We start from the raw sequence: 72,089 nt of genomic DNA on the forward strand, positions 1-72,089 counted from the left end.
TGTTAAACAATCAACTGCAAATGCATCAGTTTTAGGAGATTGAGGCCGTTTTCTATTGTACATAACAACTGCACAAGAGTTTTAGTATATTGGTTTAAGATATTAAGTTTACCCAATGATCGATATGTGAAGCAATGTTATAATATGCTAATTTTATATGATAAGAATGGAATGAAAAATTGGGCTACTAACATTGAACAACTACTACTATATACAAATGGTTTTGGATATGTTTGGAATAACCAGGGAGTTGATTCCTAAAAATATTTACAGATAGAATGAGAGATCACTATAGGCAGAACTGGCAAGAAAAATTAAATCAAAGTAAATAGTTAGATTCATATCGTTTGTATAAATCTGAATTTATCCATGAGACACATTTATCTGTTGTTTTAATTCGTAAATTTAGAAATGCACTTGCTAAATTACGTACTTCATCACATTATGTGAATATTGAAAGAGGTAGATAAGTGAGATCTGAGCGTATATGTAATTTATGTAAAGTTTCAGTAGAAACAGAATATCATTTTGTAATGGTATGTACAGCTTATGAAAATTTAAGATCAAAATACTTACCAAGCAAATATTTTGTTAATCCTAATATTCATAAATTTAATATCTTAATGGGTTGTCAGGCTGAAAATATTATAGATAATTTGCCAAAGTTTGTGTTCCATGCCTTTGAAGAAACAAAAAAAATTATTATGTGTTAGAATATGAATAAACATGATTAACACCACTAGATAGTAACACGATTTTGTTTAAACATAATGATAAGCCCGTACTATATTCCATTGTATAAAATTGTATTGCTATGTATATGTTGTTTTGGGCTAAAGCCTTGAATCAATAATAGTGATTTTTGGCAATTTTGAGATGGCCCCTTGTTGCCATGGTAACAGGAAAGTTAAGACTGAGCATGCTGTTACAAAGGCATTGTTTAAGTCAACATTTGTGCAAAGTTTGATTATTATTGAAGCAGTTTTCATAGTTTTATGGCAACTTGAACTTGTAACGGGAGACTTTTCAATGAAAACATCCATTTTTCACAAAATGCTCATGCGGTTATGGGTTAAGAAAAGAGTGTTTACTCACTCAAATTAGGTTAACCTTTAAAGCTGTTTGAAAGAAAAATATTCAGTTAACTTGCCAGATATTGGAGCTTCAGATGTATTTCTTATGAAACTAATAATATAACGTAATCTTGATCTTCATAATACATACTTTTCGCGATCCCATGCAATCAAAATTGATGGACTAAGACACTGTTTAAATGTGGACAATGTTGATTTTTTTTCCAAATTGGTCATGTTACAACATTGAAATGTTTTTGTCAGATTTATCATCCTCTGTACTAGAATAAAATTGATTCTATAATTAACATTCAAAGCACATATCTTTGCAACATAAAATATCAAGAGTACAATCAACTTAACAAAAATGCATTGCATAACATCTAATGAGGAATTACACATTTATAAGCTATAACTAACAGCGGATGAAAACTGAACCAAAATTATCTCGTAAATGAACTCACCCTTTTTTGATTATGAGATAATGTATAGCCTAAATTTCACCAGTGATTTCACCAGTATAATACAGATATTCTTCTAGAAATGTATTACATTGTCAAATGAATGTTTAATAAACTTTGAAATTCTAAATAAAATAAGGGAGTGTTGACATAATGGTCCAGATCTCTGCCTCTCAATCGAGGAATAGTGGGCTCAAGCTCGTCCATGTTGATTGTTGAACACAGATTATTTGTGAATGATTTATTATTAAGTTGATTAACCCTAAAATGAGTCCTATATTTGACAATTTATCAATCACCTAAGCAAGAGGCACTTCGAACCATTTCATAAAATAATCAATGCAGTGTGCAATGATGGGCCGTACACAAGTCATTGCTATGAATTACAAATTATTAGGTTTAATCAAAATATAACTTTCAATTAACTTAGCATTGTTTTCCCAGCAAATATTTTAACAAAATGGCGGGCGCACATGTGTGTACATTTGGAATACTTCTATTTGATCCATACATATACTTTGATTGTCAATAATTAGTTAGCAGTTGGCAGTGAGCAGCAGGCTGTACAGTTAGCAGTAGGTAGTGAGCAGTAGGCTGTCGTTTATGGAATTCCGTACAATTGATATGTAAACAGACGATGCTGACCTGTGAGAGATCGATTGTCGTAACCGATAAATGTATTGCGTAAAATGTAAAAACAAATGGTTGCTCAGTGCTCACTAACGTTCGCTTTCTACATTCTTTTACTTAATCGACAGTCCGTTCATAACGATTGTTAAGCAGCATTAAACAGATTTAGTTTCCTTTGACTTGAAAAGCTATATAACTGACCAGACACTTTAATCTTAAAATAGACCATACGATGCTTTTCTTATGCAATAAAAAAGACTCGTCCAATTTGAAGGTAGAGCATTATATATTTACAGAAAACGAAGAAATAATTGAAAGACGCAAAATGGCATTTCTATTCTTTGTGTGATGAGTAATAAACATATTTGCCTTTTTTTCTAAACTTTGCTTCTTTTGTTCAATGATCACAATTATACTGTTTTCTGTCGCCTACTGCTTGTAACTGTGTTTACCTCTAAACTAAAATTTAAACGTCCTGATATCAAAATGGCGCTGTCCAAAGAACAAAATGGCGCGCTCTATATACATTCGGAATGCTTTTGATTTCTTGGTGAAGTTTTCTTGATCACGTCTCAGGAAGTTTCATCAAACTTAGTTCTTCCTTCTTATGAGGAGGAATAATAATCTTTATTGAAATAATGAAGCATTAAAAATAGTTTATTCTTTTAAATATATTGATTTAACGGGTTTTTTTTAATGGAAATTGGTATGATTACAGAAAAATATGGCGAAGCATGCTGGTTATGCGCTACACAATATCTTACCAATATCAATAAAGTTACACGGAATGTCTATATACCAGAAATGAAAGGTGTTTGATCCATAGGTATCTTCCATCTTACATTTCGGATCGGAAATATGGGGTATGCTAGAACTTGCTAGAAAACCTTTGTCCGTTATTCGTAAGTTTTATCTGATTAAATACTGGGTGAAAATATTATATCAAGATGAGTCGCCATTTTAGAAAAAGGTTTACATTTTGTTGAAAACTGCTTTCGAGCTAGGTAATGTTTACGGGGGTAACTAGGCGTTTCAATAAAGAGTATTTGCAATACCATGGGTTTCTCTATGTGTGGTTGCAACAATCCGATATATACAATGTACATTAAAATACCCTTTTCAGAGATTACACAACAAATAATTGATAATTTTCTTCAAACATGGTATTCAGAGGTGAAATGCTAGACGTTTAGAAACATATAGTTTGTTCAAACATGTTTTCGAAAGAGAACGGTATTTGGAAGTTATAACTGACCAAAGGTTTAAAAATGTTTTTGCCCGCTTCAGAACTTACACTTTTTTGATTATGAAATAATGTTAGCCTAAATTTCACCAGTGATTTCACCAGTATAATACAGATATTCTTCTAGAAATGTATTACATTGTCAAATGAAAGTTTAATAAACTTTGAAATTCTAAATAAAATAAGGCAGTGTTGACATAATGGTCCAGATCTCCGCCTCTCAATCGAGGAATAGTGGGCTCAAGCCCGTCCATTGTTGATCGTATATTGTTTGTTTTATTATTTCTTATTTTGAAAATGAAAGAGTGTGCCAACAGTAAAATCATGACTGTTGCTTCTTTTAAACCTCACTGAATGCATAAGAATATGTAATGAACCTAAAACAGGTCTTTGTATACCCTTAGAGCCTTTAATGCTTTCATAATTTATGTAAACATATCAAAAGAAATATATTGACACTTCAAAATAATGGCCATATAGCGTTCTGGATATGTTGAACAAGAAAAAGATAATGCTAATTTACATTAATAGATTTTTTTCACCAATAATACAGTTGTGTTATATACAAATGACTTCAAAATTATTTAATCACATTATGATTCTCTCCGTGGATAAACTTGTATGTTTGAATGTATGTTTACTTTGCAGACTCACCTCGTTATGTGGAAAGAACAGACTTTTATTATTCATTTGGATGATGATGCCGTGCCTGATTATCATCGCTTATAAAAAAGGTACACATAAAATATACTCATATATGTAATAGTTATACAGTACATGAAACGAGTTAGTTACGATGATATAACTCTGACTGGGCCAGTGTTATACCCCCGTAACTAACGAGTTTCATATACTATAACTGTTTTATCGCAATGACATAATGTTTTCTTTTTTTAATAGAAACAAATAAATAAATCGTTAGCTACATTACATTATTTATGATAAGGCAGTTTTTTCAAGCTGTTTTCGCTGCCGCAAAAAAATATTCAAAAGACATCCAATATAAGAGGCGGATTGTATACTGTTACCAAGATTGATTCAAGATTAAGTGGAAATAATTCATTCAGCGGATGTACCTTTTGATTAAATGAGAGTAAATTTCATTTCATTAATTATCTTTGTTCATATTTTTCATTGTATTTATATATTTATTTTATTTTATTGATTTCATTTTTTATTCTATTTTTTTCTTTGCTACTGGGAATGGTCGTTACCACTGCCCCATTGGAGCCTCTATGAAAAAACTGTATTGATGTATACAAGGTGCGAACAAAACTCGACCGATATATAACAGTCGAGTTTTTTTCCTATATGAATCAATGAAAAAACTGTACTGTTATATATCAATACATTTTTGAAATGCTCATTGAAATGTACTGACTATTGTATAGTATATATTTGAATAGTACAAATTGTACGATGATGTACCTCGTAAAAATCTTGAATAAAATTTCAGTTCTGTTCTGTTTAATGGGTTAGTAAGAACAAAGGAAAAGTTCCAAACCATGCGATAAGACAATTAAGAGCCAGTTTTAGAGCTAGTTAATATCATATTATACAAATATCGTATCGGTCAAAATTGTTCACAGTACATGCCACATCATATTCACCATCTAAAAAGTCCACATTTTTTTATTATATAATGTTTTATCACTCTTATATGGGTTATTAAGTCGGCCATTAAATACGACGGAAGTCGACATTTTTCAGCTTGTCTTCTTTTTCCATAATTTGAATCTATATTTTAATGCTCATTGGCACGTTAATTCTTAATGTTCTTAAAAATGTAAAGACCGTTACTTAATACACTAATTTGACTTTTTAAAAAAATTTTACAAAAAGATATTTCTAAGACAATCAGAGAAACACATTTCAAAAAGTTTTTTTTATAGATTATACAATAAAAACAAATATTTTAATTAATTACAAAGCAGACCCTAGTCCTGATTTTATAAGGAAAATAAACACATAAAACAACCACCCTTGTGTGTGCGTGCGTGCGTGCGTGCGTGTATGTGTGAGAGACTTAGAAATGTTAGCTTTTCACAATTTGGTTATGTTTCTTGCAGATATTTTTTTAAGTGTATCAATTATTCTCAGGCAACGAAATCGCGTTGTCTATGAACTAAAAATCATATTTTTGTGTTTTTTTCGTATGTTATAATTCCTTCTGGAGATGAAATTACTTGTTTTCATATCTCCTTTCAGGCGTGAATGACACGTTAGCTTTCGGTGTTCAACTTGTGCGTCCATCAGTCATGTCAGTAAAACAGAAAGAGGTAGATTATGTGTTAATAATTCAACATTGTGTAATTTTATGTTGTAATGTAATTCATTTCATCAAGCGAATTTCTAGAATAAGACACTGATCTGCATTTACCATTATATACATGTATTATATTATAAATTGATTCATCATAAATTATTTCAGTTAATTTAGACTTCAGTTTTTCTATGAGCTTTTCTTACTACATAAAACTGTGATTAGTTTCAAATGATGAATTTGTAAATATTTTCGATATTTATTTTAATGCACGTATATCACATGCACAAAAACGACTAAACAGAAAAAAACCTTGTATAACACTTGAATGATGTTGTCGGCATTACACAAATTACATTACGGCTGTATATTTTGCTTAAAGAGAATATATCTCTCTTTCATTCGGCCCCTTCTGCAATACTCGGATGTTGTTTGGGACAACATAACTTAACAAGATAAAAAATTTGAACTTAAAAAAATACAACTTGAAGCCTGAAGAATAATAACCGGTACAACAAAACTAGTTTCTATCTCTAATCTTTAAAGACACTTCAATCTAACCCCCTAGAGTAAGACGCTACAAACACAAACAAATTCTTCTTCATTAAACGTTCAATAATCTTTCTCCTCATTACCTCTCTTCTTTAGTTCCCGATACAGTAGGATAATCTTCAGATTATAACTTACGAAATGCAGACAACACTTGAAATATATTTTGTCACACACAACTTTATTCTCATTCATTTTTGCCATCATCAATTAAATACTGGAACAATCTTCCTGATAATTACAGAAATTCACCATCCATTTCAATTTTCAAAAGAAGACTTAATGAAGATGTCCAAAGTGTGCCTTCTCATTATTATGAAGGTGAGAGAAAACACCAGATTATACACACAAGACTTAGAACACATCGTAGTTCTCTCAAAGAACATTTATATTGTGAATATGGCGACATAGAAAACACATCTCATTATTTCTTCTCGTGTCCAAGGTACCAAGATGAACGAAATGTCCTCCTTAACAATTTAAGTGAAAAAACAACTGTCACACTTAACGTTTTACTCTATGGTGATAATTCAATTGCTGACGATTTAAATGAAGCAATAGTCCTTCATATACACTCATATTAACACAGAACAAAACGTTTTGAAATGTAATAGAAAGTTATTATTTCGACTAATATGAAATAGAGATTTAGATGCATAATATCTTCTCAAAAGTATATTATAAACTCGTTCCATCAAGTCCATAGTATTATAGTGACCATTTCCTGTTGTCTTTCTATTTCTTTCTCTCAAATCTGTCTCTTATTTCCTACCTTCTATTACGCAACAATTTCAACAATTAACTTACATTTCCATATCTTTATTTTTCTTTATATTTTTTAAACATGTTTAAAAGTTCTATTAGTTTTCTTGGTAAGTTTAAACGTGCTAATTTGTGCATTTATCACTTACGTGTATTTATGCTATAGAGCTATAGGGTTTTCCTTCACATTTATTTTTTCTATATTTTATTATTATCAAGGTCGTTTCGATTAGGAAAACAAAGTGCAAATTGCTAACGTTCTTGTACATGTAAAGACGCAAGTTTATAGTGAACATGTTATGTATATTTAACACAAAAATGCATATGATTGTTAGCATTTTACATACTCTTTGAGATAGTGATTACGGAAAGAGTTTCTTAAAAAGCTGTTCAAGCTTCCTACTCAATACGTACTATTTATTATTTGTAAATTATCATGTTAATGTAACACTTATAAATAAAATATTGTTTAAACTAAAGAGAATAGATATATAATGGAAGCAATGTAATATATGTATACTAAATAATAACTTTGAAAGTATTTAGTTTCAGACGTAAAAACAATAATTATATGTAGATGTTGTTGGCAAGTGTAAGAAACATGATCCGATATATTTTATTTTTTATCACATTAAAGGCCCGTTTATTTTATTTCAAAAAAAAAGAAAAGAATATGAACATGAAAAGAATACAAACATGATAACTATAGCATTTACATTGATACGTAGATAATTAAAAAATAAATATATTTATGATGTTTAACTGATCCGATATTACATATGTTCATTTATAACATAAACCGCGGCGCAGGAGTGTAATAAAGCCATTTAATACAAACGATATTACACTAAAGTGTAATAACACTTTGACGTGACGTCATTTGCGCTATATAGAAACATAGCGTTAAAGCGCGCTAATGTTAGCGTTACACTATAGGCGCGTCACTGAAAAATCACTCATTTTAACAGTTTACTGTTCATACTTTACATATGAGATAAATAGAATATTATATTCGTGTAGATTCAATACTAAATTTAATGAACTCGTTGAATAAAACAATATTATGCTCGCCAGAGGCTCGCAGAATATGATTTTATTCAACTCGTTCAATAAATTTAGTATTAAACTACACTCATTAAATATCCTCTATATAGCAGATAAGAAAATGTTCTAGAACAAAATACAATTTTTTCATCATATAAATGTTCATACTAAATCATTTAGAAATTTTTCAATATTTGTTTCGACCAAAATATTAAAAGAATATCCAAATTACACATTTCTATTGTTTTTTTTAAACCAATACAGGTATTTGAAATTCTTATTCTTAGTGTATACCAGTCCACTATATAGGCACATTATGCTGCAGAAACGAATAATTTTGTCCATCTTTAGGTAGGGCAAACATGAGATTTATGATGTGGTTTTAGAACATAAATGATTATTACCTGAAGAAAGAGGAGCACTGAATGTGACAGTATTTATCATAAATGTGGCAAAATGTAAACAAAGTAGTAATTTGACGTCTTTACAAACTACTAAATCACTATTACTGTACTTATTATCAGAAAGCAAAGGAAGCAAAATATGATTCTGGTGATTGGTGAAAGAGTAACCTTTGGAAACTTTAACAGGACCCCAGATATATAATATTAAAAGCTTCTGAGATATAAAATAGAAGAATTTTTTAAGCAGAATGGGCCTTTACATTATGTAATATAAATTTGTTTATTTTTTGTTATGGGTGTATATAGTAAATATACAAAATAATCATCTCTCAGTTGAAAGAAATTTCTGATTTAAAATACCCCATGTTTTTTTTTAATATGCTTTCATTGTTTTTCATTTTCTTTCGTTTGTCGTGCATTTATTTTCAATGAACTGTGTATGTTTTTGTTATCATATAAACATGTTGTAACAAACAACAACATTTTCAGGTTGTTCATACAGTTGAATACATTCTTGATCAAAGAAGACAAAGGGTGCAAAGCGTTTGTGCACGTATAGGTATTGTGTCAAATAAGACGTCAGAACTATCTGGTGTACCGTCAGCAAATTTGTCATATTGTGCTGTGCAAAAAGCCGGATGTACTATGTGGATAAGATTATTCAAGTTTATGGCAGGACAAAAAAGGGAAACAGGAAATCCAATGACATTGACAAAAGATTTGATACATAACCACGCTCCAAACTTCTATAAGACATTCCGGCGTACTGGCAACGAGGATAGATTAGCACATTCCGTTCGGACAATGACTGTTAGGAACCCATACACACGATTATGGTCCGCTTATATTGATAAGTTCTTACTACCGGATTTTTGGTTTTCTAAAGGACTGCACATTATAAGAATGGTACGCAAAAATCCTCAGATATTTTCAAAAAAATGTGGACATGACGTTACATTTCCAGAATTCATAGAATATGTGATCACCATAGGACATAAGTTTGACTACTGGAATCAGGACAAACATTGGTTACCTGCAAGTGATATATGTGATCCATGTGTATTTAAGCCCAGTATAATTGGGAAACAGGAAACATTCTTGCAAGATTTGAAGTACACCCTTTAAACCGTTCGACTAGATTATCTTTTACCTAATATAACATCGATAGATCATATCGAATATGAAATTAAAGATGCAATTGACTACAACTTCAAAATATTTCCAAGGGTAAAGAACTGTATAGATACTTACGAATTGTGCAAAAGAATTTGGACAGCGTTTATCTTGAACGGTTATCTGCCATCAGAAGAACCTTTCCCGACCAATATTTATCACGACAGTTTGAACTCGGACTCTTTTTATGAACTTGTTAAAAGCGTACGATCAAAGTATAACACTACACACGCCAATACAAAAGAAAGGCGTAAACATGCTCTTATAACTGCATATAAACAGATTAATGGAACCAAGATGAATGAGTTAAAGAAGCTCTATAAGATGGACTTTGAACTATTTGATTATAAATCGGAGCTGGAAATAATGTAAGAATGAAATGATGTAAGGATAAGTTTTGAAGTTTTGATATCAAATCAGAGATGTACAACATTGGTAACAATATATAATAGAAGTACAATATCAATGCAATATTAGTTCAAATGATCCCAAGTTAAAAGAAGTAGTGGATATATCATATCACATGACTGAGGTCAGATGTGACTTCAATTCATTTTTCTATAGTTTTCATTTTATCAATGTCTTATAATTTTCTATTTACAAAAATTATTATATAAAATTCGTATTGTTAAGCAATATTGACCCGAGACTGATTAATTTTCGGGAGCTTTTTCGTTAGTTTCCGTAATTTATTACGATTTACCGATTGATTTTTAATGATAACATAGTTATCGAAACATTAAATCATACTTACGATCCGATGGCATAGTGGTTAGTATGATGCCTTAACAGTCGCGCCGTTGCAAGCTCACGTCAACATTTTTCAGATTTATTAAACTTATTTTTTTTTTGAAATATAAACAACATTAATAATTTGTTTAATTTCTGGCGTCCTTTATTAAATTTCATGACTTGATACTCTATTCATTACTCTAATACATAAAGTCGGACAATGGGTGATTGGCATGCCCAAAAACAGAGTAGTTGAGTTTTGCAAACTATAAAAAAGGAAAAAGAAAAAATGTTTGATCGAGAGTCGAACCTACAACCTTCAATCTGAACTCTTTGTAAATGAGGCCAGTTAGGCATGTGTTGCGTTAATAACTTAAATTCATACATAAACCATGCACACCGTTATGCCATACTTTAATATCCATAAAATTGGCCCGTATTCAGAATCGATACTTACACTCACACTCATTGAGTAAATCCATTATAATTGCCTAACGGTCAAGATTGTCCTCAACCATTCAGTAAAGTGGTAATCAGATTATAAAGTAAGTGTCGAGTGAACTCAGGAAAGTTGAGAATCTGTGAGATTAGGAGGGGGCTATCTTGAGGTGTCCTCAATTAAATAATACAGAATACCACTTAGTTTTGAGTACTGATTTTGAATTAAACTCGTCACATATACATTTAAGTGCATCATATACGCGACCTGACAGTATTTGTAACTTTAATATTAACTTTACATGTATAATGTTTGACCGCTTCAGTCATCAGGATCCGGTTGTTCAAAACATTGGTTAGTGTTAACCAGTGGTTAAATTCATTATCCGCTGGTTAAATTTTGTCTGTTGGATAAATTCTGTTGCTCAAAACTTATCCAACGGATAAAATGCCTTATCCAGTGGTTAACTTTAACCAGTCCTATGACCACCGGATAATGCCCTTAACCAATGGTTAACCATCATCATTAAAACAGTCTAAACCATAAAAACTTGTTTGAAACCAGATTTTTCTTACAAATATATGTTTATTTTGTCTTAACTAGAACATTTCATATGAAATGCATATGATTAAATTGAAACATTTCTGAAAAAGTGCTTTTAGAACCCTTTTTCAACCTGAATTTGTTGTTGTTGTAGTTCAGAAAATTCAGTTAAACAGTCATAACTTTCTTATTTTTTAATAAAACATACAAGTGTCAGTACTCATTTTCTTAGTTAGAACATTACCCATCTAATGGAAGTAATTTCAATTTAAAATTTGGAAAAAAAATATTTTTGAATTTTTTACCTATGTGTGTCTAAGGGAAAAATAGATCTATCGATACTTTAAGGCCTTTGATATACTTTTGCTTTATTCCAAAAACATGAAAGCACAAAACATTCAAAATTAAGTCTTTTGGAGCTTTTTGATTCTAATAAATTTATTATTCATCAAAAAAATCGGCCATTTTGTTTCCAAAATCACTAACCAACCCTGTTGCATTGTGGTACTTAACCAGTGGATAAATACGCTATCCACTGGTTAGGTAGCCAGGGTACTATCCAATTGTCGAACAACGAATTTTTATCTACTGGATAGCTGACCGCTGGTTAAGGATTTAACCAGTGGATAGGCTATCCAATGGTTAATTTTAACCAATGTTTTGAACAACCCGGTCCTGATATTCAAGCATCACACTCAAACAGTGTATGATTATACCCTTTGCAAAAAGGGGGCTATAGTTCAGAACTGTTACAAGATACCAAGAATTGTAAAAAATTTGAGAAATAAAATAAAATAAAATAAAATTCTGCGGCATAATGGGCCTTAAAATGTCATAAGATGATTAAGAAAAGAAAACAACAGTGTGTATTGAAAATGCTTTTCATTAACATAAAAACATAAAAATCGATGCTACTTTCAAAATTAAGTTTACGCTATTTTTTTAATAATAATGTATATATATTGTATATCGCTATAATGTTGTTTTTTTAGCTCACATGAGCATGCTCAGGGTGAGCTTTTAGGATCGATGATTGTCCGTCGTCCGTCGTCCGTCGTCCGTCCGTCCGTTCACATTTTGTTGTTAACACTCTAGCGGTCGCATTTTTGCCTCAATCATCATCAAACTTGGTCAGGATGCTTATCTAGTTGATAGCTCGGATGAGTTCGAACATGGGTCATCTCGGATGAAAAACTAGGTCACAAGAGCTAAAAATAGAAAAACCTTGTTAACACTCTAGAGGTCACATTTTTGCCTCAATCATCATCAAACTTGGTCAGGATGTTTGTCTAGGTGATAGCTCGGATGAGTTCGAACATGGGTAATCTCAGATGAAAAAGTAGGTCACCAGAGCTAAAAATAGAAAAACCTTGTTAACACTCTAGCGGTCGCATTTTTTGCCTCAATCATCATCAAACTTGGTCAGGATGCTTATCTAGTTGATAGCTCGGATGAGTTCGAACATGGGTCATCTCGGATGAAAAACTAGGTCACAAGAGCTAAAAATAGAAAAACCTTGTTAACACTCTAGAGGTCACATTTTTGCCTCAATCATCATCAAACTTGGTCAGGATGCTTGTCTAGGTGATAGCTCGGATGAGTTTGAACATGGGTCATCTCGGATGAAAAAGTAGGTCACAGGAGCTAGAAATAGAAAAACCTTGTTAACACTCTAGCGGTCACATTTTGGCATCAATCATCATCAAACTTAGTCAGGATGCTTGTCTAGGTGATAGCTCGGATGAGTTCGAATATGAGTCATTTCTGATGAAAAATTAGGTCACAAGAGCTAAAAATAGAAAAACCTTGTTAACACTCTAGAGGTCACATTTTTGCATCAATCATCATCAAACTTGGTCAGGATGCTTGTCTAGGTGATAGCTTGGATGAGTTCGAACATGGGTCATACCGGATGAAAAAGTAGGTCACCGGAGCTAAAAATAGAAAAACTTTGTTAACACACTGGCGGTCACATTTTTGTCTCAATCATCATGAAACTTGGTCAGGATGCTTGTCTAGGTGATAGCTTGCATGACTTCGAACATGGGTCATCTCAGATGAAAAACTAGGTCACCGGAGCTAAAAATAGAAAAACCTTGTTAACACTCCAGCGGTCACATTTTTGCCTCAATCATCATCAAACTTGGTCAGGATGATTATCTATTTGATAGCTCGGATGACTTCGAACATTTGTCATCTCGGATGAAAAACTAGGTCACAAGAGCTAAAAATAGAAAAACCTTGTTAACACTCTAGCGGTCACAATTTTACCTCAATCATCATCAAACTTGGTCAAGATGTTTGTCTAGTTGATAGCTTGGATGAGTTCGAACATTGGTCATCTCGAATGAAAAACTAGGTCACTGGAGCTAAAAATAGAAAAATCTTGTTAACACTCTAGTGGCTACTGTTTTGATCCAAATATCCTGTAAATTGGTCTGAAAGTTTGTTTTGATGATTTCTAGGTCAAGTTTGAATATAGGTCACCTGGGTAAAAAACTAGGTCACACTGCTCAAATATGGATAATCCTTGTTAACACTGTCGTGGTCACATTTTTGACTCACCTGTCATGAGACGTGGTCAGAATGCTTGTCTAGGTAATTGTTTGGATGAGTTTGATGGGTCAGGTGAGCGATCTAGGGCCATCATGGCCCTCTTGTTTTCAGTTCTGAAAGGCTTACAGAGGCCTTTCACTACTTTCTTTAGCTTCCTTTTTTAGTCCTGTCTTTCAGGCTTCCCAACATTGTTTGGCTTTTGTGACATTTACTACTTGAAAACTATTTAATTATCTTTAAATTTCTCCCTTTATCGAACAGAGATTTAAAATAATTTCTATGTGGTTTTCTTTTACATTAAGATTTTAAATAATTAATTATTTTAACTTTTCTCCAACTTCGGTGAAATAAATGTACACTCTTTGACACGACATGTAACACTTTTACAATGTATATGGAGTGATAGTATGCAATAAAACCGATCGGTCAATTTTTTAAGTCTCCCTTACGAGAGGTTAGTTTGAGTAAACAAAACGAATACCACAATGCACATCCAGCGTTACTTGAGGTGACCTTTCGTGTGTTTGAATCGAAATTGAGATAAAGTATCGTTTCTGATTACGTGCCATTTACTTCGGAATACGATAATTACCGACAAAAGGTGGTCATTGAATATTCAAATGTCTCGGGTTAATATTGCCAAATAATATAGAAAGATTAAGAGATATTTCTTTGTATGGGCAAGTATGTTTAACCTTATAGAGATGTTGAATTGTGATAAATTTGACTATAAAGGGCAATGAAACAAATGTGTTCTATAATCTATGAAGATGATCAACTGAGGCAAGTAATGGGAACCGAGGCGTTACCTAACAGATCAATAATTACGATAGACATCTCTCATGTTGGTACGAGATAAAAAATTTATCAATAACAGTTATTTGACCCCATAGGTTATGCACGGACAAGGATCTACGACAAAAGTATGACCTCTCCATTATTTCATGGATCGTCGAGGGCCCGACACATGTATTAAGGACGATGATTTCTTAATTTTGTTGCTAACTTTGACATAATTATCTTATGCGAAACTTGACAAAAATGATAATGAGATGTACGAAATATATTATAACAGTATCAGTATCGTATAGTGTTTAAAGTCCAAAAGTGGTGATGTTGGAATGTGCATTTTTTTACTTTTACAAAAAAGAAAAAGAAATAATAATAATAATAAAAATAAAGTTGTTTTTATGATAAAATTGTATGGGATGAAAGTAAAAATGCTATTTATAATAACCAGAATTGTGTAATGTTGAAAAATTGTTAGAACTATTGTATTAAAGGAAATGCGTGTTAATGATTGCATATTTCGAAAATTAAATATTTTGTACGATAAAGCATTTGATATTTTTGGTAAGAAGTGTTCAATTGAAAAAGTAAGAAACATGAAAATAAAAGAAAATAAAAAAGTTCCTACTTAAACAAAGAATGCGAGATGGTACGGCGGAATTATAGAATAGCTTATCGATATTTTAGGAAAAAACAAATCTTTTGAAAACACACTGATGGTAAAATCTTAACGCAACTGTTATAATTTGCTTAAAGGAAAGCTCGTACAAAATACAATATAAATCAAAAAGAAAATCTACAATATTTAGCGAAACTTCAACCTAAAAGAATTTGGATAGAAATACGTAAAATAAAAAATAGAAAATCAATACTTTAGTGACATTAGTAAAGAAGAAATTTCTGAACATTTAAAATCTTTTTTTTTCCAGTAAACAATTTATTTACCAATGATCAAACAGAGAATAATAATTTGGCTGAGGCTTGTTTAGAAGATAATTTTATTTTACAATTAGAGTTTACTATCTCAGAAAATGAAAATGGAAAATCGTCATTAAAGTGTTTGTTCATAATTTAATTGGTGAGCTTTTCTTAGAGTGTAAAGATATGATAAACCTTACGGTTTGTAAATTGTTTAATTATATTATACAAATTGTGTTTATACTGGGACATGTACAAAAGGTAATATTGTTCCCGTGCCTAAGAAGGGAAATTATGGTGATGTATATGTAACTTTAGAGGTATTACTTTAACATGTGTGTGTGTGTTTTTGTTGTTGTTTTAAATATTTTCACTTATGTTAGATTCCGGCCCCATGTTTCAAAGAAAAGATCAGGATCAGGTGATCCTGATTTTATTTTCATTGTTTTATAAACTAAAATTGATTGTTTTATGCTAGAATTAAATGGTACATATTCAAATTGTAAATAATTGCTTATTTGCAAAGAAACCAACCAATTTTGGGATAAAATCAACTAAAAACTAAACAAAAATAATCGAATCAAAATGAGGATCAATTTTAGGATCAAGATCAAAATTTGGATCAACTATAAAATGCCCATTTCTTGTAGAAATATCAATAAATTTATTCTAAACTTACATAAACATGCTATCTTTAGTCCACTTTTATCAATTAAATATTGAATATTTAATCTATGATGATAAATAATGGAGAGTATTTGAGTTTTTAAATTTGATCCTGATCTTGATCGAACACGGGGCGAGGGTAGAAACTAATAATTTGCTGTGAGACTATAAATTTGGTTTTCGTAAAGATAAAAGCACTAAAGACTGTATTGTTGCTCTTAATCCAAATATAAAAGATAATAAGAAATGAAAATAAAACACTACGAGTATATTGTACATTAAGTGATTTTCGTAAAGCTTTTTAAGTTTTAGTTAATAAAACACGGAGCGTCTTCTAGAATTGTAAATATGTTAAAAGGCATGTAACATGTGTAAGAGTACACGGTTCCTTAAGTGAAATTTTCGACTATAACACAAGAGCCATTATCACCTCTGTTGTTAATATCTTTTTTATAAATGATATGTATGACTTTTTATACGATGACAAAATTGATACTAGTACTTTCTCTATTGAAGATTTAAAATTATTGCTGATGATATTGTGTTGCTCTCATGTACAAAAGAAGGATTACTTATATTATTAGACAAATTATATTTATTTTGTCAAAACTGGGGAATAACTGATAACCCCAACAAGTCAGTTGTAATGATATGTACAAAAGGGTCATAGGCCTTCAAATGATGTTTTCCTTTATTGAGACTGGTTTTATAACATTGTAGTTTTGCCTTTTGTGATGAAATTTTCTATCTCTGTTTTTATCATCCTTATTTTGTATTATTGTGAATGGAATAAATGCTTTGTATTAAATTGACTGCATTTAAAAACTTCTAAAAATTGTTAAAAACTTTGGATACTTGGGTGTAACAATATCCCTGAACGGTAGCTTTAATGAAACATAAAAAGCTTGGTTTAAACAAGCCTTTAATGCTTTCATTTCATTTAACTCGCTTTTTTGATAATTTTGTCATTGAATGTTTCTTAAAAAAAAACTGCTTTGCCTATTCTTATCTATGAGTCTGAAATAAAAGACTTTCATAATTCACCGAATATTGAGTGAGTGCATAAATATGGAAAGCCTTGACTGTCTTATGCGTTGTTCTGTCACTCTTTCTTTATACGATGTGCACTCGTGAATATATTATGTGGATGCATCCTTATATGAATTCAACTGAACCCTAATATGAATTCAACTGAACAATATATGATGTCAATATGTCTTTATATGATGTCGACCAATCATTATACGATGTGCATTTATGAATATTATGTGGTAGCATCATTATATACAGTCAACGTATCAATATATTATGTCAATCTTTCATTATACGATGTGAATCCATTATTATACGATGTCCATTTATGAATATATTATGTGTTAATGTCGTATAACGGAGAGAGAATTCACAGATGTTTCATACTTTTAATATACAAATACACAAGTGTACAACTGAAGTACCAAATTCGAACTGCCCAACTGGACATTTGAGAATAGTATATATAATGACCGCCTGCAATAATGACAACTTATAATTATATACATGCACGCAATTTTAGAGTCACACACAGCACTTTCGTTAATCATTTTGACATACTATTACTACCCAGGCCAGCCTGCATGTACTTTGCAGCATAATATACATAAATCAATGTCATGTTTTACAGTTCACATTATGAAATAAAAATATGAACTTGTAAGATCTTTTTGTTGTCATTCTTTTTGAATATAACATGTATGACTAATTAACCTGTGTAATCATCTTTACGACATTAACATCATTATATAGAGTCAACTGATCAATATATTATGTCAATCTTTCATTATACGATGTGAATCTATTATAATACGATGTGCATTTATGAATAATAGCATGTGATAACATCATGATATGTAGAGTCAACTTATCAATATATAATATCAATCTTTCGTTATACGATGTGAATCTATTATAATTACCGCTGCTTTATATGAAGTGCAAACATCACTATGTCGTGTGCTTTTGTCATTATACTGACGGGGTTAGATTTACCGGGTTATATTTTACTTTGCACCGTTCATGGAGGGGACTGTCTATATCCCAAGTTGAAGTACACGTGATAAAATCTCAAGACTTGATGAAAACCCGGGCAGTTCTAAACTGCTTACGAATTGTTAAGTTGACTGTATATAAAGACGATACTTCATATTATAGTGTTGTTTTGATCGATATAAGAATGGTTACACATAATATAGTCATTAAAGCACATCGTATAATGAAAGATCGACATCATATAAGGACACAGTTACATCGTATATTGTTAAGTTGACTCTATATAAAGACGATTCTTCATAATAAGTGTTGTTTTGACTCTATATAAGAATAGTTCCACATAATATATTCGTAATTGCACATCATATAATGAAAGACAGACATCATATAAAGACAGATCGACATAATATAGTGTTATTATGACTCTACATAAAGATAGTTCCACATACTATATTTATTAATGCACATCGTATAATGAAAGATTTGCATTATATGACACATTTACATCATATATTGCTCAGTTGACTCTATATAAGGATGATTCCTCTTAATAAACTGGTCTTTTGGCTCTATATACGGATGGTTTCACATAATATACTGAAAAATGCACATCGTATATTGACAGACTGACATAAAATAAGGAAACATTGACACCATATATTGTTGACTCTATATAAAGATGGTTCCACATAATATATTCTTAACTTCACATCTTATAATGACAGACTGACATCATATAAGGACAGATTGTCATAATATATAGTCATTTTGACCTTATATAAGAATGGTTCCACATAATATATTCAAAAATGCACATCGTTTAATGATATATTGACATCATATAAAGACACATTGATATCATATTTTGTTCGGTTGACGATAGATCTTAATATATATTAATGAGTGCACATTGTATAAGGAAACGTTGACTCAATATATTGCTATTTGGACATGGCAACGTTTAGGTTGCTGTCTATACTTTCCATACATATAAATTATGAAGCAAGTATAAGGTTTTAGGCAACAAACATGTCATGCGACCGTATATGGTGATCTATTGAGAGTTCCCCTTCTTGTTTTACGTAAGATTAATATTGTTAAGTTTTTCTTTTAGGATTGCTAAGAATCCAGAAAAAGTTTTGTATAAAATACTACTGGTCTTGGCCAAATACATTAAAGTTTAAATGTTAATGAATAACTCACAACAGAATGTTATAAAAAAAACTGTCTAAAAGTCTGTCTCTGAAACTGCCATATGCAACTTTAGCTAGAGAAACAGCTGGTAGCTAATTCCAACTGATTTCAAACATATTATTATATTTCTAATTTTCTAGTATTTATTTCATAACCGTGATATTATATATTTTATAAAACTTTTCTAGTGCTTAGATATTTTATTAATTTGTTTATATGTCAATAATTATGTATGCACGCCATTATTGCTTTTGTCAATATACATTATGTTTGTGCCTTAATAAAATCTTGAGTCATACATCCAATGTGTAAACTTCGAAACCCATTATGTACATGTGTTCGTTTGGTATTGTAGCTATTTGTTACACTCTGACGTCACATAAGGCTATATTGTTAATAAATCAACATAGTAATGTATAATGATGACTGTTATATACATTATCTATGTAGAAACTATCTTATATTTTATCTTTATTATCGTAAAACATATACATTTTTCTAGGATGATGACTTTTATAAACATACTCTTTGTAGAAACTATCTTATATCTTATCTTTATTCTTGTAAAACATATATATTTTTCTAGGATGATGACTGTTATATACATACTCTATGTAGAAACTAACTTATACCTTATCTTTATTCTTGTAAAACATATATATTTTTCTAGGATGATGACTGTTTTATACATACTCTATGTAGAAACTAACTTATACCTTATCTTTATTCTTGTAAAACATATATATTTTTCTAGGATGATGACTGTTTTATACATACTCTATAATGTAGGAACTAACTTATACCTTATCTTTATTCTTGTAAAACATATATATTTTTCTAGGATGATGACTGTTATATACATACTCTATGAAGAAACTATCTTATATCTTATCTATATTCTTGTAAAACATAATTATATATTTTTCTAGGATGATGACTGTTTTATAAATACTTCATGTAGAAACTATCTTATATCTTATCTTTATTCTTGTAAAACATATAATAAAATTGAATTCAATATGACGTGAGAAAAGAGATCAACAAGAAAGGGCGAAATTCAATGAACGCACCCTCCAACAACAGTTGCGGACAAAAGGACGAAACACGGACGGGGTGTTTTATTAACAAGACTTGAAATGTAAAAGTATTTATGACGTCATACAAGGACTTACTTTGGAAAAATAATAAACAATTGTTAAACTCTTGTGATTTCTATCAAGTTCTATATTAAGAGTTTCATGTTTGACATGGTACAGATGCGTTAAATACCTTGACTTACATGTGTTTTGTTCTAGAAGACATTGAGTTTGAGAAACTAGCTGTTATAATTTATGAATAACAACGTTTTTTCAAACAGACGGTTGGTAGTTTGCTATCGATCACTGTACCATAAACGTATTTTTTCAAGGTTTGAAGAATCGATTTCTTATCAAATGTTTCAAGAACCGGTCACTACAACATTATTAACGATTGCCGTGAGCGAATGTGCAATAACACATTCATAACTCTCAACAATAGTTTACCACGAGCATCCTCTTTGTGAGCTACGCTAATGCTGTGCACGTGAAACTTTATATAAGGTTACACGTGTGTGATAAATTCGACCATAAATTTGACGTTTGGATAGTGACAATATTCTTTATGTCGTTTTTAACAAATATGTCACATACAAATTTGTTCGTTAGGCCGTCAAATAATACAAATTTGTAATAAATTGTATATAATACCTTAGTTTTTTCTATAGTGATAATGCAACAATCAATTGTATCATAGTTCGGAGACCTTTCTGTTGAAAATGTGGCTGGGTTAAATCGTATACATATACATGCACAGTGCGTTAACTGGAGTGCGGGTATTAGTTACCCGCACTCCAGAGCATGCCCATTGATTGGCTCATTTTTGCTGGGGTTTACATATTGTGACGGCAGAAAAAGGAAAAGCGACAGAAATGTCATATTCAGATGTTCGTTCTTTGGTTCATTTTTGCCGGGGTTTCATATTGTGACAACAGGGAACGTGCTTTTATGTTTGACTATGATACAAAAGAGAAAGAACACCAAAACACTCGGGAATCTGATTTATACTCGGGGGCTACGCCCCCTCGTACATATCAGATAGCCTCGTGTTTCGGTGCTCTTTCTATTACTTATTCTCTTATTCTTTGTTGTACATTCAAAGAGCTTACATCTAACCGCAACATTTTTGTATCTTTATCTTGAAAATTACTTTTACTGGAGAGGAATTGATATAAGTATTGTTTTACTTGTTTTCCAATCCAGTCTGAATTACATTGTTGTGCAATGTTTGTAAATGTCATTTATGTACAATTTATTGAATAAATAAAGTTTAAACTAATTAACTTCTATCTTTCTATCTCTGGAGAGCAAGCATCGCAACTAGATGTGAGGGTTGGTCTACTCTGGTCACGTAGGTATATTACGTTGCCGCTAAGACAAAGTTTAAGTATCGTCTCCCTTACGCTAAATATGATGATGACGTAGATAAATGTGAAAATTATTATTATATGTGCGTTTAAACAATAATAAAAAAAACATGTTTGCTTTTAATCTTTCAATGAAAACTAAAAGAAAAGATCAGTGAAATAACAAATGTTATCTAAACTCCAGAATCTAATGCGTTTTTGAAAATATCGGATTTTGACTCAACGTCCTCTGTTGCAAAACGAATAAAGCTCGTGATCATCTTATGGACAGGAATCTGATCGTTTCTAGGTTGAAAGCTATAGAATAAGTCCTCGTCTTTCGTTATATCATTGTGTCCTCCGGCAACCATGTCCATCAGTAATTCACTTTTTGAAAGTGAATTGTCCTTGTTTAAGTCTATCACGCCGCACCATTCTGTTATGTACATGCGCACTAATTCAAAGAAGGCAATTTTGTCGGATTCATATCTTTGTGACATCATGTCTACAAAGTCATCTTTAGAAATGTCAGTGTTATTATTTAGAACAATCGTGTTCCATATCCAGTCCATTCTTTTAGTCATATTTTTCAGTTGTTGATCACTTATGTAGTCAAGACCTTTGAAATAATTCCTGTCAGAAAAAGTATGTTATTAAGTTTGGTGGTTCATTTAATCATCTTTCATATAAGTGTCACTCTGAATACTTTTCCTTTTGGATCATAGATATACTGTTTACAAAACTAAAAGAAGTGAAGGAATACTGTCAAACATTCTATAACTTCAATATGACAAAATATTTCTTCAAACAATAGATTAATAGCAAAAAACTTGTCTTCTACAATTAGCCTTATACATATCTTTTAGGCATATTAATGACAAGAAATTTCAAATATAATTGACCTGTTACACAATTCATGAAAACTTTATTATCCATTAACAGTTTTCGATGGATGGTAATTATTAGATCATAAAATTTAAATAGATAGCGCGGAGATGCGGCTTTGCGACATCCGCTGCAAAAAATCGCTTTAATTAAATATTAATTATTGTGCAACTTACTCAAACAATACAGGATCAGCAAGTGATAGCATTCCGTCATGGTTAAAATCGTTTAGTTTATACCACTGCTTCCACTTCTCGATAAGGTAACTACTCGCCTAAATATTGGAGACGATAATTTTAAAACATAAATTCAGTAATTCGTTTTATGCTGAATCATGAAATGAAACATAACAAAATAACTACAAACATTAGTATAAACATGATTATTCCCTGAATATTTACATAAAAATATACAAACAATTACTATACAAATAAAACATTTTTATATTCAAGAAAATGGTTATAACGGAAGGCTTAGTCTTATAAAATTCTTATCATTTTTAGTGTATTTTCATAATGTGTCGAGTTTTCTACTATATCAAAATGTATGGCAAATCGGGAATATAAATATATTGGAAATAGATTCGAAAATGTGTAAAAAAGTTGGAAACTGTATAACAATGAAAATGACTGAAAGTATAGTTAAAATGTAATGTTGTAGCTAACAAAAACATAATTATGTCGAAAAATTGATCTAGTCATTAGATCAGATAAATCGTTGTGTTTCGGATATGTGAATATGAACATGTTTGAAAGTAACGGCATTATCTGTATCAGTGATATCTATGTTGCCAAAGAGAAGAAACATTTTGGAACAGCATGGATGTGCAGACTGACCTATCTCTATTGCTTGTGGCAAACGTTTATCATTTGATTCCATTAGATGACGAACTAATAGGTTAAGTCGATTTTTTCCCATTTTTTTTGTAAATGTTTACCTCATACGCAACTACTGTAGACAAGAATTCAACACTTTGTTTATGGTCAAACTGGTTACACTTATCATGCTCCTACACAACTTTCATGATAACGATGATGTGGTTAGTACTTTTAGGAAAAATATATATGCATTGAATTGCTAAAACTATATCAGTGTTTAAATCATTTTAACGTATAATCATATTGCTCTTCAGAACTTCTCTATGGAATCACTAACATCATGTGGACAGAGACTCATTTTTGAGGGATAACAATTTATTATGTATTCACTATCAACTCAGAACTATCAACTTAGAACAATATATAATTACCTTGATTTGTTCTGGTTCGGCCTCGACAGTAACCACATTGGCTAGCAAAGAAAATGTAGAAATAATGTTGTCGAAGAACAACCTTTCATGACATTAATGCTAATGCATCAGTGGTGGGGCGCGTTTTAAATTTCTAATTGTAATTTATGGCGACAGAAACGTTACAATGACATATTTATTTGTTCTGCAGTTATATGTCCATTTTAAATAAAAGTTTCTTATTAAGATTTATTTAACAGTTTTTTGTTGATTTCGAATTGAAAATGTATAAGATAATAAAGATGGTGAATAGCATTATTAATATTCTTGAACGCGAGATTGTTAAGATTTTTCTCTTATATAATATTTGCATCCCAACACTAGCATAAATCACTGAAGTCCATGAAAACGTGACTTAATTTTAACATGATATAAAATAAAGCAATTATACTAATTATGATATCAATGAATAATAGAATATTTAAGTTTTTAAATACGCTTGAAAATCAAATTCAATGTGCGTTAAAGTCAAGAAGATTAAATTTAGAACTAATGGCACCCCACAATAGACAAACATGCACATAAGGGAATTAAAACTAAAATGTAAAAAATAAAGATAAATAAATAAAATAAACCGAAACTTGTCCTTAAAAACAAACATTTTCATTTACTCTAATTTTAGTATTATTTGTTGAATTTAAGTATTTAAAAATCGTCATATAAATGATTCTTCTACTGTCAGAAGAAGAAGAAGAAGAAGAAGAAGAAGAAGAAGAAAAACGAAGAAACAGAAGAGAAAGAAGAAGTAAAAGTAGTGGAAGAAGAAGAATTTATAAAATGTAACTGTAACTTACCGTAGAAACACAGAAACAATACGGCATAAATTATGCAATTCATCTTACGATGTTCTTTGTTAAAATTGTAACTATGAACGAATCGTTTATATACTAGCTCTATATGTTAATGTGTTGCATGAATATTTTATGTATTTAAAATAAACGTGTTTAAAGACCCATCCCACAATTCATTTTGTTAAGAAACAGAGACGAATTAGCATTAAGAAATGTCACTAACGAAAGAAAAGCGATATAAGGAAACCACCATTGCCTTACCAATACACTTAACCTAAAGTGTTTTTTTTTAAATATCAAGATGAAAAATTTAGGTTATTAAGTAAAAATTGTGAAGCATGCACGGAAGAGCAAAGGAAGACTGGTTTTGTTCTTTACTAGTGGAAAAACTAACTTGTTCGGTTACAGCAATGTGGATGTTTACTTGTTGGAAACTTGTTTTGAGAGGTTGTTTGAATATATTGATATTTTCCTCAAAAGTACAGCATACAATAAATGCAAAAAAATCATGTTTAATGTATACAAACGTCTATGAAATATATGATTTACCAATATACAATTGGCTTTATCGTTTATCTTTTATTCAGAAAACTAGACGTAAAAACCAAAATATGAATTTCACAGAAGGCACCACTCATCACTTTTCAAAATATTCAATGGCACAAAACCAGCTTTGGAGCCGTTTCAAACCAAACATTTCCTTGCAAAACCGATAAAAGCCCATTGAGTTAAATTGATTGTTGGAAAGTTAAACAGGGTATTTATGCTTTATTTCTACGGAAGTGACTGATTGAATCAAACTAAAGCTATTCTTCTTATATGTATAATTTTACATGCTAGAATTACACATTCTGACCTTTGGATTGGTGTCGATGCTGCATCTTATAGAGCTTGATATGAATAATTTATTATGCAACATTTCCTACGTGAATGCCATTATCTTGCAATTTTCGTGATATTGAGATTGGTTTGCCTCAATTCCATCCTAACCCCTGAACTCTTAACGGTATTTAACTTGCATTCTAAAATTAAGGTGACACAGTTGTATCAGCTCATTTAGGCCTACTTGTCCGACACGGAATGACCAGTAATGTCTCCGTGTCGTCATTAAACCAAACCAAACAAGCAAACAAAAGCTCAAATAAAAGTTAACATGTATAAACTTAAATAAGTAATTTTTTTGTCCCTTGGGATTTTGTTTGTCTCCGTTTGATTACACCCATGTGCAATGTAGAGAACAAGATGTACCAGTATTCTAGGGAGTAGCCAGTATTTTCCACCGTCCTTTGTAAACATAAAAACATACAATTGCTTTTATCTTCTCTCAAGTGTAAAGTCACTATTAACAAAAGGACATCTTGCTTTATTGTATTGTGCTTTATACTTTGTTTTCGTACACTAATTAAAAACCTCATTATGTAACATATTGCTCACATGTGTGATGGTTATTACGTGTAACACACCTGGTAAAATATAGCAGTTTAACTGAAACAGAAACATACATGACGAATATCAAATTGAGTAAACATGTAAATGAATGCTGCTTACATATATTAAACATAAAGAGTTTGTTAAACATGTGGCATTAACAGTCTCAACTATAGTCAAGCATTGCTTTGAACATTGTAATTAGTACATGTAAGTTTGTTAAAAATATTCTTTTAAATAGAAGCAAATACTGGCTGTGTTGTAATATGAATACACGCATGGTTTATTTATTTGTTTGATTTTAGGGCGCATCAACACATTACAGGTCATATCGCACCGAAACAGGTGATTTCGGCAAACCCAGGGTGTTACAAACTTCAAACCAACATCTGAGGTCACAAAATCCTCACCTGTTTAAGCTAACAGATGCATGCATTCCAGTAATTTGAACCCATTTAGTCGCCTCTTACAATATCACAGGGATAAACACTGGTAATTAGTATAATGCATCAACCGATAAAGGCAACCATTCAGCCACATGTCGAATATACACATGCGATTTTTCATGAAACTAAAATTATCTTACTATCGTGTTTGTCTTTATTTGGAATTTTGGGTTCTAATTCAAACACCTTTACAGAATACGAGTTAAAGTTTGCTTCGTTATTGTAAAAACAAGAAATATCAGTGATCACATGTGTCGCCTTATCATAGCAAAAGCATATTGCAGGAGACAAATGAAAATGAAAACCATTAACAGGGCAAAAAGCGTGTAATATGCGCAAGAACTTGAGCTACCGATAGATCCTTTAAAGTATCATTGAAATTACGCTAGTGGTATAAGAGAAGTAGTCCAGACAAATTTCAAAAACTAAAATCATTAAATGGCAAAAACTCTGACAAAAAACATTTAACTGGAAAATGCCTACGTAATGCACAACTAATATTCTTACTGATAATTCCTGTAAAATTTGGATGAAATTGTACCAGTAGGTTTTGAGGAGTAGTCCAGACGGACATACAGATGGACAGATAGACAAACGACGGAGAAGTGATCCCTATCTGTCGCCACTACTCTGTAGACGCAACACGAAAAGCACAATCATCCAGAAATATATTAACGCGTGTCCACAATGTATTCAAATCATTTGCGGCAAAAGTGTTATCTGTTTTGTAATCTTTATAAAGTTCTTTTTTTAAACAATATTGCTCTCTATTTATTATTTATTGATTTCTAAATATTTGAAGTGAATCCTTATGTCTTTCTGTAGAAACATGACGAATATACACGTGTCATTGAGAAATTTTAAACGGATGTTCACATTTTTTGTTTGCCTACATGCGTGCATGCGTGTGTATGTATTTAATTAAAGGGCAAAACGATATTTTCTATAAACAATGTTTGTAAATGACTAGCATGAACGATTATGACTATTGAAGTAAATATTACGGTCTTCGAAATTATGGATTATACTCATATACAATCTGGAAAAACAAAGGCATTTAAAACAACAATCTGAAGCTTTAAATTATCCAATGTAACTATAGAGTGGCACAAACAAATAACATTAAGGTATATTATCAAACAGCTGTTTGATAAATTATGCATACATAAAGATAAAGGGACAAAAGACACATTAAACAGAAAAAAAGATATTTCATTATTTAACGTCCTTTTAAAATATACATTACGTTCATATATGGCAAAGTGTACAATTAACAATTTTAATACCCGAACACCGAAACGGAGAAATTAAAGGGGGCGCCTATGGGTAACTAGCTTCATGTACAAAGCTGGAAAGCAACATGTAGGTTGCAACGGTATAAAAACACATGGAATATTTCCCTTAAAAGAAGAAACATAAAATAGTGAAAATAACAATCCCTAAAGAAAGACCAACACGGTATAATTGAAAATGTTGCAGTCTCGGTTTGATTGAACCTGTTCATGGACGGTAATGTTAAGTGCAAACTACCGTCCACACCTTAAGCCCTATTATCCACGAAGGTGTCTGTTCCACGAACAAAATAGTTTTTATGAATAACCGGCTGAACGGCTATTCCTATCATTTTGGAAATGCTTATACTTGTATAAAAGCTTTATATGTAGAAATATGTTAAAATATTGACATTGTTTAACGTAACATGCGTTAGATTAGTGATAAAATATTAAAATAATATTGTTTTAAAGACACCTAAAGGTACATTCAGCTTCCCTATTGCAAACAATCGATTCGCATGGTATACATAATATGAATGTATCTGAACAAACTTTGAAACGTTCTGGGTCTTTAATCTGATATACGACAATATTATGTTGTAGAACTTTTACGACCATTTAGTATATATTGGGTAAGTATACCTTCGTTCATGTATTTGTGGAAAACAGCGCTCTATGAAGAGAATGGCGTATTTAACGGTTACTGTAATTTTTGCTTTCTGTTTTAATGGTAAGTATTGCAAATTATTTCACAATAACTGCTGGTTTTCATTCAATGATTGTTTTGATAATCAATTAAACAAGGATTTTGAATTAGTGTATATAATATAAAACAAGCTGCGATCTGATTGACGATCATTGTAAAATAGATAAATAATTCTTTGTCTAAAAGCATGCATGTTCTTTTCCTTGTGTTTTTTTTACAAATTACTTTGTAAAATAAAATATTTTGTAACTTTACAAAGATATTGAATCCAACAATCGGTTATTATTTGTAATTTAGCAGAAAACAACTGAAAATATGAGAAGGTATGAGGACATATTGTATTGAAAAACAGATTACCATATAACATATAAAACATATAATTTGTTGCTCAAATTGAATAGGAATTGCTAAATAAATACATTCAGGTCATAAAAAAAGAAATTTGAATTCCAAACATTTGATTGCAGTGCTGAATAAGGAAATTTAATATTATATTTCTATTTCTTATGTTGTTTTGGATATGTTAGACTGTTTGTTTTGTTTGGTCTTACGGTGTACTAACACATGATGATTTTGACTAACGTTGGTGTTACAGTCTTCAAGCAACATTAGCGTTCAAAACAGCTTCACCTGCTTTAGATTAGAGATGAATTGATTCCATTAATTCGATCCAATGTGATCGACTCTTTCTAACACACATGTATAAACGGTGGCTGCAATTAGTTCTGATACCTTCATCCTTAAAGGCAACTCCTCATCCATTTTTGATTTTTGATATGTAAAGCTATTATCTATCCTTACACACATACAAATCGGAATAAAATAACTATAATTATGGAACAAAATGGAAACTTGTGACAAAAACTATGAATTCCATGGATTTCCGTCTCTTTTTTCGTAGTTATTTTCTGTTTTCAGCAGTCGTTGTTTGTAGCCCTGGTGGAAACGAGTCAAACAAGGTATTTTCCAGATAATACAACCATCTGCCAGTATCTTTTTTGATATGGTTTCCATTACATACAATTTTAATAACTCTTATAATTATTCTTTTTAAAACATCTTCTGCCATATTGTACCAATTATAAAATCTTGTATAAAATGCAGAAATGCACAGAATTCGTTCTTTAACTTCATTTTTACTGTTATAACAGTATCATAATAAATGTATGTATATTAACTTATGATTGGACAGGGAACATTAAATAAATATAATGTACTTTCTATATACTTTCATAGGCGAACCGTTATCTTATCGAAAAAGTGGGGACAGTGGCATACATTTTGTGATACAAATAAAGATGGAGTACTTACAAAGGACGATCCTAAATTATTTGTGTTAGTTCAACTAAATATGAGTTAGATAAGACGACAATTCAATAATTAATAGTACCGTTCCTTTAAGTCATACAATGTCAAATTGCCAAATACAAATATCATTATTTTTTACTACATTCATATTCCTTAAACTAATTATAATAATGATATCAAGTGCAACACTACGAAAAGTTTCTATTCACGGTGTTTTTGCAGATAATAAACAAGTGATTTACCGTTATACGCACTAAAACAACATCAAAATAATAATTAGATAACAGAGAGAATTCATATTGAACTAGAGTTATCAGCTTAAGATATTTTCTTACAGGGACTTTTACAAAGGTCTTGGTTACCTCAGTGATGACCAATTGCAGATGTTAATAACTACAATGAATCGTCTATGGAAGACTTTTCTTTTCGATTACAAGACAGAACTGTCTGGAGATGATTTTATAGACATGATGACGCAAAGATATGAATCAAACAAAACGGCCTTCATTGAAATGGTACATATATATCAGAATGGTGCAAAGCGATAGATTTGGATGAAGATACATTCCTTTCGGAACATGAACTCGTTTTGAATTTTGTTGCTCAGAGACATAATAATGTGACCAAAGACGAGAATTTTTTCTACACATTTCAGCCAATGAACGGGCGGGTTGCAATAGAAGTTGTCATTGGTAATTTCATTCGCTTTGCAACTGAGAACGATAAGTCTAAAATGGACATTTACAAAAATGCAGTGGATTCCGGTGTTTAAATCATTATTGCTATACTGAAGAAATAAATTCAATTTACTAAAGAAAAATCATTATAATTGCCTATTGCAGTATCAGCATATAAACATTCATGTTGTTAAGAGCATATAAATTATTTCAATATTTTAATCTTTACAACCAACACGCTATCATGCTATACAGATTCTTGGGATTCAAATCGCAGAACAAAAAGAGGTAAAGACTTAACTTTCCGAACTGTCAACTTCACCTATATCTTATATAAGAGCTAGTTTTAGTGCATATAATTTTCTGTATTACATTATCATATTAACTCAAAAATAGAATCTAGAATAAAAAACGTAGTTTTCCTATTTGAAATAACTATCACGACTATCATGCACTTAGAAAAAGTACTGATTTATAAACATGTAACTATGATAAATGGGTCGCCCGTCATCGGAAATGCATAGGAAATCAAGGACAAATTATTCCCCTACCCCCCCCCCCCCGCCAAGAAAAACAACAACAATGAGAAGCGTGTGCTAATGATGTCATGACGTCGGTGTGCGCCGGGTTTGTCTATGTAGCTGAATTTAAACCATTATAAACGTATTCCATTTCCTCTTTGCACAGAAATGCACAGCAAATTTACATACATTTTGAACGATATTTTGGTGCAGCATATATTTTTTAAAGTTAAAATGAATGTAGCTATTTAATTTTAAAAGCAAAGTCCGACTGCCAATGATAATAAACAAAATATTGTTACAGTAGGAAAGATTGATGTTCTTTCAGATATAATAATATACAGCTACATAAAATGATCAATTTGACATTGTCAAGCTAAACTCTGAAAGAAAGTTATATCAAAGAATACAACACATGCGTCAAATGTATTATATCATTAGTGAGATTTAAAGTATTTTATTTTATCTGTCACAGGCTAGTATAAAATGTGCATGTAATAAATGACACATTCAAGTTTTAAACATGTAGATATCTAAATGATATTGAATGAAGTTTCACGTATCGTATACGAGAAACGAGAAAAAAACTTTCACTTCATCACATCATAAACGAGGTCATCAAATCATGTGAAGTCGTTTAAAGGTTCCGTTGCCCACAGAAAAAATAGAAATAGTAAAGATGTTTAATAAGTCATAATAATTTCCTAAAAGGACGTTCTCATCCCGAGTCATATTTTTAAAATTGCGTTGCCAACAAAAAAGATAACCAAAGGTAGTAACAGTGCATAATGTATCAGTCATACAATATTTCACGATATCATGAAGTTGATACACTTAACAAGATGCCAGCATACGAAAGTGTTAAAAAATAAAAAGAGTAGAACGACATGTTATCATCGCCCGGTGACAGCAGTCAGGTTCGGTGAACATCAAGCAGGTAAAGTCCGTCTTTGAAGAAACACCAGAGAAGTCTAAACGTATACTATAAGGAAGCATAACTAACAAACCTAGTATTTTATTTCTAGTTTCTACATGATGCTGAGGTTAAATTAAAAATTATCACTTCACATCACTTCACAGTGTAAAAACACATAAAAGCTTCTGATTTTAGTAGGTGAGTTGCTTTCGCCAATTGGATGAAAGATCGGAAAGTTATAGCGGAGGGTTAAAAGTTGTTTGTATTGACGAAATTCAATTAATTTAAAAGCTCGGTTAAAATACCAAATCGTCGGTTAATAAGTTGCAGTTAAAATACCATTTACTATTTGGACAGCTTTGTGGTCGTCAGGAATTATTGTTGTTGAGACAATTAACAATGCTCTCTAACTATACAACTTAAAGAAGAAACATGTGCCTGCGTTAACGAGAACAATGTACAGAGTTTAACAGACGTTTCAGGGGAATTAATTCATGCTAAAAAAAACACCTGGCTAAAAAAACTAAGTTTTTAATATGTGGCTCCACTCACTCTTCTGACATAAGCCTGACTTTCTTCCTTATCATTAACCACCGAAAAGTTTAACATTTCAGTCGAGCTTTAAATTGAAGACATTTCAATGCAACACTGTTGTCGGTAACTTTAAGAAACGTTTGGACGTTATCTTGCAACAGAGTGGACGTCATCTTGAGCATATATTGTAAAACTTCACATTGAAGTGAGCCATTTAAGTTAATTTGTTCATAGTTTGTATTGAGTTAAACTTGATTGCATTTTTATCGATTATAACTTTCATTGACAAGTACATTTCATAAGTATAACCGTTACGGCAAAATAGTAACGGACATAATGAATTATCTTGTATGAATGCAAACTTCATAGTAACATTTCTTTCTTTTACAGGTCGACATAACTACCAGATATATTGTATATTTACTGTTGTAAAAAGATATAGCATTCATCTTAAAAACATTCCTCATTTTCCAATGTCTGAAAACATCAATATTTGTTGTTTTCTATCAATATGTATAAGATGCTACTTAAAATGACAATATGTTTAATGCAAAGTATAATCATTTATAAATTGTGCATGTAAGTCATTCATTGTATCCAATGAGAAAATGGTCAATTACAGAAACAACATAAAATTCTTTTCGGTAATTTTGTGATATGTGGTCATACAGCTGCTAAGTACAATTAATGTCACAGGGTGACTTTCAAGCTTTAGTAGACGGCAAAAACCCCAGGTACCAAATCATGCGTATTATTTTAGTTACGAGTAGAACCACCGACTCCCCTTTTCAGGAGCTGGATAGATTATCTAAAATCCGAATTGTAGCAGCTGCTAAAAGATAAAGCTAATTCCAAAACAGTTTAATGATATGTATATTTTGATCGTTTGAAGATTCACTTTTTTATTTGTAAAAGGAGTGTTGTATTGAGTGGTATCGTTCTATCAACATCACTCGCAAATGTAGATAAACAAAGATTATGCGTCATGTATGGTGCGAGTTAAGAAGAAACGTATTTTGTCAGATTTAAGAGTCTTTTGATCTAAAATGTAAAATATTTTCCAGCTGCAATATTTCAAAAGTGTCACTCGAATTTCAAGCGTATATTTTGGACTACTGTTCTTTTGTGCAAATCATTTACTAGGAGCATCGACTGCATGAGGATGATGGTACATCTAGTGGTTCATATCGTTATAGCTTTGAGTTTATATGGTAACTTTTTTATTTTCTTCACGAATAACAGTGTTTCTTAAAATTTACCATTCATGTTTAAAATTTGAACTATTTGCTGAAAAAGAGTTTAAAGATCGATTTTAGAATCTAGGTTTTTGGTATTTTTTTGAATTATAACGATTTATGATTATATGATTTCTTTTAGTTTTTTTTGTATTCATAACAAATCAGAAAAAAGGTTGCAATGTTATTTGTGGATTTTGAGAATGCTTTTAAAGAAAGTTAACAAATTATAAAAATAATGATAATAAGTGCATGTTATTGTATTATAGAAAAGACATTATTGAATTTTTGTTCTTTATTTGTTTTTTTCAATTTCTTACTTGTAGCCGCTCTGGTAACAACCAGTGCCGAACCAACCCCAAGAAAGGTAGATATATATTTGTTACTTTATCGAATTACAAACTACACATTATTAACTCATTGTATAATGAATGCTGCTCTGGGAATCTTAATTAATGATTGTTTCAACTAAATGTTAGATTGAAGATCCACTATTTATTTCAGTTTAATATGTTTATTACAATGCAGTTATAATCAGTCTACTATGAAAGGATGTAAAGGTAATGTTGCAATGCAAATATGGTCTGCAAATATTTTTCAGAAATCATGTTTTTATTACATCAATTTTGTATCGAATTAATTAAAACAGTCGATTAAACGTATCATTGAAAGCAATTTGTTAAATAAACCTTAGCGAAAAAGGTTGCTTTCTAGTCTATGGTACTCGGTTGCATATCAGTAAAACATAATAACAAGTGCTAGATCTGAGACGTTTTTGACTTTCTATATTTTAAAATATGTTCATGACTTCATGTTTTCAGGCGAACAGATACCTTATTGAGAAGTGGAAAAAGTGGTACACATTTTGTGACATCAATCATGACGGAGTGATATCAGTGGGTGACCCTAAACACTTTGAGTATGTTTATTTACATATGCATTGCATCATTTGGAAGCTAATTAAGATCAAATGCAAAATAATCTGATCTTATGCGCAAGATACCTATAAATGATCTGGGTCTGTAATGATAGCATAACACAACAAATGATTCAATAATCAGAATTTCCTTTGAAGTGACGAAAGTAAGTACTTATGCTAAGTTTTCTAGTCAATCTTTATGTGAAAAAGTCGTTGACGGTATTCAAATTCAATATACTTAAAGAAGTTATATTTTTTATTAGGAAACATTCCCCTTAGTATTGTTATATTGTTTTTATAGAAACAAATGAAGAAAAAAAGAGATGAAAAAAAAATAATAAAAAATAAATAAAATAAAATAAAAATAAAGAGTAAAAAAATCAAATTTGTCAAATGTTTTGTCATGAATAATTTTGCTTAAAACATAATGTAGCCTATGCAATAATATAAATAATATATAATACTGTAAAACGTGTATTACTGTATTAAATTAAAAAACACTATAGTTTACATTTTCAAAAGGACATTTTACAAGGGTAATGATTGTTCAAGATATGGAGGACGGAAAACTTCATTGGAAACAATGGTTCAACTATGGAAGGCGGTCCATTTATTCAACAAGACGGTAATCTCTCAAGCTGAATTTGTAGGAACAGTGAAGCAACAGTTTGAAACAAATGATGCTGCTTTCTATAATTTGATTCGCATGTATATGTCTGAGTGGAGCAGATTTATAGACTGTAATGGGAACAACTTACTGTCTAATGACGAAGTACTAACCCTCTTGTTTGCTATGGGACACAACAACACAGCTAAAGATGAAGAATTATTCTTCTCCTTTCCAGATGAAAATGGAGAGATTCCTCCAGCGGTGGTAGTTGCCAATTTCTTGCGCTTTGTATTTGACAAGGATAAAGCAAAGCCGGACATATTTAAGAACTCTCTTGATTCTGGTATCTAAATAAAGCATATCATTGTGTGTTCTTTTCTTCAAAAGTATAATGCAAACGAATAAGTTGTCAAAAAAATTAAAGAAATAAACTAGATTTCATAACGTGTTCTTTATATACATTAAACATAAATTTACAAAATGTTTATTTAAAACATGCTATTTAAAAATTAAAGATGTATTTAAGGATGAACGATTGGTTTAATGTATATGTAATATCCTTTTATCAGAATTATACGTCATTCAGCGTGCTTTCAGTCTGTGGTATTTACTTTCATATTGTTAAAAAGATGTCTGGTGGTGAAAAGCAAATAGGGATCTGAGTAAAGGATGTTCAATCTATTTCATTTTAATAGATTAATACAAATATATGAGTTGGTCCCCGTGGTCGAACGTCTAAAATCGCAGTTTACAAAGCAATTTTGCTTTTGGCTATTGGTACTAATCCCCTCAGAACCTTTGGATTATGTCATGTAAGGAAGCTATCGAACTAACTTTTTGAAGGTCAGTCGTTCTACTCTACTCAGGTGCCAATCAAAGCTTGTAAAAAACGCACGAAGGGCAGGTGAGGTTTCCCTCCACCAGTCGTCGTATAACATGTTTCTTTAAAACCACCGAGAATAGAAAATCAGTCATCTATTATATGTTCCAAAGCTAAAAGTATTTCTGAATAAAGAAACTGTGCTTCTGTTTTTAATTGTATGCCCTTTAATTTACAAAAAAAATAATTTCTGATAAATATTGTATACAAATAAATGCCATTACAGATCATTTGTTGCTATGTATAGTGCCAGTTGTCTGACAGTTGCCGATTCAATAAAAGGTTTCACCAAGACAGCCTATTTGTACAATAAGAACTAGTTATTATTAGGACTTTTCAAAATCTGAATAAACCCTGAGTGTACAGTAACATATATATTATCACTTAACCCTCGGCTTGCTAGCGGCGACGGAATCTACCCACCATGCGACCTAATGATCGGTGCTGTTTGATATTTACTAATGTCATTTTTCAGTCTATTAAAAATGATGAATTACTTTGTTCCGATGAGAGTATCAGCTTAGCATACTTAGCGATGCAAATTTAACAAAACGTATAAAATTGAATTAAATATGTGTAAACAAATCAGGAAATAGTGATTGTCAAATAGTGAAAGGCAGAAAATTAATGCAAAAAAATGTGTGTTTGTGTAAAAGCGCCGGACGGTGTAAGCGTAACAGACAATAGCTTATAATCAAGCACAAATAAAGCAAAATAAGTCGACGAGAAAACAAGGTGATATGACAGACAACTAGCTTGACTTAAAAAAAACTAATCCGGGATAAAATAGAATTTAGAAGTAAGAATGCAAGAGTTGCTAGCAGCAAATTAAACTGCACATTAAAGAAAGCAAACAAATCAGTAAAAACAAAAAATAAAAATGTGAGAAAAAATATGCAAGTCAGTATATTAGATTAAACATAAAAAGCAAGACAATGTCATCAAATACAAAAGGCTCATTAATTTTTTTTTGAAATCTGCAAATCTTATTTTTTTTCACGTTAGACCAATTCCGAGGGACAATACAAGTTTTGAAATGACTGTATGATGACTAGCAATGTTAATATGACATTAATCAATAAGTTGGATATCTTTTATATCTTTTCTTATGTAAAAAATAAGTGGCTTTAGAAGAATAATTCTATGTTATGCGAAGACCCATTAATTCTTATTTTATTTATAATAGATTTAAAACGAAGAAAATATATTTGTAAAACTTAATATTCCTTTACACAAATTTTATAAATACAACTCCTTTATGATGACAATTTGAATTTTGTCTTTAAACACAAAATATATAGAGGATATTTGTTTGTTTCAGTGTAAGATCGAAAAATATTTCACCGAGTGAACACCAGATGCAATATTTTCCACGAGTGGCGTAGCCACGAGTGAAAATATAATAGCTGGGGTTCACGAGTGAAATATTATTTGATCTTACATGTAAAACAAACAAATTTTCTGTTTATTTCATGATTTTTTAACGATTTTTTCACCATTTTACTGATTTTTGCCGCGTAACGTCATGCTCTTATCTTCATGACGTCATCAAATAATGACGTCACAATGTTGAAGCAAAATATAATTCCATGATTATTTTTAGATTTTAGATGTTTTTCAGCACAACGTTCGTAAATATTTACGAACTACAGTTATCACGTACATTCGTTATTATGATTGACTACATTTCCGCTGAAAAAAAACATTCATTAATGATAAATATTTTATTTTTACGCCAAATATAGTTCGGCTACTGTGAAATTATATTTGGTAATCATTACTGTGAAATTATCAGAATATAATTAACCGTTATAATTCAGTAATCTACTGCAAAACATGTAATAAAAGACTATTTTGTTCACTTTTACGTTATAGTTGGAATTTAGCGCTAAATGTTTTCAGTTCCTCCAGACAAACATGTATCATTACAACATAATATTGCTTAAATAAAACAACAAACAAATATGTAGGTGTTAGTTATTTACAACTGTTTATTCATCAATAATTTCAAGGCTCTTGTGCACTTAGGTTGTTTTTGCACAAAATACAACAATAATGAGATGACACATTGAATTGGTATTGCACAAGAGTTATTTTCTCATTCAGGGAATTTATCAAATTTGGCCACCTTAGTGATGAACAATTGAAGATGATAATAAAAAAGATAAAAATGCACTTTTCTTTTACAAGATATATGTATACAGAGGTGAGTTTGAAGATACGGTGACGTTAAGGTAAATTTACAAATAAATTGAAATAAACAAATCAACGTGGGTACAAGACACCAAATATCGAAAATCGGAGAATGCTATGTGATGAAGATTTGATTACAGTTTCCAGAAAACGTAAAGTGGTTATAATTGTGTTTGAAATGTAGTTGTGGCGGCGTTTCCCAGTTAGCAAATTCAGTGTTGAAATGGACCGTTTCATAACAACTTTACGTTTTCTGGAAACTGTAATTCAAATCTACATTGCACAGCATTCTCCTTTTTTCGATATTTGGTGAAGAGTTTACAAAATATATAAAAAATAAAAACACTTGAAACTTGATGTTACCGACATGCACTCGCTCGGAAGTAGCGATAGAGCGATTTACCGTATACCTCTGAAAGAGGTAGCACTATCATTTAACAGGCATGCTATTAACCGGCGCGTTGCTATAGACATGGTCATAACCCTTGTGGTGGAGGTCTTGCCTTGAAGGTTTTGAGGCTGCACACTAAATAACAAGTCATCAAATAGTAAACGTAGAATCTGCAAGAGCTTATATGTTTCAAATTTCAATATTTGCATATTGAAATGAGGATATTTTCTTAGACTTCTGCTGAAAGGCGTTGTTGGTAACGTCCTGCTGCTGTCCTTGAACATGCGGCAATATTTTCAATTTTGAAGTGTTGCACAACTTTATACTATTAATTAAATATTTGAATAAAAACAAGTAACGCCACGACTCAATCAAAATTGTTAAAACAATTTAACCGTATTCTTTTATTTCAAAGAGCATTGTTAAACAATCCTTTTTAAAAAAAAAAAAAAAATAAATAAATAAATAAATATATATATATATATATATATATAAGAGTAAAATCTCTAACTTGCCGTATATAAGCAAAAACGCTAATTTAAATTTGCCGTAGCTTTCGGCCTTGCGGCCTTCTTCAGCAGCATTTATTTCACATACAAATATATCAAACAAAACAATGGAAGTGACGCAACGTCAATGAACGACGCCCGCCGTGGCGTTGGTTGCCGTCTGCCGCGTTATTCTTTTGTATTAACTCCATACGGTCTATATATAGGTTCTTAATTCATTTTTCCACAAATTTTCTATTGTTTTTCTGTATTGTTCATTCCCGTATAGCTTTTCCAGCCCCATTATTGAAAAATCATTTACTGTGTGGTCGTTCGTATAAAAATGCGCCGCTAACGGATCGTTGTATTTGGTTCGTATTCTGGATAAATTAAGAAGGTGTCTTTGGTACAACGTATCCCCTGTTTCTCCAACATAAATATAACGTTCGCAACGCTTACAATAAACTGCATACACAACATTCGTAGATTTGTACGTGATCTGATTTCGAACCTTATACGAGGCCCCGTTCACACCAATGAATGTGTCTGCTTCTATAACGTACGGACAAATCGCACACTTTTTGGATCTGCAAGGAGCACAGGAATTCGGCTGTTTAAAAAATAGTTTATTGTGTTTCTTATGAACGAGAATGTCTTGTAGGTTATTATCTCTTCTAAATGCTGCAATTGGTGGATTCGGGAATATTTCCTTCATTCTATCTGAGGTGTGTAATTCAGGTAGGTGTTTTCGTACTATTTGTCCTACATTCGGGAGCGCTCTGGAAAATGTCAGTACCAAGGGGATTCTTTCAGTGTTTTCTTTATCTTCATTATAATGTAATAGGTCACTTCTTTTTTTACTATCTACTTTATTCAATTTTGTTTCAATATGTCGATCTTCATAGCCTCGTTTCTGTAACTGAGTTTTAATATTTTCTCTATGTTGTTTGTAAGTCGATTCATTAGTACATATTCGCTTAGCACGGAGGGCAAGTCCATATGGTATTGATTTTTTTTTGTCGATTCCGGATGAGACGAAAGCTACGGCAAATTTAAATTAGCGTTTTTGCTTATATATATATCAATTAGTCAGTAAACAACATACAAATGTAAAATATTTAAACCAAATGCTCATTGCAAATTATAGCAAGAAAAGCGTTGAAAACAATTAAAAAAACAAGAAATGTAGCATGAACTATTTCAAAGTTAATTACTAATTGAATTCTTATAATTATATCTTCAATGAAAGTCAACGTATGCGATACAGAACATACTTTAAAATTATTTGAGTTATATATACAATGTATTAAATTTACAAACACATATCTAGTAAGTATTACAGTAGCTGAATAATCCTGTTACAATAGTTATCATGTATAACATCGCCATCGCTTCTTTCCCTGTGCAGAGGAAGAATATTCGAATTTGCCTTCCTTTAGAGGGTCCTTTTCCGTAAAATGGTTAGTACCTTCTGACATAAATGATGTTAAAATATATGAATACTTAAAATGTATTCATTTGAAGCCATCTTTGCAAATGCAATAAAATGCAAGATATATGCAAACATAATGTGCTTGAAAATTGTAATCTAAGGGTATCACACCCTTTTGAATCACTAATGTGTTAACAATTAGTAAAACACTCAATATGTACATTAAGACATTATCATACAGCTGGTCCTATCAAAAACAAAGAATGTCGACATGTTTTATACACAAAATCAGTTTTACGGTACACATCTCACGTAACAGTAAACCTATAAAGAGACATAATAACTAATGCAACTTTAAACAAGAAAGAAAGATGTTTCTTCAATATGAAATAGAAATCCAAACCCATGAAGTTAAAGGAAAATGTGTTGCTATTTCGCAATAAAATGATTAGGCAAAACAGTAACGTGTTCAGTAAAGAAATCTGAAACCCTTGTTAAAATACATGCATTTCAACACATATCACAATTATAATATCATTAACAAAGAAATGTCGCCCTTGTATAATGCGCAAGGTATGCTAACAAAGATTGAAATATGCATCATATGATTCCACAAATCTCATGATATTCGCATGGTTTATAGATCGTTCAGCACGACATTATTGTTGTGCTTGTGCTAATTTAGTTTTTTCCATTCGGCTATTTTCTTGTTGGGTGGTTCCCGTATTCCTCACTTGAATACTGTTGAAATACCCTTAGGATATGTGGCCTGCTTTTTAAATTTCTCTTTTGACGTCTTATTTGTGATATGCAGGCTTAGTATGCACTTGACAGTATTGTCCATGAACAGGCTCAATCAAACCGAGCCTGCAACATTTTCAATTTTGCCGTGTTGGGCTTTCTTTAGGGATTCTGTATTTATCTATTTTATGATCACATCCATGTTATTTGTGCCGTGTGGCGGCTGTAAAAAATCTCCCCGTACATTTAATCAATGATGTTATATTTTCGATCCTTGAAGATCGTTCAGCACGACATTATTGTTGTGCTTGTGGTATTTTTAGTTTCAACTTTTCGGCATTTTCTAGTTGGATGGTTCCAATATTCCTACTTGAATAATGTTGAATCACCCTTAGGATATGTTGCCTGCTTTTTAAATTTGTCTTTTGACGTCTTATCTGTGATACGCAGGCTTCATAACCTCTGATCCCCTTTCTTAATTCCATTTTATTTAGTTCCGCCCATTGTTTTCTCGTTTAGGGCACACGCTTTTTATTACTTGGGGACCATACGCCGCTTTTCATGGAATGGCACTACTGTGTCACATTGAAGGTTTCATGATAACCGCCGTATGAACACATCTGCGGAAGTTTCTAAATTCAAAATTTTACTATTTCACGTTTAAATGTTGAATTCTGCTTAAGCCAGTGCTAGGGGACGTGGACGGTAGTATGCAGTTGACAGTATTGTCCATGAACAGGCTCAATCAAACCGAGCCTGCAACATTTTCAATTTTGCCGTGTTGGGCTTTCTTTAGGGATTCTGTATTTATCTATTTCATAATCTCTGATCCCTTTTAAAATTCCATTTTATTTTGTTTCGCCCATTGTTTTCTCGTTAAGGACACACGCATTTTGTTACTTAGGGGGGGGGGGCATATGTCGCTTTTCATGGAATGGCACATACGTGACACATTGAATGTTCCGTGATATCCGCCATATGAACACATCTCGAATGTCTCAAAAATAAATATTAAATGTTGAATTCTGCTTAAGCCGTCGCTAGGGGGCTTGGACGGTAGTTTGCACTTGACAGTACCGTCCATGAACAGGCTCAATCAAACCGAGCCTGCAACATTTTCAAATTTGTTGTGTTGGGCTTTCTTTAGGAATTCTTATTTTTTCTATTTTACGTGCTTAAAGCAGCATGCCTCAAAATTGCAAAATGTCATTCACTATCAGTTACCTTTCAATTCATGAACAAAAGATAACAATATAGTCATTAAACATTGTGTTTTTTTTCCCCGCATGAGCTGCGTTACTAACACAGTAGCGGATATAAACAGAAAAAAATATGTATCTGTAATCCTTTCCTTGAAAATAAAATATTAAACTAAAAAATGTCATTATGTATATGCTTGCTTTGTTGCATAAACATAGTTTACAATCCACCTAGGTGATGATTCTAATACATAAATCATTATTTCATTATTGTTTGATATCGTCATTGTTCAACATAAAATTCAACGTGTTATGGGTCTCTAAACAATATTGGCTTTTCTGTTAGACGAAAGCAATGTTTCCATCTAGGAACTCTATTGGCTAGCAAATAGATAATAGATGCATATGGTCAATTTATTTCTGGACAGTAATTTGGAAAGACATATTCATGTGGCGATGGTATATTTTGTGATATACCTTATTTTGGCTTTGTCATACAACAGTAAGATATTTAAGCTAAATTTTTATGTTTATAACACTTACTTCCTTAATCAGTTTATTATCAATTTGTATTTTTTAATACATAGACAGATGCTAAACTAAATTTGATTTTTTATCTTTGGTCATTTGCTTAGTTGAAGTTTATATCGTTTAATCGGGATATAATTAATTAATGTTCAAGTCATTATGATAAGCCATTATGAGCAACACTGTCTATATGGAAAGGTGTTGGATTCCTGGCACATTACGACATTGTCTGAAGCTGACCAACCCTGCCACAGTATACAACGAATAAAACGAATACTACTAGTACGGACGTAATAGAATTTTCGTGTGGTAAACAGACATTCGTCTAGGTTACAAGTGTAGTATTTTATTCGGCTCTTCTAAATGTATGCAGTGCATAGCTAACCATTCTTTTGCAGCCATTTTACGCGTGCGTAAAACCTCGCTTGTGTATTATATTTATATAATAACACTGAACGGCTGCATATTCGAACATTGTTTATGTTAAAAGACATAAAGCTATATCTAATGAAATATTATAAGTAAAGTATTTTGACGGTACAAGTATCTTGTAATCAACTGGTTTTTGAATAGCAAAATATATTTTAGGGTTTTACCCTTTTTAGCAATCATTTCATGTAATCGTCAATCGGTCGTAAGTATATATAACATATTTCTGTAACAGAGCTATTTTGGAAGTATTTACTTTTTATAACAATGGACAGCAGGTATATATTTTTATACACATTAAGCTTTAACTTGAACGGTTTCTTAATGTTATTTTAAAAATCTGGCTATATCATTCAAAGTTCATCAAAAAAATGTGCATGTGTGCCTCATATTACATGGTACAACATTTTCTTTTTTCTTCTTTTTTTGTTGGGGATTCATATAATAACTTGTTTGTAAACCTTAAAACATATTATTACATTGGTGTTAAAGTTAAGAGATTAACGTTTCTTTTTTAGTCTTAAACTCGCTGGGTTTCTTCTGCTCAGGAATAATATTTTGAAAGAGATTAATAAAGATAGATCACGTCAGCTGAAAAATAACTTGTTTCTTTGGCCTTTGTATGTACATAAAATATATCATCTCGTTGATAAGTCAGAACTTATGCTGGATTAGTAATCGGTGATTAATTACTGGTTTAGTTATCCATGAAAGTCTGTTAGGTGCAAGCACAGCCGGGATACGGCCAATTGATGTTACCAAACAAATTATTTTACATAATTTTAATATACTCTTTACAAAAATAGCCCGAAAGTAAGGACTTTGTAATTCATACGGTTGCTAATTTGATCCTTGGGTGACAATAGGTCTAGGACATTGAATGTTAAGGTCATTGATTTAACATTAATATACCATACAAAAACTACAAGCAGTATGTGAAAGACAGGTTGTTTAAAAACAATAGCATATTTTCTTCTTCTTGTCTGTATAATATACTCAAAAAATGATATAATGTGCACAAAACATGTTTAGTTTTCAAAATAAAAAGGAAATTAATAACTGTAGACAATCAGTTAAGAAAGCAATATAAAAACATACAGGCCACTATGTTTAACATATCTATAAGATATTAGATTTTATTCCTTTTTTAAGTGCTGACGTTTCACTATGTGTCAAAGTGAAGACAAGCAAGGTAAAAGATGTTATTTTGTGTTGATTTACAAACTATAAACAAAAAGTATTATTCCAAAATGTTCATGAAATATGTCTGTTATTCTAGAATAAACTACAATGTAAAGTGTCTGTTGAGTGACATAATTGACAATTTTTCATTTAAGTTATAATCCAATTATCAAATCAAAAGCAAGTTTTTGCAAGATTTCTATTTTACGATATTTTTTCTACAAAGGCTTACCAGATATCGAATTATTGTCAATGTCTTATAGCATTATAATATAGTGTCCTAATAATCAATGTTTTAAGCAATCAAATGGCAATCAATGTCTACGTGATTTAAATCTATAGACACAAGGAAATATTATACGTTAATGTAACCAATCTGTTTCCCTATATTTCTTTCAATAAAAGCAAAGTTCTCAAATGAAAACTTAAGATTCACTTTGTTGATAGAAAATGAAACCTGTAAAAGGACTGGTAAAGTTTCATGATAATTATAGATGTAAACATGCAATCTATTTTATTCAGGCGAACAGTTACCTTATTGATAAGTGGGGACTGTGGTATACCTCAAATGACGTCAATCTTGATGGGATACTTTCCCTTGATGACCTTGAACTTTTTGAGTATTTTGAGTAAGCAAATATATTTACGTTCACTTCATTATTAGTTGTGTTAATAGTTTTAAGTAGACAGGACTATTGAATTTATGTATGCATGCTATATTATTATCATACAAAAAAAAACCGTGACATAAGCAAGACATCACGATTTCCAAAGTGTTGTTTCATTCTGGAGGATGCCGGGACTAACACTAGGAGTAAATATATTAAGCCTCCTACACATATCTACCAATTAGTATCAAACAAGAGGCAAACATTAACAAAATTGTTTGTCCATGATGAATTGATAAATAATTATAAATAAAATACGCTAATTCCGTGCGATTATTTACATCACTTTATCACTTAACAAATGACCTAATTACAAGCCGCATACATAAGCAAAGCAAAGACGGGAAAATATACGCCATAAAGCGTATCAAAATAATCTTTCTTCACTTAGCAATGAAACTCATTCGTACACTTTGTACAAACGATGTAACGATAAAGGTTTTCACTCAAATTGTATCGGTGCGTCCATGTTTTGGTTGTTATCTGAGTAGAAGGGGCCAATAATAATTTCGAGATAAAGATACATGACACAGCGTTCTCCTTTGGAATAATTTTATAAGATAAATTGTAAATAGAAGAACGGACGGACTAGGATTGTAAAAAGTTAAACGTTTGTGCACAATAGCTCGGAGAAAAGTGTGTGGTTAATCCCTTGAAATAACGCCGAAGGATTTGCATAAAGCAATGAATTTCTGTATGTTATTTATGAAAAATACAAATGTCCATTATTCAGTCACAAATGAAAAATCACAAATCCATGAAGAAATAGGATATTTTATGGAAAAGTTTGTAAAAGGTTGGTTTATATCCGTTAAGAAACTTAAGAGGTGTTGCAAACATATACATTTATGAGCGTCCGCCGACATTTTCTAATCAAGTGTTTTAGAATAAAAAAAACGAATTCTAAATTAAAATAAACTGTAGTATGACATTAAGGAATAATGACATTTATTGAAGTATATTCTGTTAAAAATTGGTAGTTGCTTTAGCGTTGCTTTACTATTTACTGGTCTGTCACAATAATTAGATCTCTAACATTAACATAATGAATGTCAATCCTTCATACGTTGTTTATCCAAAGTAGGGGAAGATTGTTAAATAAGCACTTCATGTATGTAGGGCAAGTCCTATATTATACCAGACTTTCCATTGACGTTGAATACAAAATACTTCACACAGAGTCTTTAAATACAGATTCACGAAAGTGTATAAAAATGTTTCAAATATTTACATTTTTGTAATTTCTTTTCTCCTTGCATAATTTATTCTATAATATTATGTTAATTGTACGTGTTTACATGCATGCTCGTAAAAAGTATCACGTTTAAAAATAACATGAAATGATTGAAATTTTACATGTTTTAATTATAGCCGTTTTACCTTACACTGCTGAACATGAACTGTGAAAAATCTTTAGAAGAAAAAAAACATTTTAAAAACTAACAAGTCAACTTGAAATTAACCCGCTGTTAAAGTGTAGCCGTTCAACGTTGTTATATAAATATAATACACGAAATGTTTTTTGCAGGAATTTCTTTGAAAGTCTTGATAATCTGAGTGGGGAACAACTGATTACCTTTAAAATAACGATACATCGAGTTTGGAAGACGATTCTGTTAAACAACAGGACTGAAATTTCAAAAGACGATTTTATAGCGGCTACAAAGCTCAGATATGAAGCCAACAAAACTGCCTTCATTGATATGGTAGATAACTTTATATCGGATTGGAGTAATGTAAGTGACTTAAACGGAGACAAATTTATCTCAAAGGAGGAATTTCTAATAGATGCGCTTGGCACAGGAAACTATGACATAACAAAAGACAAGGGAGTGTTTTTTTCCTTAAAACCTGTTAATGGACTCGTACCTTTAAAACAGGCAATTCGTAAGTTTGTATCCTTTGTAACCGAAGATGACAAGACGAAGCCGGACAACATTAAAAATGCGTTGGATTCTGGCTTTTGAATAGAATTAAAACTGATTTGCAGATTTAGTAAAAATTCAGAATCAAACTTTTAATTTACGTTATCACAAATCCGAACTACCTTTCTGTTTTGATAATAAGTACAAAAAAGATTCTTGTAAATTTTAAGGATTACGCATAACTAGCATACTCGTATAATTATTAAGCCTTGGATTAGCATGCAGTTGAACAAATATGAGATAAATTTATCAGATTGATTCAGAACCAACATTCTTATCTATGAAAATGTTCAAAACAAAACATATAAAACGTAACTGTTTTCAAGTAATTGTAACTATACAACTTCAAAATATTTATAAAACTGTCTTAATCAACAGAGTGTGAGCATAGCTCTGTCTGGACCTGATATTGAATACATAAATTATTCTCATTTTTCATAGCCATCTACACATGCAAGCAGTGCAAATAAAAGCCGAATCGTCTGATGATGATTGTTATGAGATATTTCTTTAAATGTAACTTGTTTTAGGTTAAACGATAAACAAGTTAATTGTGTTTAGGGTGAAACATAGTTAGATGTGAAACGTTTAGTTTTTGAATTGAATTCAGCTTAAGACGTCGAGGTTGGTCTTTTAGGATCAAAAGACATAATGTATAATTCATTTTCTCTTTCATATGTACACTTGATCAGCGGGTACATCGGAAATTCAATATACAAAACATAATGCCACACAGTTAGTGAAAATTATATTTCCATACTGTACAGCTGTTTGAATAATTTAAAGATCGAGTAAAACATTTAAGAACAACTGAATTTCAATTTAGATCATATCAAATTAAGATCAAATGTAATTTTATGTGAGGCACTTAACGTAGCGTTTTGAAGGTGGATTTTGTTATGTCAAACTCTAACCAAAAAATAGTATGTCATGACTTATACAATTTAAACAGATGTAACATTAGTAACATAGTTTAAATAACGTCATTACTTGAGGTATGATCTACTTTATATATAGAAGGACCAGAGAACTTATTACCTGATTTGCTCACTTTGAACGTTACTCTAGGTGGCACACCAATTAAATGTGCTAAAGTAACTAGATTTTCAAGCATATTTTTGGACTGAAATTATCATTTGAGCAACATATCTCAGATCTGGTTATCAGAAGCCGTAAAAGACTTACATTTTTTGCACTGATTTTGGAACTGATAAAAACATCCTCTTGCTACTATATACGTCTACTATATAGGTCGTTTATACGTTAAAAAATAGATTACGGTGCACAAAATTCATTCTGGTGCCAGCAAACCTCAATTAAAATGATTAGATGCTATACAAAATACTGCCCTTCGATTGGCCCTTGTTGCCCTTGTTTTCACACAGGCTCAGACGCGGAGCTCGAGGCAACAATTCAACAATTAAGTATTATGCGACAAGAACAGACTCTTAAGTATTATGAAAGAATCAAAGGAAATAAACGCAATAACACGGTAAATGATTTTATAAGTTCACTGCTACCAGATGAAATTAAAGTTTAAGAGCCCGTCCCTCCCATTTGGTGTGGTGGCGCAGGAATTGGCGGTGGGATGCGACCTTAAATATATTGACATTGTAGAGCGAGGGCCGGCCAGTGTCCTGCCCTGCACCCCCAAGTAACCAATTTCTGACATTTTGCCTAGTAAAATTGTAACAAAGTCTGATTTGCAGCATCTCGCAAAATCAGAAACATACATATTATATAATAAGAACTATACACGGCATTTAGATATATACACTGATGGATAAAAAACCCAGACTCTGGCCATGTAGCTTCAGCTGTAGTGATACCATCACTACAATCACAAAAAAGTGACAGGTTAACAAATAATACATCCATCTATGCAGCTGAGCTTCTTGCAATTAAAACGCTTTGTGCTGGATAATGGCTAATAATCACAATAAAGTAGCCATTTTCTCTGATTCTCTTTCCCCTCGGTAATCACTTAATTCCAACAAAAGTAAGTCAAGACCAGAGTTAATACATAAAATTATCTGTCTTTATAATGAGTGCCTTAACGCAGGCTAAGAAGTAACCATTATATGGTGTCTAGTACATATAGGGTTTCGGTAACAAACGGGCAGATAGGGCGTCTAAAGCCGGGCTGAGCCCCAAAGATGTTACAGAGTCTAACATAAGTCTATTCCATCAAAAGAAAAAAGTATAATGTCTAAATGGCAAAAATCACTTAATAATCAAGATAATTATATATACAGGTGGGTTAAATCGCCCTATCAATTAGTTTTCTAACTTTAGAATAGTTAGAATTATTACTAGACTGAGAGTGGCTACAACCCTATTACCCGGAAGTGCTGGTCAACATATTATATGTATAGATGTCAAGTGTCCCCTATGTAGAGTGAAATTTGACTCATATCTCTTGCTGTTTGATAACTGTCAATGTACAGTTAACAGGAACACCTTGATTGACAGCTTCCAAACAGCAGGTCTTTGCATCACATATAAAAATTTATTAAATCTAAAAATAAAGTGGTTTTTACAGCTCTAGAAAAAATTAATTCTACACTGTAAACTAACAGATAAAATCTAATAAACAAAACTACTAGACAACCCGGATCATATTTTTTTAAATAAAAAGGTAGCGCCTTGTGATACCCCTGCCATTGAGCAGATAGTACGATTGCAAATTATTTATATGAATGAAATCAAATTTACTATGAAAAGAATGAAAAGGTCAATTCAACCATTTAAACTACAGGGACAAAGTGATTAGTATATGATATTCGTTTTAAAAATCAAATAAAACATCAGGATACAACTCGGTCATGTAAGCCCTTACTGATTAAACATTTATGACAGTTTAAAAAGATTTGTGAAAACTTCTCAGCCAAAAGCACTCCAGAGACAAAATTTTCACGTCTTGACTCAACGAAGTCAAAATTCATACTGAACCAAATTTATAGTTTATAGTCATTTCGGACTGAATAATTTTGATTTGATATGAAAGTTGTCGAAAGAGAAAATATTTAACAAATCTATTTTTGCACTTAATAAACACGGGAATGCCGCCAAAAGGATAGTTGTATTACATATTCCTAGTTATCTCAGAAACCAAGGGTAAACTGGGACCTAGTTTGTATGCTTCAGTCCTAGGACACAGGTTTATATTTAGATGTATTTCATACCTCTACTATCTTTTATAAAAAAGAAGAAGAAAAACCAGATGTCATTAGGGACCCAGCTTGCATGTTTTATTTCCCTGACACTGTCTCAAATATACTTAAAGTAGTAAATACACTGATAGATGAATTAATTTTACCTTATATTTAATCCCTCAGGGAATTTTTAGACTAAATTAATATGTAAATTTAAATATACAATTATGTTAAATAGCTATATTTAATAGAAAACCCTAATAAACTCCAATGAAAAGTAAAAACAGGTATAGCAAATTCCGTATGATGTCCAATTATTAAAAGAAAGTCACTAAATCACTTAGATATTGGATTATTTTACCAAATCTTTACTTCTCAAATTTAATAGAGTGAAAAGGGATTATAAATCTTTTGTTTATTTTAATTAACAGCTATATCAAATTGACTTATAGAAGAAACCTCCAACAAATTCCAATGAAAATTAAAAAAAAAGTTATGATCATTTCCCTTTGATACATAAATGCCAAAGGGAAATCCACTAAATTCCTTATAAATGGGATAATTTAACCTTATCTTAACTTCTCAGGAAAGATAAATAAGTTTTTAAAGCTATTTAGATATCTTGTATTAATTAACAGTTATATTAAATTGACATAAAGATAGAAATCCTTACGAATTACATCAACAACTAAAAATTTCCTATAATGGCTAACTTTCTAAAACTTTGAAAGAAATACACCAACTCACTTTTAAATTGGGTAATTTAACTTAACTTTAACTTCTCAGGAAATGAAACAGAGTAAATAAAGCAACATAAATCTAGTGTAATACTTATTTACACATATATCTATTGATTAAAACAAGAATATTCCAACACATTTTATTGAAAAGTAAAAACGTTATTTCAATTTCCCTATGATGCCTTACTTAAAAGAAAATTCAATCAATCACCTTAAAATGGGATAATTTTACCTAATAATAACCCCTTACGAAATGAAACAGAGTTATTTATGCAACATAAATCTACTATGTTAAGTTACAGATATATCTAATTGACCAAAACAAGAAAATTTCAACAAATTTCATTGAAAACTGAAATAATCATGGCAAATGCTAACTTTACAAAATAGTGACAATTAAACACCAAGTGAATAGTGGCTATTTACAGTCCAAGGGAGAGAACATTGAGTAAACCTAAACATATTAGGACAGACCAAACATCAATAATAATAATAAGTTTTTAAAGATTTTTGGGAATAAATCCAATCAATGATTCATTAAAACATGCAATAAAATGGATTTTAGAATCAAATATTTATTCCAGGATCCTTTGCTTAAAACCAAAGTAAAATTAGGTATTAACCTATATATCATACAAGACCCTTAACTTCCAAATAATTAATATTAATGAAAAACAGTTTTCGGGAGAGTTGACCTGAGCGTGTGGATTGACCAAACATCACACCAACACAGTAAAGGTCATTTGGCGACATTCCAGCTTTACTGGTGGAGGAAGACAACAGGTGCCCTTCCGTGCATTATTTCAGGCAAGAACGGACATCTGAGTAGAACCACGGACGTTCCGTAAGCTAGATGAATAGCTTCCTCACGTGAAAGAATCCAAAGTCCCTGTCCGGATTTGAACCCATAGCGGTGAGGGGCAAGTGGTTTGAAGTCAACGACCTTAATAACTCGGCCAAAGTTTAGCCGGGGGTGACAGGGGTATGTATCTTAATTATCTCAGCACTCAAATGATAAAAATGTACATTAGGTTTCCTAAATTTGTTTAAATTATAGTTACTTATATCATCAACATACTTATGAAGGTTTATATTAATTAGACACGGGCGCGGATCATGTTGCACTTTTAAATAATTATCTTTTAGTATCTTATTTATTGTTTAGGCATATAGACACTATTTAAGAAATGTACATATGTTTATAATATAGAATTAATATTTATAATTTTTATATGTGGTCCTAGGAAGTGGCCTTGAAACGGAAGTATCATTGATCAATTTGTTTAACCTGTGTCTACAGGTCAGACATTGTTTTAATAATGAAAATCAGATGGTCAATTAAATTGTGTTTGAAGGCTTCTGTTATCAATAATGTTAAAAGACTCCATATTGTAAATAACCTACCGCCCCTGCCCTGTGTTTGTTATATTTTCTATTTGGCCTATGTACATGTTTGTATAAAGTTTGTTCCCCTCATCTGGAACACAAACTATACATGCACACTCAAGTATGAAATGTCCAAATGTCATTTCATCACATTTTGGGTAACAAAGATATAACTTATAGCCATATTTTGGGATTATATCATTTTCATACAAGACCATTGATTTAAACAAATAATAGATATCTTAAACACTTTATGATATAATTTCCTTTAATAGTATGAACGTTCATTAAATACATGTACATGTACTGAAAAATGGAGTGAAACGGGCACCTGCCAGATTTCTATCCCGTTCGCGCGACAATATTGTCAGTGTAGGTCAATCCAAAAAAAAAGGGAAAAAAAATGCAAAATTGTACAAAATCGGATTGCCTCCTTTTTTGTGAACACGAATCACAACAAAGGAGGCAATCATACTTGAACCAATGAAATTCATCATAACTAAAGCAGGTGTTAAAAGCAGGCTAAAATATCAAAACAATTAAACAATACACTCATTTACATTCTCTTTATGAATTACGTAGAGTTGTGTCCCTTATCTTCGATTATAATGATAAAACAATACAAATTTAGCCGTTTTCTAACCGTTAGTTACGGGCGGTTTAATGTCCGATTCAAAATTTATTACACCAATGCTTGTGATCTCAGCTTCATCTTAGTAGATGTTTCAACACATCGTTTGAGACTAAAAGTATTTAAATTTACGACCACCAGTTGGACCATTAAACATACGATTTAAATACAAGAGATACGCTCCTCGAAAAATAACCTGTCGTCTGCTAGTTTGGAAGTATTTACTGCTAAAAGAAACCTGTTTTCACGACTTTGTCATTCCAATGTACGTATAACTTATATAATTAGATAAACACAGACCACATTGAATAGGGGACAATGCGTTAATAATATGCTGTTCATTTATACAAATCTTAGTAAATGTATTTTAACTAAGTATGGGAGTAATTCTATCTTATTCCTATCACAAGTTACGTACTCATAGACGAATTTGTGATGGGAATTATGGTGCACACGTATACACATGTACTGATATAACTTCAGTTAAAATATTATCACTTCCCTTTTAAATGAAGACTGTTTTAAATGAAATATATGCCAGCCCATATATGGTTCATTCCGGTGGTGATGGAAAATAAACCACACGCACACACACGCGCACGCGCACGCACACGCACGCACACGCACTCACACACACATACACGCACACACACACAAACATACACACATACATGCATAGAAACTTTCAGCAAAACGGAATCATAGTTATTCATAATAAAGCGTATGCCACAATTATATATTAGTATTCATTAGTTTGGGGACATCGTTGAAAATGTGTCATTATTAATCGTATAATATACATGCACATGCGGTAACTGGATCATATCAGTTACCGACTCCAGATCATGCCCTTATGGCTCATTTTTCTGATTTAATATTTACGCAAGAAGGAACTGTTAAATGATCATATCAGATGCTCGATATTGGTTACTTTCCGGGTTTAAAATGACAACAGGGACGTGTTTTTATGCTTGGACACATGATACAAACAAAGAACACACAAACACACACTCTGCAATTGATTATCCGGCTAGCCATCGTAAATCAGATAGTTGTATCGGTGCCTTTCTATACGTATAGTTGTCTTTTTTGCAGTTGATATGACATTTCCTGACTTTATTATAGTTAATACATACATGCACATGTCAATAGGTTATAGAAGCTTTCATGAATTTATAACATGATCTTTTGTTTTAAACGTGCATATGTGAATAAAACCCTATATAAACATGCAGACATGGTTTCCGGATCACATTCAAACTAAGATTACTCATTAAACCACTTAATTTTGTAAGTGGCAATAAGCAGAAAATGATGACTTGCATTATTTTATGTTTATGACACTTACACTGAAAAAATATTCAGTGTTTTTTTTTTTAATTTCAAAAACAGATACCATTACGGTGGCACAAAGGTGACATGTGTGTTTTTTATTTATCTCGTGCGCACGAGATACTATGTCGTGGCCACGAGTTACTTTGTTGTGGCCACGAGATAGTTAAGTCGTCGGAACGAGATACTATGTCGTGGCCAAGAGTTACTAAGTCGTTGCCACGAGATAATTAAGTCGTGGCCTAGAGATATTATGTCGTGGCCACGAGTTACTAAGTCGTGGCCAAGAGAAAATTAAGTCGTGGGAACGAGATACTATTTCGTGGCCACAAGATACTATGTCGTGGCCAAGAGTAACTATGTCGTGGCCACGAGTAACTAATTCGTGGTCACGAGTTACTAAGTTGTGGGAACGAGATAACTTAGTCGTGCGCATGAGATAATTAACCAATCAGATTACATTATGAATTTTTTAAACTTAGAAAAATTTCTCATCAAAGTTTTACATGCAACATTAATCTTTGAAAATAATGTTGTGTTCACTTTAAACATGATAAATTCTTGAGGATCATATTAGAAAGTCACATTATAAGGCCCATAAATCAGACATTAATTTTTACTAAGTTATAGCCCGTTGTTGGAACAATTTTATTGTAGAATTGGTCAGTTTGTACGTACAACGGTCTGTTTACCTTGTTCACACGATAATTTGAGAAGGAATAAGTCCTGGTTTATTTCATGTGGTAATAACAATGCCCATGGACAGTAGGTAGCCTATAAGCATGTTTAAGGTAAACATGACGCTTCATGTAAAATCTTTTTCTGATGAATGATTAAGAAGGAATAAGCTATGGTTTATATAACCTAGGATGATCATTGCACCTGATCAGTATATGTCACCTTATAAATTTGACCATGGAACATTCACGTAAGGTGTAAATAATGTGTTATCTAAGGGAATAAAACAAACAAAAAACTGTTACGCGTACGATTTTTGATATCAAGCCAGTATGCTGAAGCTGTTTATTTTCACTCAATAATCTAAAAAATACTAATCTTATAATACATCTTTTAAATGTTACAATTGTACTTCCAGCATCTATACCACGTGATGTTCCAAGATATCTCATTATTGGATCCAGTCTTATCCTTTTAACTTTGTTTTAATTTCCCGGGTAAAAGACAAAAGAAATTAAAGAATCCGGATCAAATGCATATTAAACTCAATCAACATCAAATCCAAATTTTACACGAATAAACTGTATCTGATATATAAAACTAAAACATTTTCTTTTTTCGTTTTTTTTATTTGATGTGTTTTCTTCTTAAAAATGATGGTTTGAAAAAAATGGGTTCATTATACATATTTTTCACACACATGTGACTAATTGGCTGTAAGAAAGAAAATTTTATTGGCTGACACCTTAAAGTTATTTACCAATCGTATCTTTAAGACTTTAAAGAATAATAGCCGAGATGTTTCGATTTGCAGTTCCTTGTAAGCATATAGCAAATAAGTTCCTTGTATCAGGAGTTTTTATAGCGAACAGATTTACATATAACGAACTGATTGTTTACCATCGTCCGCCATTTTAAAGAGCATTTAATTAAGGAAAATTAGTCATTTATTTCTTTTCTTTAGACACAATACTTTTTGGAATTAGAATATCATTCGCTTTTCCAGTTTTAGTTTTACCCCCTTTCATAATTTCTCATAAAATATCATATTTTGTTTGCTTCAATTATTAAGAATAAACAAGATTTTCGATTTTCCTTCCTGTTATATTGAATATCCTCTATTACATTTTAAGAGTGACTTTTACTAATGAAAGATATTGATTTCTTTCCATTTCAATCAAGCGTACTTTGTAGATTTCAATAGATTATGCTTGGTTATGTTGAAAACCGATTATAAATGATCGTAATTATTTTACTCGAGCAAAACTATTAAAGAAAAGAAATAAAAGAATAAAAGGAACAACCGTTTTATCTTGGTGACAAGAACTCATGATAAAATATCCTAAATAGAAAACTATGACGTACTGCTATACAAATTCTTTTTCATAGATGTATTGAAGTACATTCAACAATGCTGCCAATGAAAACGAAAGTTTAAAATGTGGTATCTATTTACGGATGGCCGATATTTTGAAGTTCGTTATAAAAGTGTATTTTTCTGTACTTTTAACTTAATTGGGACTAAGAAATGAGTTCCTTATAAGCGGTAATTCCTTATAATCGTGTTCGCTATAACCATATATTTTTATATTAAATAAAGAAGGGCACAATTCGGGCCAAATAAATTGTTCCTTATAACAGGAAGTTCGTTATAACAGGACGTTCGCTATAAGTGAAGTTTACTGTAATTTCCTTGTACAATATATTTGACAGAGATACAATAATTATACGGAAGTTATTGTTTGAAACAGAACAGAACATATCTTTATCAACTCAAGTTACGTAAGGGAAACATGAGTACCATGTTAACATAAAAATGTTATAATTATATGCCCGAAAGAATTTAGGGCATATTATGTTAACCCCCTGGCGTTCGTCTGTCCGTCCGTCCGTTAGCAATTTGGCTTCCGGAGCATAAATTAAGTTCCATTTGGCCCACAGTATTCAAACTTCATAGGATGATTGCCCATATTGGGTAGAAGATCCCTATTGATTTTGGGGTCACAAGGTCAAAGGTCAAGGTCGCTTTTACCGTAAAACTGAAAATGGTTTCAGGAGCATAACTTAAATTCCATTCGCCCCACAGTATTCAAACTTCATAGGATGATTGCCCATATTGGGTAGGAGACCCTTATTGATTTTGGGTTCAAAAGGTCACGGTCACTATTACCGTAAAACTGAAAATGGTTTCCGGAGCATAACTTAAGTTCCAATTAGCCAACAGTTTTCAAACTTCATTGGATGATTGTTCATATTGGGTAGAAGACCCCTATAGATTTTGGGGTCACAAGGTCAAACGTCGAGGTCACTATTAGCAAAATACTGAAAATGGTTTCCGGAGCATAACTTAAGTTCCATTTGGCCCACAGTATTCAAACTTCATTGAATGATTGCCCATATTGGGTAGAAGACCCCTATTGATATTTGGGTCACAAGGTCAAAGGCCAAGGTCACTTTTACCGGTCACTTTTGGGGTCACAAGGTCAAAGGTCAAGGCCGCTTTTACCGTAAAACTGAAAATGGTTTCCGGAGCATAACTTAAGTTCCATTTGGCCCACTGTTTTCAAACTTAATATGATGATTGTCCATATTAGGTAAAAGACACCTATTGATATTTGGGTCACAAGGTCAAAGGCCAAGGTCACTTTTACCGTAAAACTGAAAATGGTTTCCGGAGCATAACTTAAATTCCATTCGCCCCACAGTATTCAAACTTCATAGGATGATTGCCCATATTGGGTAGAAGACCCTTATTGATTTTGGGGTCACAAGGTCAAAGGTCACGGTCACTATTACCGTAAAACTGAAAATGCTTTCCGGAGCATAACTTAAGTTCCAATTAGCCCACAGTTTTCAAACTTCATTGGATGATTGTTCATATTGAGTAGAAGACCCCTATTGATTTTGGGGTCACAAGTACAAAGGTCGAGGTCACTATAAGCTAAATATTGAAAATGGTTTCCGGAGCATAACTTAAGTTCCATTTGGACCACAGTATTCAAACTTCAAAGGATTATTGTCTATATTGGGTAGAAGACCCCTATTGATTTTGGGGTCACAAGGTCAAAGATCAAGGTTACTTTCACTTTTAAACTGAAAACAGTAATAACTCAAGCATTAATCAACATACAGCTAAAGTACTTTCGGGCATATAATGCTCCGCCTAGCGGTGCTCTTGTTTTATATTTATATATACAGTACAATATAATTGTAGGTATTTGCTTATTGATTTGATTGAATGTACTTTTCAACGTTATGTACACGTGTTTTTACCCAGCAAACACCTAGTGTTGTTTCAGCATTGGATGAACGTTGCATATATGTCACGACGACACAAAATCCTAAATACAACGTTTGAAGAACGTTGTATTTGCGACGCCGTATCAACATGTTGGAATTACGTCGATAGGACGTCACATTTCAGTACAATCAAACAAAGTCGTCTTGATTGAGTAACTTCCCTTTGTTCTTATTTAGTAACCCTTTAGATGGCTCTAATTTCAGTACAAGGTAATCAGTCGAATTTTGATACTTATTTATGTTTTTCGTTCCCATAGTAGTTTTAATTATATTTTTGTTAAACTACCATAAAAAGGAACATTCTTGCATATCAGACTAGCGGTTCCGTGAGTTTTGCCCATGCCGGAAAGTTCATCTGTCATGGGGGCGACAGATGAGTCGCGTGCTGTACAATGGCACGCTTAGGATGACGTCATTTTACCGTTATGAATGAAATAGAGAAGAGCAGAATCCCTAAAGAAAGCCCAACAAAGCAAAATTGTAAAAAATGTTGCAGGCTCGGTTTGATTGAGCCCGTTCATGGACGGTACCGGAAAGTGCAAGTTATCGTCTACGCCCCCTAGCACCGGCTTAAGCAGAATTCAACATTCAAACACAAAAATGGTGTAATTTTGAATTTAGAAACATCTGCAGATGTGTTCATACGGCGGTTATCATGGAACCTTCAATGTGACCCAGTAGTGTCATTCCATGAAAAGCGCGTATGGTCCCCAAGTAAAATAACGCGTATGCCCTAAACGAGAAAACAATAGGCGGAACTAAATAAAATGGAATATTGACAGGGGATCTGAGGTTATGAAGCCTGCATATCACAGGCAAGACGTCGAAAGACAAATTTAAAAAGCAGGCAATATATCCTAAGGGTGATTATACAGTATTCAGGTAGGAATACTCGAATCACCCAAGTTGAAAAAAGGCCAAATAGAAGAAACTAAAATTACCATATAAAATGTTTACACAACAATAATGTCGTGCTGAACGATCTTCAAGGATCGAAAATATAACATCATTGATTAAATGTACGGGGAGACTTTTTTACAGCCGCCACACGGCATAAATAACACGGATGTGACAATGAAATAGAGAAAAGCAGAACCCCTAAAGAAAGCCCAACACGGCAAAATTGTAAACAATGTAGCAGGTTGTAGGAAAGTAGTTACGGTTGTCATGATATATATTTCCATTGAAAATAAAGATAAATAATTTTAAATATAATGGAATATGGTAGAATATGCAAGAAAAATTATCTGACATATTATGTTTGCGGTTCGGATCGGAATATTCGTCCCTCGGTCACCCGCCCATGTGTGAGTCACCTCGGGACGGATATTCCGATCCGAACCGCAACATATGACAGATATTATTAAGATAAGTATTTCACAATAAAAAGAAAAATAATGGAATCCTGATGAATTTCAAAACCAGGCTTCATCAACAACAACAACTTGTTTTCAAATTTCAAACACAGACAAAGGAAAAGTGTTCTTTCGAACCTCATCATCACGGTGCGTAATCGTCTCGGGCTGATTAAGAATATTTCCCCGTTCCTGACCGGATTTGGATTTATGGTACTGGATTGATTAAGATAAAATTGATTTTGAGCTTGACAAGGTAAGAACATATATGAAATAAATACATTTACATTTGTTCGAGTTATCATGTGCACTATTCGTATGTTCCACCTTCTGAATGTTTCTGTCTCTTTTCTGTGTGTCTCTTCACTTGTGTAGAAATACATGTACCTAAGTCAGTCCGACCTTCACTGTTACATGTAACTCCAAAGTAACCGTTTGTTTATGATTACCCCTTTTGCAAAATCACTCTTTTCTGTTTAATTCTTCAGATGGTACTCCGTTTCTGTTTAGTCACTACCAAATTAAAGGGACTCCACTGAGGTTTAAAAGCCTAAGAACATTACATTTGAATTTCTTACATAAATAAGCTGGGGCACTTGAAACAGAAATATATACAAATATAGTTAAGAAATGTGCTTTGAAATAAGTTGAAAATCATTTATATACTTTTCTTAACCCGTTTTCATTTTGGGTCATTTTTTTACAATTTTTTTTGCAATTGATTAAGTGCTAAACTAAGCCTGTTATTAAATAGCCTTTTATTTTATATTTCTAAATTTATTTAATTTTCATTTTTTTAGTTTAAAAATTTTTGTTGCATAAAATACATGTTTACAAACATATCATACAAATAATGAGTATATATCAAAATGTGTATGAAATGTTTGTAAACATGTATTTAATGCAATAAAATATGTTTAAAAGTAGTCTTCCATTGACATTTAATTGAACTGTCATGTGTTCCTTGAGTAAAAACACAGTATTTTTTATAGTTCATGTGTCTTTTAGTCCTCCGTAATTTTTACAGTGTCGTTTTGAATTTACTTTCGAGTGATGATTAAGAGGGAATAAATAGAATTAATTATTAATGCAGATAGTGATAAACCGGCGATAAGGGTAAGTGATAGTTTTTTGTTGTTTGTTTTTATCTTGATTTATTGTTCAACAACCGATATACTAAAAGTTTACTACATGTTGGTCATATATGTATTGTTATCTCACAGACTGTTTTGTTTTTGTTTTATTAGATGTGTTTATTCCGGTGTCGCGTATATACACTCCAAATAACTTGAAATATATACATCTTTAAAAATAAAGTCCGCATATAGAATGGTATAATGGTTGTGCGAATGCTATGTTTTATTTTATTTTTATTTTTATATTTGGCGTTTAAGGACAGCTGATGTTAGATATGCCTAATGATTTTCGCTAATGTTGGAAAAAAATAACTGAAAATATTGGCCTTAAACTATATACAAACTATTCTGTCACTGCAATTAATATTCGGGATAAAACAGTTGCAAAAAATTGTATTTTGATTCGTTATGTACCAATCATCGTCGTTTATATCCAATAATGCAGAATTGTTAAATAATTCAGGATTTTGCACACACAAAAAAATAGGTAGATTTTTGCAAGTTTATGACGAAAACTTGTTTTATATAAAGCGATAGTAGTTCGGCAAATATGTATAACGAAAGCAAACTGCAAAAAAAAGCATGTTAAATATTGCCTTTTTGTACTAAATAATAATTTCCTGCTAGCTATTTGCTGTCATTTATATATTTTAATTTGATGAACATGCACTTTAAATATATATATTTGTCAATAAACATAACTTCTCTAGTCCACCACTCCTGCGTTACGGAATATATGTGGCCATAATTATGTAATGCATAATCTTGTGAGCGTGACTCATGCATTTTCTTTTGTATAGAGAACAATAGAACAATTACCGCTCGGTATATATTTGAAGACCTCTTAAACGGCCCGTGGGTGATTTGCCTGACCCATTTTTACAAAAGAGCCGGTAGGAAATGCTTGTTATGGTATAATATTTTAGGAATACCATTATTTTTCAACACACGGGATCATCTAGAAACAATATTTTGCAGGTATTAAAGATACAACAAGCGTCCTTTTATAATGACTTATCATAAGTTTGTTTAAATAACCTGATGTAGATAATAATACTTAGGTTTTTATTATCTCCTCTGCTGAAGCAATTTGTTGTTAAATAAAGTATCAGGAAATTATTTACATCACGCACAAACTGTAATCCTGGTCACTTATGTGTAAAATTTACACGATAATAATTCCTTAATCATGATAAAAAAACTTCGGATTAAAACATCCACCCCAATGGATTGCGCGTTTTAGAACTGTTTGATTATACTTTCATTGTCCAGTAAATATACATAGGAGCAGCTTGAAAAACATTTTGTTGACATTAGAAAAATATAACAAGTGAACTGCAGTAAATTTGCTTGTGTTTTTCTGATGCTCCTGATTCTGCTGATTCAGCTATATGTGAAACCTGTAAATGTTGGCATAGTTTAAGTATCCAGTAGCCAGAAGTTTCGACCCTACGGATATGGCTTTTCGATCATGCATTGCGACAGATGAATTAGTTTAAAGTTTGAAATATGAAAATATTATTTAATGCATGCATTCAATAAAAATGATTTAGTTTTAAATGTTTACCAGTCGATTATACGTATTGCTTTTTATTCATTTCCCTATTGAAACGCACGAACGCCCTTCTTTGATAGCGATGCTATGTCAAACAGAAAACAATAAGTTATTTTTAACAATTACATGTTCAATCTTTTAAGATAAATATGATGAACAAATGCCTTTTATAGATTATACTCCAAAAGGTTGTTCGGGGTACCTTCCAGGGGGTAAGATGTTCTAAAAAGATTATCATTGGAGGAGGTCTTTGAACAGGTTGTATAACAGTAAATATAAACAGAAGGAAATAATAAACTGCTTGTTTAGAAGGACATATATCTAGCAAAGTGCCTCCCAGAGGTTGTGAAAGGGATACCTATCCGGGGGACACTTATTCAAATGACAGTTCAGGGTGGGCAGAGGTTGATTTTTCAGGAAAAGTGCAGTCTATACGTTGTACATGGGTAAACCATAAATGGGTTGAGATGGGGGTGGTTGAAATTTCCTTTTAATTGCAAGTAGTTTTCGGGAAAAATGCCTTTCAAAGGTTGTCCAAGGAGTACCAGTCTAGAGGGAGGGGTGAAAATGATTTTTCAAATTCAGTACTTTCAGGAAATGAGCATTTCAAAGGATAATGATATATATGATAATAAAATCAATTTTGTTCACTGCGATGATAATAATTATGATGGTGATATAAAGCAGAATGATGTTAATTTCAATGATGATGTTGATGATAGAAAACATGTTGCGGCTGTTCCTCACAATAATGATGGTAAATGTATTTAATGGTAATAACTTATGTTGTTGATGACGGTGATGATGAGCAAGAGTACGTTGATGGCAATGAAGATGATTTTGCTGATTGTGATGCGATGATAATGTTGATGATGGTATTGATGAGCAGAACTATGTCGATTGTTATGATACTGATTATATTCATGAATGTGATGATAAGCAAAAGTGTCTTGATTGAAATGATGATATTTATGTTGATGATAAAACCATAAGCAGAAGTATTTTGATTGTAATGTGATGATTAAGCTGACGATGTTTATGGTGAGCAGATGTTGATTGTTTAGATGATGGTTAGTTGATGATGACAATGATGATGTTGATGACGACGACGACGATGCTTATGAGCAAAAGAGTGTTGATTTCAATAATGATTATGCTGATGATGATATTCATGAGTAGAAGTATTTCGACAGTGATGATCATGTTGACGGTGGCGATAATGAGCAGAAGTATTTTGATTGTGATGATGACTATCATGCTATTGTTGATGATGAGCAGATTTTGTTATTGTGATGATTATGATGATGATGATTGTTTTGATGATAGTTGACATGCTGCTGCTCGCTACAATGATAATGATTGTTTTTATATTAAAATTTTTAGGTTTTTTGATGATGATGATCATTATGGTGATGATTAAAAGTATGTTGATTGTGTCAGTGTATAGACCAGTTACTAATATTTAATGTACCTATAATAATTGGCTTGGCCAGTAGAGCTGCTTAATGGTAATCCGAGGGTTCTTGGTTCGAGTACATGTCAGGCCCATTTTTGTAATCAAGAGACATTTGGCGAACGAGTAGTGTAATTGTATCATGTATGCAGCTCAAAAGTCGCTGAGAAGTGCTAATTCTCTTTGCAGGAGTGTGTCAAAACACAACAACAACAACAACAACAATACATTTTATTGATTTGACCAGTTACAGATCATCATCATACAAATTCCATTGACATACATGTATACGTGAAAGTAGAAGTGTAAAATTAAAAAAAAATATATAAAAAAAGAAAAAGAAATATTGATTATTATCGCTCCACGAGTGGAGGTTGAACATTGTGTATATAAATTCCTTCCATCATATAGTACATACAGAAATGCAATAATATTATATATTTAATTAAGTTTGCTTTTTAGTTAAGTTGTATAGTTAAAGAGTTTACAATAGATTGTTATAATTCTGCAAGGATATATTGAAATACAAAAACGAAAATATATTTAACAAAAACTTTGTAAAATATACTGCATTGTATCACCAATTAACTAGAGTCTTGCGCAATGCAAAAGCTTCATATATAAATTTACCAAGATTTAGCAGTGTATGCCTATTAGAAGATTGCATCAATTTAACAAACTTATGAACACTTGGTCTATTATAAAAATATGGTTTAATGAAACGTTTTCTAAAGTGTAAATAAATCGGACATATTAACACAAAATGGTATTCGTCCTCTACGTCATTTTTATCACATAATAGACATAAACGCTGGTTTCTATCCACACGATTTCTGCCATGCCGACCAACTTCAATATTCAGCTGACGAGACGAAAGGCGTAATCGAGATAGAACAGTTCTAAACTTACTAGGAAGAATATCCAAATACATTTCAAAATCGACTGATCTTTTAAACTCTTTATATAAAAACAAAGAGCCGCTCAATGCAATTTGGTTACACCAAGATTGTTTAAAGATATCAAGCACCCTTCCTTTTAACAACGGATGAAATGTTTGTATATTTACACAATCTGAATTGTGAAACACATGTGAAAACACATTGTTGTCTTGTACTTTTTTAACATTTACAAGCCTATTAGTTTTACCTTTATTTAATTGATTCACCATGTCAGCTTAAATGTAATTTGAAATAATGTTTTTACTTTGCACAAGATTGCACCAAAACTTAATAATACGACAATACCGATTGACAAAAAGTGGATAGCGTCCTAGTTCGCTATAAATAGCTAGTTTGCTAGTGGATGTCTTCACATTTAAGACACGCCTACAAATATTGAGATGTACTTTCTCAATATTATAAAAAGTACCATAGCCCCAAACTTCGCAAGCATAGTTAAGGATCGATCCTACAAAAGCGTCAAACAGTTGACATTGAATTGAAGGCGCGATAGTAAAATTCTTTAAATTAATCAGCAGTACATTTAAAGCCTTTAAGCCTTTACCAATTAGTGTATCTTGGTTTACTTTAAAAGAGCCGTTGTAAGAAAAACACAGTGCCAAGGTAATTAAAATTATCGACAATTTCAAGAGAGGAGTTCGCGTAATGCCAGTGCTCGTCAGGTCTTATATTACCTCGCTTACGGAAAACCACAACCTTAGTTTTTTCAGTATTGACAATAAGACCCCAGCGATCACAATATAATTTTAACAAGTCAAGCTTGCATTGAAGATCAACGGGAGTATTACCAAAAAGCACCATGTCATCAGCAAACAACATAATGACTAGCAGGATTTCATCAATATTTAAACCACACGACGGGTCATCATTCAGAAAAAGTTCAAGATCTTCTAAAAATAGAGAAAATAAAACAGGGAGAGAACCTCGCCTTGCTTTAGACCGACCACGCATTCAAAATAATCAGAGAAAGAGTTACATCCCTTGATACATGTTTTAACAGAGGCCTACATATTTTTGATTATCCTAAGTAATTTGCCATTGATTCCTAATTTATATAGTTTATACCACAAATTACTATGATTAACACTATCAAAAGCCTTCTTTAAATCGATAAAACCACAATATAATCTACCTTTATCATTCAAAACTTTATTTACAACAGCATTCAATATAAAAATTGCGTCGACAGTTGATCTTCCAGACATAAAACCGAACTGCGCATCACTGACTATGTTATTATCATTTATCAATACGCTTAAACGCTTGTTAACTACGCTCGTAAAGAGTTAGAAAAACAGCTTACTAGAGTGATTCCTCTGTAATTGTTTACGTCAGAAGGATCATTTTTCTTAAATAACGGTACTAAAATACCCTTTGTCCACTGTGCAGGAAAATGACCAGTATTTAATATTGCATTAAAAATATCGACCAGATAACACTTCAAAATATCAACAGTTTGTATAAAATACTCATTTATTAAGTTGTCACCCGCACACGATTTATTAGTTTTTAACCCGCGAATTGCAAACTCAACTTCAGCAACTGTAATAGGACAATCCAGTTCAGCGAAAGTACATGACGTATCGTTAAAATCGTGATCATTACAGAATGTATCAGTTTCTAGATCATTCTCAGATACAAGATCTTCCTGCAACGACGAAAAATAGTTAAAAAAATCATCCAAATCGATAGAACGCGCAGGATTATTTTTCTTTTTGTTAAACAAGCGCCAGAAGTCTTTGGGCTTAGAAGAACGTAAATTTACAATTTGACGGCATTTCGCTGCTTCGAACGCACGCTTTTTCTTTCGAATAAGTCGTTTATAAATTGTTTTTTTCGTACACATATCATGACGTGTTTCTACACATTTTACCCGATAAAAATTGTTTAATGCGTTTATATAAGCATTACGCGCATTGCGGCAGTCCTGGTCAAACCAGTCTGCTTGTTTACAAAGTGGGTTATGGTCACTATAACTGTAGGGATGTTGTACACGATTAATAGTTTTACTAAATAACGGATCAGCGATTTCTCGCATAATTGACGTAAAATTGACAATGCTAGCGTCTATAGTACTTGGATTATTATTGTCAATATTATTGACAACCCGATTAAAGTCCGGCAGTTTTCCTATAATACCTCTACGGAAACTTTCCGTTAGATCAGGGTTCCACTTAACATGGGTTCTCTTAATATGCACATCGTCAATTACATCTATTGCTGTTTTACATAAAATGTTAAATGATAACTTGGCATGATCTGACCATTCACAAAAAGGGTGGACTGTAAAATCGTTTACACAATACATGTCACTATTATACAATAACAAATAGTCAATAACACTTGAACCTGTATGACAAGTAAATGTAAAATCATTACTATTATATAATCGACCGTTAGCAATCCGTAAACACGTAGATTTACATAGCTCAATTAATTTTAAACCAAACATATTACAAACGTTATCAACTGAGTCACGTGACAAGGGAATATCAGGTAAATAGTTGGCATCGACAATTAAATCAATGTTTCGATCACATACAATATAATCTGCACGATCGCCCGTGCGTGAGTTCCAGTCACCAATAATAAACACTTTGCCCTGTGAGTGAAAATCATTAATATCAGTTTGCAATAATGTGAAAAAGTCGACATCTAATAAATTATACATGGGAGAATTTTCTGGTCATAAATAAATACCAGAAACAAAAATGTCACTGTCCAACTGAAAAAATGAATAATCCAATTTTAGCCATATAATACTGTCAAAATGATTTCTCACGATCGACACGCCATTTACTATTGTATTTCTAATATAGAGTGCAACACCCCCGCTGCATCGTCTGGCCCGCCTGTTCTGATATTTGCGAAATAAATTAAAACAAGTATATCCATCAATGTCAAATTTGGAAGAGCTATCAGCCCAGGTTTCATATAGGAAAAAAATGTCATGTTCACACAAGTAACTTATAAAATTGGTATCTTCAAGTTTAGTTTTGGTTAACCCGTGCACGTTCCATGAAGCAATTTTAAGTTCAGCCTCCGCGCAGTACTATTGGTTTCCATCACGCACTGGGTGGCCGTTTATGTATAACGTGTCGTAGCTAAGCCAGGCACGTTTGCCGTCACGTAACGCCTGCTTTAATTTTGGGAGATGAGATCTACGGCGATCAGCAATTTCCTTGGGAAACTGTTCAAAGACAAAAAATTCAGTGCCCTTTAACTTGACCTTGCTGCGACGCACTATCTCTCTATCCTTAAACGAAGTAAATTTGGCGACAATATTTCTTGGCTTGATGTGTACCCCCGACGTTTCATGCCCGTCTTGTGTACCCGTTCCAGACCAATGCTGTCCACAGTATCTTGAGCCAGCTTTAATTTATCTACCATGAACTGACGTACGATTCTCTCGCAATCTTCGGGTTTTTCGTGCTCGGACTCTTGTATATTTGAGAATACTAAATTGTTTCTCATTGACTGAGATTGTACATATAACAAATTGTCCTCAATATTGACCTTGTCTGACTGCAGTTTTGATATTTCACATTGCGCTTGATTAAGAGAGAATTGAAGGCTTTCAACTTCGTCGGTCAATTTGGTTGCCTTTTCTTGTATATTATTATTATTATCATAGACTAATGACCACAGTTTCTTAAGATCAGACTCAAAGTTTGTAACTTTTATTTCTAAAGAATCGAGAGTACTGAGACGCTTATCTATAGCCATGATTCGCTTGTCCATCCCTTTTAGATAGTTGAGTATATCTGTACTGGAGGGTGGGGTAGAGCTGGACGTGTTGTCATCATGTACCTGATTATCCGCCATGTTTAAGTGTTGTATACTATTGTCTGATTCTGCCAAGAATACACTATCATTTAAGGTAACATCTTCGAAGAGAATATTATTGACTGAATGCAAAGTGTCACTTACGCTAAGACTAAGTCCGCCATTGTTTACTTTCGCCGGGCGGTCATCGCTACCTCCACTACCTCCACTATTTCGTTTCCGTTTGTTTGGCTTTTTCGACTTTCCCATTAAAAGTTATCAAACAAGTCCTAGCACAATCCACCAAGGAGCACATGGAATCATAACAAATCACAGAAAGAAATTTCAAAAAGCATTTTTATGGTATTTTTCAATAATTTTTCCAAGGCGAAAAAATCGCGCCTACACTTCTATCGATCACGTGAGAGCTAAAAAGCACAGCACTTATATTTTACTATTTTAAGGGGAAAAGTGACAGCCGCCTGATAAGTTAGTGAGTTTAGTTGCAGAAAAGTATTCTGAGGAATCCTTGTTTTAGTACAAGTCAGACTGCACATATTCTCTTCATACATGACAAATGCAGCGATTATGGTAATGTCAGCCTGTTACTGCTTCTGAAAATGATGGTAGTGGTCCTCATTTTTGTGAAATATCAAACTGATCATTACTAATAGTAGGTAACTATACTAATTGTGATGATGATAATAATGCTGATAAGGCCATTGATTATGCTGTTAATCCTCATTTTATGATTAGGCTGTTTTTCCTAATAAAAATGATGGTCATCTTAATAATTGAAAACAAAAATGTTGTTGATGATGATTTATTTATTGTGATGTATTTTCAAATATACAAATTACTTTAAGGATATTATAATATCATTATTGTCATCAGCAAAACAATCAACACGCTTTTTTACCCTCACAGTCATCACTATAATCATCTTTAGCATCAACAGTCTCATCAATGCAATCATCATATTTAACATTGGACTCATCAGTAACATGACTATCTCAGTTATTTAGAGGACAATCATCAATATGAGAAGCGGAAAAATACATGGAATTAAAACTTTTTGATATACAGAGACAGTTAAACGAGCTGAAAATAAATTCGAAATATTGTAAAATATAATGATTGCTCTTCTCAAGGACTGTTGTGTACTTCAGTTTCATCTTTTAATTGTATACATCTATTAAGGTGTTCTTGATGCTTGATATCTTCTATTTTACATATAAAACTATGTTCAGATGACCAAAAATGTTAGGATTTAAAATTCTCTACCCCAGTTTAACTTCATCTGGGTACATTTATCATCTATTCATCAATGCTGAAGTATTTGATAATTACAAATAAAAACAAGGTATATTTAGTAACGATCATGTTCAATGACAATACATATATGATTTGGAATTGAATAACCTTAAAGAAATGACATGCTGTTGAAATGAAAGATTTTATCTTAAATAGCAAATGATGTGATTTGATTAATTTTACTTTGAATTTAAAAGAACAAAAATGCAAAATATGGAGAAATTCTTATTATTACTTAGCCTTTTATAGTATGTTTTGTGTTTTGTTATTTTACTCAATCAGATATTTTGAGACCTGTAAAAAAAGTCAATAAAGAGTTATATAGTTTGTAATATATTTGTTGACAATACTGAATATAGAATCTAAAAACATATATGAAAAGTACAACGAGTATTCCATTGATAATAAAATTGTGATTATTAAAAAGATACTAAGGAAGTTTTTATAGCATTATCTGAATCTATAATTATACATGGACATTTTGTTATTGATTTTGATTCCCTTAGAAGGCTTAGTAGCACTAAGAAGGTAAACAAGTTAAAGGTAGATCATGCTCTGTATTCTGTTGCCATAGAATGCAAGTGTTTATGCTGCACTTATTTATTAATTTACAGGAACCTTAAATTAAATTTATTTAGGTACCAGTTCAAGCATGAGATAATTATGGGCTTATATCTTTTGTTTAGATATTTCAAACAATCCTGCACTTGATATGATTTTCAATTTTTAAATGATATATAAATATGAATTAAATGATCCAAAAAAAGAATATATTTAATCTCATATTATCTATATATTACTTATATTCAAAGTGAACATCTATGAAAATAGCAGTCAATCTTTTTATGTTCAAATATATAAGCTACATTAGTTCCGCCTATTGTTTTCTCGTTTAGGGGACACATTCTTTTCCTTGGGAACTATATGCTGCTGTAATGGCACTTAAGTGTCACATTGAAAGCTGTTTCGTATTTAAATGTTGAATTCTGCTAAAGCCGGTGCTAGGGGCGTGGACGGTAACTTGCATGCCATGATTTTAGATGCAGTATTGTGTTGATGTAAATATCTACGTATAACCGTTTGATATTTGCCGATATTTTTTGCATGGTTTTATGCGTCTTCTGCCATTTCTTGTGCTTCTCCATGGTCTTTCAATGCATGGTATATTTTAACGAGTTGTTCATTGTTTGTCACGGACTTTTTTCCTTAACGTCATTTTCTTTTCGTTGGTCGTCTTCTTATGCCTTAATAAAATATTAATCATGCTTAAGAAAATGTTGTTCATTTTTTTACTTGAATCGCATTATGCTTTACATGCATTTGATAACAAACACGACGACGAGATAAAACATATGCGCTCGTGAACAATATTGTTATTCTTTCACTTCTTGGTGTGATATATCATAGAATATTACTCAAAACATCAAAATATCCTCTATCTACATGTACGCACATTTTTGCGTAAACCGTTTATGACTTTTTACGTAATATAACGCCGTTTAAGAACCAGACAGATTACCATAGTATCGACCAATTATTCAAGTAATAATTATCGTCAAGAAGACGAACATTACCGGAAGTTTGACCGAACATTCAGGGTAAAGTTGACATGCCAGTAAAGTCGTTCAATAATAATTAATTGTATATTTACTTTTTCGTGATTATCGGATCAAACTTGAGAAATATGTGCTTAGATTTTAAGAACAGTTAAAGAATTCGAGATAAAAAATAATTATGTCCATGCTATGCGCGATTAATGACTGATTTTCCAGTATTTATCTTCACCATATTTCTACTGCGTTATTTATGCTTGTTATTAAGGGCAATTTGTGGACATTTAGACCCGT

The 72,089-nt window shown here is 31.9% G+C and overlaps 4 protein-coding genes across 4 annotated transcripts; 2 read left to right on the plus strand and 2 right to left on the minus strand.

Moving 5' to 3' along the window:
* Positions 1 to 4,057: 4,057 nt before the first annotated feature.
* LOC132736661 (carbohydrate sulfotransferase 8-like) lies at positions 4,058 to 10,097 on the plus strand. Its single transcript, XM_060723847.1, has 3 exons — positions 4,058 to 4,141; positions 5,616 to 5,686; positions 8,919 to 10,097. The coding sequence occupies exons 1-3, from the start codon at positions 4,102 to 4,104 to the stop codon at positions 9,552 to 9,554; spliced, it is 747 nt and encodes a 248-aa protein (XP_060579830.1). The 5' UTR covers positions 4,058 to 4,101; the 3' UTR covers positions 9,555 to 10,097.
* Positions 10,098 to 22,023: 11,926 nt separating this feature from the next.
* LOC132736662 (sarcoplasmic calcium-binding protein-like) lies at positions 22,024 to 24,908 on the minus strand. The gene is made up of 4 exons (XM_060723848.1): positions 24,857 to 24,908; positions 24,024 to 24,064; positions 22,951 to 23,048; positions 22,024 to 22,522 (listed from the first exon to the last, which is right to left on the minus strand). The coding sequence occupies exons 1-4, from the start codon at positions 24,897 to 24,899 to the stop codon at positions 22,084 to 22,086; spliced, it is 621 nt and encodes a 206-aa protein (XP_060579831.1). The 5' UTR covers positions 24,900 to 24,908; the 3' UTR covers positions 22,024 to 22,083.
* Positions 24,909 to 33,668: 8,760 nt separating this feature from the next.
* LOC132736663 (sarcoplasmic calcium-binding protein-like) lies at positions 33,669 to 35,863 on the plus strand. Its single transcript, XM_060723849.1, has 4 exons — positions 33,669 to 33,874; positions 34,225 to 34,265; positions 34,720 to 34,817; positions 35,340 to 35,863. The coding sequence occupies exons 1-4, from the start codon at positions 33,820 to 33,822 to the stop codon at positions 35,776 to 35,778; spliced, it is 633 nt and encodes a 210-aa protein (XP_060579832.1). The 5' UTR covers positions 33,669 to 33,819; the 3' UTR covers positions 35,779 to 35,863.
* A 30,570-nt stretch (positions 35,864 to 66,433) lies between these two features.
* Positions 66,434 to 67,834, minus strand: LOC132736666 (uncharacterized). The gene has a single exon (XM_060723856.1). The coding sequence runs from the start codon at positions 67,832 to 67,834 to the stop codon at positions 66,434 to 66,436; it is 1,401 nt and encodes a 466-aa protein (XP_060579839.1).
* Between the last annotated feature and the right edge of the window lie 4,255 nt (positions 67,835 to 72,089).

Source organism: Ruditapes philippinarum, unplaced genomic scaffold (genome assembly GCF_026571515.1).
Source record: "Ruditapes philippinarum isolate M1 unplaced genomic scaffold, ASM2657151v2 ctg930_1_1_1_1, whole genome shotgun sequence".
Classification (NCBI taxonomy): Eukaryota; Metazoa; Mollusca; class Bivalvia; order Venerida; family Veneridae; genus Ruditapes; species Ruditapes philippinarum.

What these genes read in the sequence shown, in the direction of transcription:
- LOC132736662 (XM_060723848.1), bottom strand. Translation starts at nt 24,899, where the DNA reads ATGAATTGCATAATTTATGCCGTATTGTTTCTGTGTTTCTACG. An exon ending in ATTGTTTCTGTGTTTCTACG is followed by an intron (nt 24,065 to 24,856) that starts GTAAGTTACAGT and finishes TTTCTTTGCTAG; the next exon opens with CCAATGTGGTTACTGTCGAG. An exon ending in GCTGATCCTGTATTGTTTGA is followed by an intron (nt 22,523 to 22,950) that starts GTAAGTTGCACA and finishes TTTTTCTGACAG; the next exon opens with GAATTATTTCAAAGGTCTTG.
- LOC132736661 (XM_060723847.1), top strand. Translation starts at nt 4,102, where the DNA reads ATGATGATGCCGTGCCTGATTATCATCGCTTATAAAAAAG. An exon ending in TATCATCGCTTATAAAAAAG is followed by an intron (nt 4,142 to 5,615) that starts GTACACATAAAA and finishes ATCTCCTTTCAG; the next exon opens with GCGTGAATGACACGTTAGCT. An exon ending in TGTCAGTAAAACAGAAAGAG is followed by an intron (nt 5,687 to 8,918) that starts GTAGATTATGTG and finishes CAACATTTTCAG; the next exon opens with GTTGTTCATACAGTTGAATA.
- LOC132736663 (XM_060723849.1), top strand. Translation starts at nt 33,820, where the DNA reads ATGAGGATGATGGTACATCTAGTGGTTCATATCGTTATAGCTTTGAGT. An exon ending in CCGAACCAACCCCAAGAAAG is followed by an intron (nt 34,266 to 34,719) that starts GTAGATATATAT and finishes TCATGTTTTCAG; the next exon opens with GCGAACAGATACCTTATTGA. An exon ending in GGTGACCCTAAACACTTTGA is followed by an intron (nt 34,818 to 35,339) that starts GTATGTTTATTT and finishes CATTTTCAAAAG; the next exon opens with GACATTTTACAAGGGTAATG.
- LOC132736666 (XM_060723856.1), bottom strand. Translation starts at nt 67,834, where the DNA reads ATGTATAATTTATTAGATGTCGACTTTTTCACATTATTGCAAACTGAT.